This window comes from Pan paniscus, chromosome 1 (assembly GCF_029289425.2).
Source record: "Pan paniscus chromosome 1, NHGRI_mPanPan1-v2.0_pri, whole genome shotgun sequence".
Classification (NCBI taxonomy): domain Eukaryota; kingdom Metazoa; phylum Chordata; class Mammalia; order Primates; family Hominidae; genus Pan; species Pan paniscus.
Genome location: NC_073249.2, coordinates 29,760,554 through 29,832,642, shown reverse-complemented (window position 1 = coordinate 29,832,642; position 72,089 = coordinate 29,760,554). Strand labels below are relative to the sequence as shown.

General features: G+C 39.3%; 1 protein-coding gene and 2 pseudogenes across 2 annotated transcripts; 1 reads left to right on the top strand and 2 right to left on the bottom strand.

Moving 5' to 3' along the window:
• The first annotated feature begins 32,929 nt into the window (after window positions 1-32,929).
• Window positions 32,930-33,013, top strand: LOC129395153 (U2 spliceosomal RNA; annotated as a pseudogene).
• A 4,207-nt stretch (window positions 33,014-37,220) lies between these two features.
• On the bottom strand, window positions 37,221-42,817 carry LOC129397171 (zinc finger CCCH domain-containing protein 11C). 2 transcript variants are annotated; one of them, XM_063597102.1, is made up of 2 exons: window positions 42,115-42,817; window positions 37,221-41,753 (listed from the first exon to the last, which is right to left on the bottom strand). In XM_063597102.1, exon 2 carries the CDS (start codon window positions 41,546-41,548, stop codon window positions 39,134-39,136), a length of 2,415 nt encoding a protein of 804 aa, XP_063453172.1. In that variant the 5' UTR covers window positions 41,549-41,753; window positions 42,115-42,817; the 3' UTR covers window positions 37,221-39,133. The 2 variants fall into 2 exon arrangements, with proteins under 2 accessions (XP_063453172.1, XP_054963993.2); XM_055108018.2 differs by having other exon boundaries at window positions 37,221-42,050; window positions 42,416-42,817.
• LOC134729765 (uncharacterized) lies at window positions 42,277-48,806 on the bottom strand (annotated as a pseudogene).
• Between the last annotated feature and the right edge of the window lie 23,283 nt (window positions 48,807-72,089).

Here is a 72,089-nt window from a genome sequence, read left to right as displayed (position 1 = left end):
TTTGTTCGGCACCTAAAACATAACAAACTAACCATTAATTTTTATTAAATTCTGTTTTTTTAATTCATGAATTTTATTCCAAATGAAAATGTGAACTTTTTAGCAAAAATAGGAAATTTCATATCACTGTATTATTATTCTCTAAAGGAATAAACTTCACCTATGGAGAAATGATGGACTATTTACCTCAAATGTGCTACAATAAAATTATAGATAAGTATAGATTATGGGTCACATTAGAAGCAACCTGCCCTTTTAGAATATTGAGATAGAACAATTCTCTAATTTTATGACCAAGAGAAGAAGAACCGTTTTAGAATAAATTAATAATAAAAGTTATTGAAAAAATGGAAGTTGGTAGCAAGTTTAAGAAATAAGATGCAGAATTATTAATTATCACATTCTTTGGAAAATAAGTGTGCTATTAAAGAGTGCCTTAAGGCTATAATATCAAGACCAAAGAAAAAGGTAGTGGAGGGAAAAATGGCCATTTACTTCATTTCTAAATTTAAAAGGAGTTCTGCTATTGCTGGTATCAGGAGATTAATATAGCTGTCAGTGTGATCATCCTCAGAAAGCTGGCTTATTTCCAACTGGAACTGACATATTCAAGATATAATAATGGTTTCTGGCTTCCTAACTAATTTGGACTTGGCTCTATTTTTTAAATAGACATTTTTTAAAGAATAGTTTTAGATTTACAGAAAAATTTTAAAGATAGTAAAGAGAGTTCTCATATATTCCACATCCAATTTCCTCTATTATTAATAGCTTACATTAGTATGGTACATTTCTTATAATTAATGAGCCAATATTGATACATTATTATTATCTAAAGTCTTTATCAGATTTCCTTCATTTGTCTTTCCCTAATGTCTGTTTCTTTTCCACAGCCTATCCAAGATGCCACACTGCATTTAGTTGTCATGTCTCCACAGGCTTCTCTTGGCTGTGACAGTTTCTCAGGCTTTCCTTATTTTTGATGACTTTGAAAGTTTTGAGAGTACTGGTTGAGCATTTAATAGAACATGCCCCAATTGGGATTTGTCTGATGTTTTTCTCATAATTAAATGAGTTATGGGTTTTAGAAAAGAAGACCACAGAGGTAAAGTGCCATTTTCATCACATCGTACCAAGGGTACATACTATCGTCATGATTTATGACTGTTGATGCTGACTTTGAACACCAGGCTGAGGTAGTGTTTGTCAGCTTCCTCCACTGTAAAGTTATTCTCCACTCCCTGACCCTTTCCATACTGTACTCTTTGGAGGGAAAGGCACTATGTACGGCCCACGCTTAAGGAGTAAAGAAGCATGCCCTCCTGTAAAGGCAGAATATCTACATAATTTATTTGAAATTCTTCTGCAAGGGAGATTTGTCTCTTCTCTCTTATTTACGTATTTATTCACACATTTACTTATATCAGTATGGACTCATGAATATTTATTTCATACTCTGCATTATAATTCAACACTCTTATATTTATTTATTTATTTATTTATTTATTTATTTATTTATTTATTTATCTGTGCTCAAAATGTTCCAGCTTTGGCTATTGGGAGCTCTTTGAGTTGGCCTTCCTGTCCTTTTAACATATCCCCCATCAACATAGGGATTTTTGGGATTTTGTTTGATTGGTTGGCTGGCTGGTTAGTTGGTTGGGTTTGGGGTTTTTTAGTACTTCCTTACTTTCTGGCACTACAAGATAGTTCAGCCTCATCTTGTATATAGTTCAGGCTCATCTCATATATTTTCTATCAAGTTCTAGAATCAGCCTTTTCTCCAAGTAGCCCTGCTACTTTTTCTTAGGAAATGGTATTAGAAACCAAGATCTAGTATAACCCCCAATGCATAGACACTAAAAATAAAAATAAACAAATGGGATTACATTAAACTGAAAACCATCTGCAGGCTGGGTATGGTGGCTCGTGCCTATAATCCTAGCATTTTGGGAGGTCAAGACTGCAGTGAGCTGTGATTATACCATTGCATTCCAGCCTGGGTGACAGAGAGGAAGGAAGGAAAGAAGGAAGGAAGGAAGGAAGGAAGGAAGGAAGGAAGGAAGGAAGGAAGGAAGAAAGCTTCTGCACAGCAAATTAAACTATCAACAAAATGAAGAGACAACCTATGGAATGGGAAAAATATTTGCAAACCATACATCTGGATAAGGGATTAATAGCCAAAATATATTAGGAACTCATATGACTCTATAGTAACAAAATAAATAATCCCATTAAAAATGGGCAAAGTATCTGAATAAACATATTTCAAAAGATTATATACAAATGGCCATATGAGTATATTTTAAAATGCTCAACATCACTAATCATCAGGGAAACGCAAATTAAAACCACTATGAGATATCACCTCATACCTGTTAGAATGACTGTTATCAAAAAGAGGAAAGATAACAAGTATTAGAAAGGATGTGGGTAAAAGGGAACTCTGCACACTGTTGGGAATGTAAATTATACAGCCATTACAGAAAACAGTATAAAGCTTCCTCAAAAATTAAAAAGAGAAATATCATATGATTTAGTAATCTGACTCCTAGGTATATACCCAAAGGAAAATCAGTAAGTTGAAAAAATGTCTGCACTCTTGTGTTCACTGCAACATTATTCACAATAGCCAAGATATGGAATCAACCTAAATGTCAATCAGTGGATGAATGGATTTTTAAAATGTGGTATATATACACAATAGAACACTATTCAGCCTTAAAAAAAAAAAGGAAGGCCTGTCATTTGTGACAACATGGATGAACCTGGAGGATATTATTAAATTAAATAATCCAGACACAGAAAGACACAAACTACATTATCTCACTTATATGTGGAATCTAAAAAAGTTAAACTCATAGAAGCAGCAAGTAGAATGGTGGTTGCCAGAGGCTGAGTGTCTGTGAGAGGGAGGCGATTGGAGAGATGTTAATCAAAGGTCACAAAGTTTCAGTTAAACAGGAGGAATAAATTCAAGAAATCTATTGTACAACATGGTGAATATATTATAGTTAATAGCAATGTATTGTATACTTGAGAATTGCTAAGAGAGTAGATTTTAAGTGTTCTCATCACAAATAGATAAGTGAGGTGATGCATATGTTAATTAGCTTGATTTAACCATTCCACAATGTATACATATTTCAAAACATAATGTTCTATGCCATAAGTATATATAATTCTTATTTGTCAACTAAGTAAGTAAGTAAATAAGTAGAAATGGGCAAAGAGCAGAAGCAGACAATTCACAGGAGAAACAAAGAATGAATGTGGAGAAAAGAAAAAAAAAATAAAAGAAACAAGACCCGAAAAGTAGGTATACTCCTTGCTACTGGGGTGATCTGACTCTATGTTAAATGTTAATTATGGAATTTTTTAAAAAATTTATTGAACACTCCCTATTTGTCTGGAACTATATTGAACACCCTGCCATGAGTACTATGCTCATGGTTTTTCTTTCATGGGGCTTACATTTTACTGGGGTTTAAGTTTTTTAAAAAGTAGGTAAATTAGTTTATTAGAACGTAATAAATACTCTTGAAAACTAAAGTCTGGAAGGAGAATGGGAAGGAATGCCGTTTTAAATAGAGTGATCAGAGAAGGCCTCTGCTGAGAATGGTAAGGGGAACTGAAAGAGTCATATGGGTTTTTGGGGTAGAAACATTTCAGGAGAGGAAACAGCTAGTGCAAAGACCCTGAGGCAGGAGCATGCCTAGTATATGCACAGAACAGAAATGAAACAGGATGTGCCTGGATGAAAAAGAAGAAAGTTATAAAGGGTGAAGTCTGTAAAAGTCATGGCATGATGCTGCAAGGGGTGGGAAGAAGGTACAAATCATGTTGAATAAGTAGGCCATTGTGAGGGCTTTGGCTTTTGCTCTAAGAAATATGGGGGGAAGGGCAATTAAATTAAAGGGTGTAGAGCTTCTTGGCTCATTATAAATGGAAACTGCCATTGAAAATGAATGAATTAAAAAAAATTTATTTTTAACCTGCACCAAGGATCATAAAAACACTTTTCTATTCCAAACCAAACACACACACACACACACACACACACACACACACACACACAACAAAGAAAAGGTTCTACAGTTTTCAACATGGCCATAATAGAAAGTAGTGAGTTCATTTCGAGAAACCCCATGTGTTTCTTTGCCCTGGGATATTTCTGTGAGCTCCTGAAGGCACAGTGGGGAGCCCTCCGAGTGGGGAATTCCAAGGTGCTGTCTTCAAAGATCTAAAAAGGAGCATCCAAAACATTCTCCAAGCTCCTTCAGGGTACTCAGGAAAGAGGTTTCATTAGCAGCCTTATCATTAGAGTGTTTGGTAAACTGATCTAAAGATTAAGAGCTGGTTTTAGTGAGCAAGGGGGGAAAACCCACTTGTAAACGCTAAGTAACTTCTCAGATATGAGAGTAGCTAAGTGCACAAGCGGCAGTTGCTGCCAGCCAAACTTTAACATGCTGTAACTCACATCTCTTATTCCCCCTTTCCTACCTTTGTTCTTTTCCTCTCACCTTGGTAAGACCCCACAGGTTTTGTATTAGGCACTTATAGAGATACCCAATCAACAATTACTGAGAGTTAAAAAGAGTTTGGGGTCCCTGATCTAGAAAAAGCCTTCCATAATTCCTGAAACTAGGATAAACGTCTCCCTCCTCTTCATGCCCTACCTTTCTGTCTCTCTTTGGATGCTCCCGGAGAAGCGCTGGAGCGCTAAGGGAAGAGAGGAAGTCAGACCCATTTTCACTGCTTATGAACTGTGTACCCTTAGTTAACTTACTCAATCTCCTAGCCAGTTGGAAGAAAGGAGCGCATGAAAAATATCTACTTCAAAGGGCTACTGTGTGATTTAAATGAACTAAAAAGTGTAAACTGCCCAGAACATTGCATGACAGTTACTACACTTTCATTAAACTTTCCTTTTCTTCCCTTTCCCTTGTTTTGCTATAGTGTAAGGTCTGTGGGTACAATGTCTGTCTTATTTCTGCAACTCTTTCAAAATCTAGCAGCAAACTGCATTAGTAGGAGCTCAATAGCTGTTAGCTGAATTAGAGAATGAATGAAGTTTACAGAATCACCTCATACGTGTTTAAGGGAGAATACACACCCACACATCCACTCACATTAGCTTTAAGGGAATCATGGTGAACCTTAATGCACATGTTATTGACTTACTCTGAAGCTTTCTGCAGCTCAGTAATGAGTGTAGGCTCAATAAATGTTGTTGACTGACTGATAGCTCAGACTCCAGGAGAGTTGGAGAACCATTAGGTTCAACAGTTACCACCTGTGGTTCCTGAAACTATTGCTTTACTCTACACACAGGAACACTAGGAAAAACTAAACACTCAGATTGCTGTTGTTGTCAAGGACACGTAGATTTTACCCAGAACTCACATTGGGCTGTATTTCTGCCTGATGGTGTACTTTTCAAGTTCTTAATTAAAGGGAAAATTGAATGTGCTTATTGTAAATGGAATGAAGTCAAAATGATGGATGAGCTGCCTTTCAGGGAATTGCCACTCTGCAACGATTTGATTTCTCACTCTTCTAGGAGACTTTCCAAAGGCTGGCTTGGCAGCCTCTAAGAAGTGGTGGAACAGAGACTGCCCAGGACTACCTGAAGCCAGGCTCTCAGTGCTTAGCCACAGGACAAACTTACATCTCTCACTGGATCTGCTGTTTTCATATTGATAACGGACAAAGAAAAGGCATCCCTAAAAGTTAGTCTCAACACACAGCAAGTGGGTCCTCAGAAGAGGGATTGAAAGACTTCAGAGAAAAGCTCAGATGGGCCACATGAAGGCATATTAGTTCTGCAGGCCGTGCTGAGCTACAGCACGGCCTGCACAGACATAATGCTGCCTGCCAAAGAGCACCCTCTCCTAAAGACTTCCCCGGGGTCAAATGCTGGCAACTGCATTTGGAACTATGGAAATGTTGACTGTTCTACCATCATGGGAGTCCCTTTGAACTAAATGTGTTTCTTGGGAAAATTCTTAGGAAGTGCTAATTGGAGAGTGGTTAAGCAAAGGAAAGTAGAGGTCCGGCTCGGGGGAAGAGGGAATATACCAGCTAGATATTCTCTTCCCTGGGCTAGACCTGCAGTTAAAAGCAGATCTAGGCTGACAAAGAAGGTCTGAATACCAATCTCTTCTGCCTTGGCCTTACTGACAATCAGAGGGAACCAAAACAGGGTAAAAATGGACCTAGACAGAGAGCCAGGAAGTGTGTGAAGGGAGTTCATTTAGACCAGTCACCTGGGAAGCTTTTTAACTATCCCAATGCCCATGGTCACCTCCGTGAGCAATTAAATGAGATTTCTTGGAGTGGGCCCAAGCATCAGCATTTTTAAAACTCTCTAGGTTACTCCCAAAGGCAGCCAAGTTTGGGAACCAATGCTTCCGACCATCAGCATCCACTGCTGCGGAGAAAAGTCAGGCTCTGCTTGAGCCTCAATCAGCCCCAGGCCCACAACCTCTTTCTATGTTTCTATGTTGCCTGGAGGGCAGAAAGCGGCTGTGAGGGATTTTCTAAGCTATCAATTCAGTATGCATAACCAAAAGGTTAGAGACACATCAGCAGAGGCGAATCTGTTTCAAGAAAAAGGACTTTAAGAATAGAATTAGTCTCTGCTCAGTTTACAAGGACAAAAAGCAACTGCTGCACCACCACCAGTGTGAGCCTCAGATGCCAAAGGTTTGGTAAAGGCTAAGTTTAATTGTTTCTAAGGAGAACAGGAAATATTTATTTAGGATTAGTGGCAGCTGCTCCAGGGGTACAGCTGGGGATGGTGGAAGATATAATTAAGAAAATTGTGTGAGGGAGGTCTGGAAAGCCACCAGAAGGGACAGGAGCCTTGGTAGAAGCTGTTTGCATAGGCTTTTTTGTGTGTGGGCAGCTGAGTGTTAATAGGCACTTCGGAGGAGAAAAAGATAAATATGCAGTCTAATTAGCAGCTGACTTAGGGTTGCAAGATCAAATGCAGGTAGAATCCTATTATAGCCTACACCACAGGTCCTCAAAATTGTTTTGTTGAGTGATTGCATCATAATGAGTACCTGGTAGAAATCATCACTCATATCTCCCTGTATTTTCTCACAATGCTCCCTCACCTAGAATGCCCTTCTAAAAGAGGTACATTTGGGAAGACAATGGAAGTTTATAATCATCATCAGAAATGTGCTAAAATTATCAAAAGGAAAGGAAGAGATGCCGTAAATAATGAACAAAAGTTAGGACTCTATTCATTCTTTAGTAATACCAAATGTGAGTTGTTTCAGCAAGATAAAAAATAAAAGTGACTATACCATTGCCCAAATACTCTGGGTCCTTAAACCCCAAACGGTTTAGTCAAACCTGATTCCTCATCTTCTCTCCCTGTTGAAGGCATCAGTCTTTCTTGCAAGGCCCAAGTGGCCAAATGCCACCCATCCTGTGCATATCCCTGTGAAAAAAAGACCTTCCCTCTGTGGCCTCACCCCAAATTGTATGCACATTGCACATTTATTTCATTCTTCCTTGGATCCTATTGAGTTGTCCTACCTGCCTCCTCAACCAGGCTGTAAGTGGTAAAAGAACAGAGAATTTATTTTATCCATCTTGTAGGGGACTGTGTTCATAGTAAGTAAAGACTGAGTATCTATGAATTTGAATTACGTTAACTCAGATTCTCTCCAGAGAAAAGTTGTTTTTTTTTTCTCTCACAATACATTTCTCTCCTTCCCTACTAGTTCAAAAATGCTAGAATCAGAATGACTTTTAGATATGCCTACCAGGGGAAAAAAAAATAGTTACAATGTGCAAGTACTCTCCTTTCAAAAGATATTGGGAGTTTTAAAGGATCTTAGAGAAAAATGGCCCAGTGCAGGTAAGTGACTTATGCAGGGATACTCAGCAGGTTAGGGCAGGCCAGAACTACAAGTGAAATTCAAGACTCCATGACTTCCAGCCTCTCCTCGATGTCCTTTCCCAAACTCCTGGGTGACATGACAGCCATTCTGAAAAGTTGTTCACTAACTGTCCTTCTGTTCAATAAATCCTTACTTGTCTACTGAATTAAATAATTTTGGAAATAGCTCCATCCTCTGTTCTAATTAAGATATCATTATCAGTGTTTCCTCCTCCATTTGTCTTAGCTTCTCTATTAATCAGCAATTCTAACAGCTAACAAATGTACTAGAGCTCCTCTCCCTCCAATACAGCCACTAGGCTACAGGAAGGCAATCTAAATTTAAATTTACTAAGATTAAATAAAATTGAAAATCTTATCCCTAGTTTCCGTAACTACATTCAAAGGCTGAAGAGCTGCATGTGGCTAGTGGCTATGATATCGGACAGCACAGGTATAGAGCGTTTCCATTGCTGCAGAAAGAAGCTACTAGGAAACTTGATAGATGAAAGAAAGGATCCTTATAATGTGAACAAGCATGCCCAAGATATCTGCCTGAAGTCTGAATTCTCTTAGTGAGATTTCTTCAAGGAGGCAGATGTGTGCATAGGTTTATCAGAGAATGCCTGCAAACTTAAATTTTTGTTTCATAGCACACCTTGTTCAATCACCAGAAGACTTTAAGAATTTACTAGCAAATGTTTGGAACTCTCCTGTGGTGTAGAAAACTGGTCTTCCTTATCATCAAATAGTCCATCAGACCAAATTAGGTACGTTCTAAAGTGTCGGCATAGTTTTTGGTTTAAGGAGCCTCCCATTCCAAAATTTCATAGCCAGGAAAAAGTTATTATTTGAAGCCAGTATTTTTCAGTTTCTCCTACAGCCAGGTATGTGCTGGTGCTTGATACTTTGTTGTTTTTAATCCTCTTAACAGTTCTTCGAGGTGTCATTGTCTACACTATATAAGTGAAGAGAATGAGCTACCCGGGTGTTAAATTACTTGCCTATTTTAGGGTGAACCAGCCATCTCAGCTTGCAAGGAATTGAGGGATTTTCCAGGATGCAGGATTTTCAGTGTCTGGGAATGCCTTAGACAAACTAAGATGGTTGGTCACCCCATCAGGTCACAAAATAAATAATTTCAGAACAAAAATCAAACTGAAGTCTTTCTAGCTCCAATGCCCAAATGTGGATAGACCTAGAACAAAATTCAAATGTGGTTATATAACAAAAATTTCTTTCTTTCTTTCTTTTTTTTTTTTTTTTTTTTGAGACAGAGTCTCTCTCTGTCGCCCAGGCTGGAGTGCAGTGGCGCGATCTCGGCTCACTGCAAGCTCTGCCTCCCGGGTTCACGCCATTCTCCTGCCTCAGCCTCCCGAGTAGCTGGGACTACAGGCACCCACCACCACGCCCGGCTAATTTTTTGTATTTTTGTATTTTTTTTTTTTTTTTTAGTAGAGACGGGGTTTCATCATGTTAGCCAGGATGGTCTTGATCTCCTGACCTTGTGATCTGCCCACCTCAGCCTCCCAAAGTGCTGGGATTACAGGCGTGAGCCACCGCGCCCGGCCAAAAATTTCTTTCTTTTAACATCCCTCATAATTCTGTCCTTATTTCCTTCCTCTGTTTCCAGTTATCACTGGATTGCAAATCCAATGTGAAGATTTAGAGTCTTTATGTGATCAGATTTTCTGTTTTTGCTCATTCCCAGTTTTCTTCCTACATAAATTAAGCTTTGTGTTGACATTCCAGTAATTCAAATAATCCCATAGGATTTCAGGAGTTTGTTTACTGGCTTGGCAAGGGTTTATTTACTGGTTTGGCACCCCTTGCAATAAAATCGAAAGCTTCTGACTCATTCCTTTATATACTTTGGCTTGTCTTTTAAAAGATTCAGTTGAGTACATTTGACCGTTCACGTCTCTTCAATGTTCTTTGCCTGCTCCATATGCAGGAGAGAGAAAACTGATGGGCCACCTCAGTGCTAATGAAAATGTGAGCACCATCACCATCACAAGAACACTGGTGTGAAAAGCAAATTCATGAGTCTTACCTCAGATCTAGAGAGTCAGAATCTCTAGGAATGCAGACCAGCAATCTACGTTTTAACAAGCCCTCCAGGTGATCCATATGCACATTAAGATTGAAGAAGCACTGGGCTATACTAGATCAGTGGTTCCCAAAGATTGCTAAAGATTAGAATCACCTGGGGAGCTTTTAAAACTTCTAATGCCCACGCCACACTCAGAGCAATAAAATCACATTTCTGGACTGGAAACCCAGAGACTAGCTTTTTTTTTTTTTCTTTTTTTGAGACGAGTCTCCCTCTCTCACCCAGGCTGGAGTGCAGTGGTGCAATCTCGGCTCACTGCAACCTCCGCCTCCCAGGTTCAAACAATTCTCCTGCCTCAGCCTCCTGAGTAGCTGGGATTACAGGCACGTGCCACCAGTCCCAGCTAATTTTTGTATTTTTAGTAGAGACGCGGTTTCATCATGTTGGTCAGGCTGGTCTCGAACCCCTGACCTCGTGATCCGCCTGCCTTGCCCTCCCAAAGTGCTGGGATTACAGGCATGAGCCACCGTGCCCAGCCAAGATTAGCATTTCTAAAAAACTTCCCAGACCAAGGTGCAGACCAAGTTGAAAATTGATGCATTAAAGGATATGAAAGTACTAACTTTCTATAATTTGTACAGTAATTCTATGCTTCTGCAAAACAAGGCAAAGATACTTGGAGTGATATCTAACATATTTTCCAAATATATCATCTTTTGGAATGATAACGGACAAGGACAATGATAGCAAGTTATCATACTTTTTTTCGAAATGTTGAGTGGATTAGAAAGTCTCTTTCAGGAGTGGCTTGGAGTAAATGATGAATCCAAATTGTGTGTTCATAACAAATTTCAGTCCTTTCAACAAATAAACAAGCCAATACCACCATAAGCAGGATGATATTTTCTTCCTAAGGTCAAAGTAGATGACAAGCATAAGTTGACAATCAAAGAGATGACGTTTAGATGTCTGTTTTCTATTACTCTAATTATGGAAAGTGATGAGAGTCCATTTGCTATTAATATTTCTACAACTCTGTGATTTGTGGCCAAATATTGTTTGCTTGATGGTGTGGTGACTTTCAGCACAGCCAAATGATTAGAGATAAAGGAAAAGTGTTGAAATGGGACATTTTTGAAACAGTGGGAGCACAGCTCTCCTTTTTGGCAGTTGTAAGCAGTGGTGTAACCTTGATAGCCCACGGCTGTGTTTATAAGCCCAACCAGTTTGACAGGATTTGACTCAATTAATAACTGGCCAATTCATTCAGCCAATTTGCTTGAATTTAAATTTGATGAAAACAAATTTAATCAAATCTTTTGGCCCAATTATCAGTTTTTTGTTTGGTTGGTTTTTTAACTTGAAGGATAATGTGCTTCTTATCGTAACTTGAGAGATGATGCCAAGGTCACCAAAATTTAATTTTTTCATTGAGGAGTCATGCACTATGGTGACATTGCAACCGTGTGAGGGGCTTTAGATGAAAAATCTGTATATATCTGGCAAGCTACTGGGAGTCGCAGGATTGGGTACTTCTTTAAAAACAAGAAGCAATGGAAACCATGGAAACCTGAAGCTGTTTTAGTGACTGGTTCTTCTAATCCTAAAAGAAAAAGTTCTTGGTTGTCAAAGTGAAGACCTCAGCAAAAGGAATGAGACCAGCCATGAAAATAGGCACAGCCTAGGTATCCACGATCAGAGAAAATAGATAAAAGCCATGAGAAATGAGCAATGATGCTCAAAAGAGATAGAATACCATACTGTGTTTTAAGACCATATGGTTCCAGTATAACCAGGGAAGTATCACATTCTAATACTGAATATTTTATAACTAGGAGAAGAATTAACAAAAGTGTCCTGGAGGTGCTCTAAGATTTGTTGTTTCTTTGTTTCTTCTTGGCAAGAAAAGCTATCATTTTAAAAAATGTTTTAAAAACAGCTTCATTGAGATATAATTCACACACTATAAAATTCACCCACTTAAAGTGTACAGTGTGGTGACTTAATATATTTATAGAGTTGTGCAACCATCACCACAATCTAATTTTAGAACATTTTCAGCATACTCTCCCTGCAAAAAAAAACCTGTACCCATTAGTAGTCATTCCCCTTTCCCCCATCCCTCCCCCTCTTTCAACCTCTCCGCCCCCCAGCCCCAGTCAACCACTAATCTACTTCCTGTCTCTGTGAAACCTATCCTTTTTTTTCCAATCTGTATTTCTGACAGTAATTCAATTTAGAGGACCAAATCCATCAACACATTTATTATCACTTTTTTCTTTTGCTTTCTTTTCATTTTTAATTTCCACATAATAATTGTACACATTTATGGGGTACATAGTGATATTTTGAACATGTATTCAATGTGTAATGGTCAAATCAGGGTAATTCTCAAATCTATCACTTCAAACGTTCCTCATTTCTTTGTGCTGAGAAGAGTCAAAATCCTCTCTTCAAGCTATTTGAAAATAGCAATAAATTATTGTTAACTGTATTCACCCTACAGTACTATAGAATACTAGAACTTATTCTTCTTATCTAGTTGTAATTTTGTATTTGGTAACCAACCTTTCACTATCCTTCCCTACCCTCTACCCTTTGTAGCCTCTAGTAACCACAATTTTACTTTCTACTTATATGAGCTCAATTTTCAGTTTCCTCCTAGAAGTGAGAACATGTGGTATTTATCTTTCTGTACCTGACTTATTTCACGTAACATAAGGCTTATTGATGTTACTGTGAATGATAGGATTTCATTCTTTTTTTTTAAGGCCGAATAGTATTCTATTGTGCATATGTGCCACATTTTTTTCTTTATTCATTCATCTATTGATAGGCATTCAGCCGATTTCACAACTAGGTTATTGTGAATAGTGCTGCAGTAAACAGAAAGGTGCAGCTATCTCTTCAATATATAATTTTTTTCCTTTTGATAAATATCCAGTAGTGAGATTTCTGGATAAGATAGCTCTATTTTTAGTTTTTTGAGGAAACGCCACACTGTTTTTCATAATGGCTGTACTAATTTATATTCCCAACAAAAAGGCATAAAAGTTCCCTTTTCTCCACATCCTTGCCAGCATTTGTTATTTTTTGTCTTTTTGTTTTGTTTTTGTTTTTGTTTTTTGAGACGGAGTCTCTCTCTGTCGCCCAGGCTGGAGTGCAGTGGCGCAATCTCAGCTCACTGCAAGCTCCGCCTCCCAGGTTCATGCCATTCTCCTGCCTCAGCCTCCGGAGTAGCTGGGACTACAGGCACCCACCACCACGCCTGGCTAATTTTTTTTTTTTGTATTTTTAGTAAAGACGGGGTTTCACTGTGTTAGCCAGGATGGTCTCTATCTCCTGACCTCATGATCCGCCCGCCTTGGCCTCCCAAAGTGCTGGGATTACAGGTGTGAGTCACCACGCCTGGCCTATTTTTTATCTTTTTAATTATAGCCATTCTAACTGGGGTGAGATAACACTTCATTGTGTTTTTGATTTGCATTTCCCTGATGATCAGAGATATTCTAATCATCTCTGTCATAAAAATGGACAAGATCTGAATAGCCATTTGTGTGTCTTCTTTTGTGAAATATCTATTCAGATCCTTTGCCCATTTTTTAATCAGATTATTTATTTATTTATTTATTTTGCTGTTGAGTTCCTTGTGCATTCTGGATACTGATTCCATGTTGGATTAATAGTTTGCAATATTAATAGTTTGCAAATATTTCCTCCCATTCTACAGGTTGTCTCTTTACTCTGTTGATTGTTTACTGTGCAGAAGCTTTTTAGTCTGATATAATCCCACTTGTTATCTATGCTCTTGAAGTCTTACCCATAAAATCTTTGCCTATACCAATGGCCTAGAGCATTTCCCCTGTTTTCTTCTAGTAGTTTTATAGCTTCAGATCTTATGTTTAAATGTTTAATCCATTTTGAATTGATTTTTATATATGGTGGGAGATAGGCATCTAGTTTTATTTTTCTGCATATGGATATCCAATTTTCTCAGCACCATTTACTGCAGAGGTTGTCCTTTCCCCCAGTATGTGTTTTTGGCACCTTTGTCAAAACTCAGTTGGCTATAAATACATGGATTTATTTCTGATGTCTCTATTCTGTTCTGTTGGTCTATGTGTCTGTTTTTATACCAATAACTTGCAGTCTTGATTACTATAGCTTTATAGTATATTCTGAAGTTAGTAGTGTAATGCCTTCGGTTTTGTTCTTTTTGCTCAGGATTGCTTTGGCTACTCAGGGTGTTTTGTAGCTCCATACAAATTTTACGATTGCTTTTTCTATTTCTGTGAAGAACATAATTGGTATTTTGATAAGGATTGCATTGAATATATACATCTCTTTGAGTCATATGGTCATTTTAACAATTCATGAACATGGGATGTCTTTTCATTTGTTTGTATCCTCTTCAATTTTTTTCATCAATGTTTTGTAGTTTTCATAGTAGATATTGTTCACCTTTTTGGTTAAATTTATTTCTAGGTATTTTTGTAGCTATTGTAATTGGAGTTGCTTTCCTTATTTTTCAACTAGTTTGTATTGGTGTATAGAAATACTACTGATTTTGTGTACTGATTTTGCATCCTGCGATTTTGCTAAATTTATCAGTTTCAAATATGTTTCCTGTGCCTTTTCTTATCTCTTCTCCTTCTGAAATTCCCATAACGTGAATATTCATTTGCTTAGTGTTGTTAACAGTGTTCTATATGTACCATAGGCTTTCTTCATTCTTTTTCTTTCCCCTCTCCCCCTACTTCTTTTTTTTTTTTCCATCTGACTGGGCTATCTTAAAAGACATGTCTTCAGGTTCAGACACTGTTTCTTCTGCTTGATCTAGTCTGTTGTTGAAGCTCTTAATTGTATTTTTATTTTACTCATTGAATTATTTAGTTACAAGAGTTCTGTTTGGTTATTTTTTAATGATATTTACCTCTTTGTGGAATTTCTCATTCAAATCATGAATTGTTTTTCTGATTTCATTAAATTGACTATCTCTGTTCTCTTGTATCTTATTCAGTTTCCTTAAGAACATTATTTTAAATTCCTTTTCTGGCACTTCATAGATTTCCTTTGCTTTGGGATCTGTCACTGGAGAATTCATATGTTCCTTTGAAGGTGTTGTGTTTCCTTGTTTTTTCATATTTCTTGTGTCTATATGCCAATATCTGTATATCTGCTGGATCAGTAGCTTCTTCCAATTTTATGGAGAAGCTTTCATAGCAAAAGATATGAAAGCTATTTCTGTTGGCATGTCCTATAGTGTTGGTTGGGTGGGATGCTTTGGCTTTGGTTCTTGATTGATTCAGTAGTATGGCCTCCTTATGGTTTCTTCAGCTATAATCAATGTCAGTGGTGTCTGTGACTGCCTCAACGGCCTAGGGTGTGGTTGATTGTGGAGGTTGGGGGTGAGACTTTGCTGGGAATCAGAGCACTGGGTGGGCCAGTCCTTGGGCCCCTCAGAGCATGCCCATGCATGGCTGCTTCACCACTGGAAGGGAGGGGTCACCAGCAACAGCAGCAGATCCTGGGCAAGGCTGTCTTCAGGCCACTTAGGGGCATGTGCAGACATGCAGAAGCTTTGTTCTGGATGAAAAAACGTCACTGACAGCAGCGTCAGTGGGCCTGGGAAGGCCAATTCTTTGGCTCCTAGGAGGGTGCTAGCTCTGCTGCTAGAGCAAATGAGGTCACTAGTGGTGGCAGCTGTAGTCCACAGGCCCTGGGGAGCATGCCTGTTGGCTCCCTCTGTCCTGGGGCAGCATTCTTGCTAAGCTGAACTGCCTGTGCTTCAGGAAATAGTGTGTTGTGTGCACTCCAGTAAACAAGGTCATGGCTGCACAGCTGGGTTCAGCCTATGTTGTGACATCACAGCCCTCTAGATGGATGTGACAGCACGTCAGTGGCGCACAAGAGATATGGAGATGCAGGAGCTATTGGGCCTTAGGGCAGGATGCACTCTGGTGGTTACTCCATTCTCAAAATGGTGACAGAATGGTGCTGCCCAGGGGGCAGGGAGGAGAACCCAGAATGAATTCCCTCTCTGGAACACTGCAATCATGTGAACTCCAAGCAGCTCCCTATACTGAGCTCAGGTCCCGCAAGGGCTTTGGGGCTCTCCTGTGGCTAGGATTGCAGGAGTCCATGGTGGGAATGTGAACTGCTGGATATATCCTGCTTATATTTTCCTTGCAATGGGGAGCCCCTCCTGACTCCTAGCCAATTCTAGCTGGGTGCTTTTCTTCCCTCTCTGTGCTATCATCCTGAGTCTTTGTGCATCAGAGGGTCTTTATCACTTCTTTGCTGAAATCCAGTGTTCTCCCCAAGCACTCTTTTGACATATGGTTATCTATGTGTTGTTTTGGCCTTTCTTTATAGTCTATCATATTTTAGAGTGGCGTGTACCTGTTTCTCTTGAGTCCACCCACCCTCTACTTAGTGTTTTGCAAAGCACAGGATTTGTGCCATTACTGGAAATAAGAGAATATTAGAGACATAGTATTTAAAAATATGAGCTCAGGATAAGCCCTGGAAAGGAGTTAAAGGCCCTTCCCAGGGTTCTAACAGAGGCCCCCAGCCCACCTTCTTTTCCTGCCCTGAATTCTGTCCTGTATCACAAAGGGTCTCCCATGCATGTCTATGGACTCAACAACCCACATATCTAAGCACCAAATATATCTTGCCTACCTAACTGTCTCCTCTTGCCCACTCATCACACTTAGGGGTACATATACACCAGCAGCACAGTCCATCTTCAGCAAGACAAACATGGGGAGAATCTGAAAGATAAGTGTCTGGAGTGAGCAGTGAATGTCAAAAGTGAATAGATTCTGAAAGGACTTGTCCCTTTGACCCCATGGCCTACTCTTCCCATGGGTGGGGCACAGCTGGAGGAAAGCCCAAGAAGGGTCCTCTAAAGATTGGAGTTCAGAAGGGGCCGAGTTTCTGGAGTCCAAGGATATACTGTCCACTCTTTGTCCAGCAAATGTTCTTCCAGCCTGTCTAAACACTTGAAAAGCTCATCACTAACTACATAAGGTGCTTCAGTATTTAGTAAGAGCTACAAACTCAGAAAAGCTAGAAGAGCCAGAAAGTAACATAAATGAGTGGAGGCTGATGCAGGTCCTCCAAAGAAAGTTGGAGGGAATGTGGTGAGCTGGAAAGCACATGTGCTGTCCAAAGGAAACAGCCTGCAGGCTGGAGGAAGTCTGAGCTCAGTTTCACTGGATCTTCCAGTTTTTCAAAATAAATAAATAAATAAAGTCAGAAATAAAAAATGTTGTTCAATTTCTTGCCTTTTAAATGTTAGTAACTAATTCAAAATTTGTTTTAAACACTCTGTGAGACCAACAAGCCACATCTGTTAGCAGGCTTTAGCTCATGAGCTACCAGTTTGCAGCCTCAGAAGAAAAGATTTCTTCATTAGATTGTGTCGAAATCTGCTTCCTTGAGAATCCACACATATGGAGGAACCAAAAGTCACTATCCCTCTTCCACATATCTCAGTTTGAAAGTAGATCACATTTCCCCAAATATCTTTCGGAGACTACTTAGCCAACACACATTCAACTGCTGCTTCTACAGAATAGCTTCTGTATCTCAGTGTTGCAACCACCCACCTCCAGAAGCCCCCACCATCTGTTTTCCTGGGAGAGCAACAGAATGAGCAAAATATTTCAAAGATGATTGCTTCTTCTTGCTAGTAATTATTTTTCTTAGTATTGCATGTCTGGGTCCAGAAAGGGAAATAATGACTCAATCATCAAGCTTCTTGTACAAGGCTGGCAATTTCAGGAAGTAGAAAGAAGACTAACACTGTGAACAGCATTCTTGATTAGCCAGAAGTATAAAATGAGGTGTGCATTTGATCCACTGTCAGAGTAGCAGATGGAACACAGCAACCATGACACGGTAGAGGTAGGACTTAATGGATCATCCTGAAGTGCCTGGGACTGATTAGCCGTGGTGCAGCTACATGCAGTTTTTAATTGATTGATTTGAGTTTGTGGTCAGAAAATGGCTGTCGGCTCCAGCTTATCTATAATTATCAGTAATCAGAACCAGACCTCTCTCTCTCTTTAATAGGCCAGGGCTCCTCCAGCATGCTTGACTTTTCTACTTTTCAAGACTTTCTGTAACCACTGCCTGAAAGCTTTCACGGCCATAACATGATACCTGGTGCCCATTGGGAAAAAGACTCTGGGGGCATGAACATAAAGGTAACAAGAACACTGCTCTTTCATTAGCTTAATACTTTGCCTATTTTGAGTTCAAGACAGTTTAAAATTAATAGGAGGCCTCTTACAGTTTAGCCAGTCTATTATAGGCAAAACCAAGTGAAAGATTGAAATAAGAATTCCTGTAACTCTAGCCCAAAGTTCATTTTTAACCTAAAAAGTGATCTCGACACTAATTAGAGGCTGGAACTATTTCTAGGAGTCAGAGTGTCCCTACCCTGGGTAAAGCACCATTAACATTTCAACAGGCCACCCAAATCAGAAAACTAGGAAGTATTTTAGACCCCTTCTCCTCCTCACAGTCCCCTGTCCCTGACACATCCAATCACTAAGGCATCTGATTCTACCTTTTGAATCTGAGTGACTTTAGAACAAGTGTCCTGGAGTCAAAGAGACTCCAGGTTCAAATTTGAACCTCCAAGAGAAGTTCAAATCCTCCTGCCATCGCTTATGAATTGTGAGACCTTAAGCAAGTCATTCTCCCTCCTATGCCTCATTTCTCTCAACTCCATTGCAGAGTTACTATACCTACCTTAAGGGAGATTAAATCATGATGAAATGAGACAGTGTATGTATCAAATGCAGCGTTTGTTGTATATGTGCTTAAAAATTTATTTAAAATATTATTATTGATTTGCTGTCTCTATCCTCACCAGTACAACCTAAATCCAGGACAAAAAGTATCACAGCTAGATGAAGAAGGATGAGGAGGATGAAAAAGGGAGAGGAGGAGGGGAGAAGAGGGAGAAAGGAGAATGATGAGGAAGAGTAAGGGAGGAGGAGGAGGAGAAGTTTATGATGGTGGCGACAGCTACCTTCATTGCCTCTAAATGTGAATTCCCCTTACTGCCACCTTGTTACCAGGGCCAGCTCCCTGGGGGTGTACCTGTGCCAATGGTGCTGCCACTAACTGAAGTTATAGGGGCATGTCTGCCGAAAGCTCTTCCACCACCTGCTAATGCAGACTGACAATCCACTGTGCTAAAATATCTTTTACTTCTGATCTCTTAAAGGCCATGCTTTGTCACTTTAATCCCAGAGATACAGTATCTAGCTCTTTCAAAAATCTCTCTGACACTTTAAACCCAGAGATGCAGTATCTAGCTCTTTCAAAAATCTCTCTGACACTTTGTGAGGAAACAGGTCCTTTGGCTTTTTAGAGAACCTGACTCTTTCATGACCAAAGGAAGGATCATTAATTTCATTTTAAAAATGATAAAAACAACCTCAGAAAGGTTCTTAAAAAGTTTTTCCAAGTCACACAGCAGAGCCAGGGTCCTCTCATCCAAAGTCCAGGTTACTTATGTACAATCAAATGGTCTCGTGTCCTCTTTCTTGTGAATTCACTGTTATAGGTACCATTTTCTCTATGCTTTCTCTTCTTTCCTGACAGTGGAGAAGAGCAAATGCTAGAGTGATCTTCCGAGGAAGGACTCTGGCTTTGACTCATCCCAATCTTCCTAATCTCAGCAAGGCAAGCAAAGAGGGTTGCAAGGAAGGTTTACAATATCACCGGTGTTTCGCTGTATGTTCCTTCCTTCAGGTGGCTCTGGTATTCAGAATGCATAGAGGAAATAGCCTGGGCTTAGGGTGAAGATGTGAACTGGAAATCTGGCTCCTTCCTTTCCGTCATTCATTAACAAATTTTCCTTAGTGGGCCCAGGCTCTGTTTTGGGCCTGGAAATACAACAAATAAAACAAAGTCCCCACTCTCATATAGTAACCTTCTTGCAGGAGAAGACAGAAAATAAACAAATGAAGAAATAAACAAATAAAAGCCAGGTGGTAACAAATACCACGGGAAAAACAATGAATCGGGGTAATTGATAAAGAAAGTTGGGAAAGGGGCTATTTTATATAGTGTAGCCAGGCAAGGGTTTGAAGGAGCAGTGACATTTAATCAGAGATGGGAATAAAGTGATAGATTTCTGGCAAAGGAGACAGAGCAGGTGTAAAGGCCCTGAGGTAGGAACATGTCAAGCTGTGTGGAGAATGGCAGCACTGAGTTCAGGAAGCAAGAGGGAGAGGTGAGACCAGAGTGACTGGGAAAGTGAGGGAGTGGGGAATAGATTATATAGAACCTTAGAAGCCCTACTAATGCTCTGGATTTTACCCTGAGGGATATGCCAGTGAAAGGTTTAAGCAGAGGAATGACATGATCTGCTTTATGTTTTTGAAAGGCTCACTTTGGTCACTATACAGGGGCCAAGGTAGAGGTAGCAGTTAAATAGATTTTGCAATAGGTCAAAAAAGATCATGGTGGCTCAGACAGAGATGGAGGTGACGGTGACAAAGGTGTCAATGGCAGGCGATTTTTCAAAGGCAGAATCATTTCGCAGCTGGGCTACTTTGACTGAGATATTTTGCCTCTCCTGGCTCAGGTCCCTCATCAGTAACATGAAGATAACAATACCAATCTCATAAAATCACGGTATGGATTAAATGAGATAATTTATATGAAGGCTATACCTGTTGTTTTCCTTTGTATTAAAGACAAAGTCTGCAACCTTACGCAAAACTTTATTACATATATGCTCAAAGACCGAGATGTAAGAACACCTTGTCTTCAGAGTAGCAGAAACAATTTTGTGTATAGCAAGATTATTTACACTCATCTATCTCATCCTCTTAAATAAGAAAACTGATTACTATAAATATGTGCCAGCTTTTATGGTTCATTTTAGAATCTTAGTGCGTCAAAAAGTATAAAATAGTTAGACAAGTGAGGGATAAGTGAATCATGAGAGTTTTATTTATAGAATAAAAGCTGGGAATATCTGTGAAAACATCTTAATAATGATTATGACTGGTGGATGATATTGCAGAGTTTTAAAAAAATCCCTTTGTGCTTTTCTACATTTTCCACATCAATACAATAAAAAATGTATTTTAAGAGTATTTATTCCTATATCCATTTAGCAAAGAGAGTTAGAATCTCTGAAAGAAAACATGAGACAAGTAAAGAAAATAAGTATGTTAAAATTATAAGGGAAAAAGGGCAAAAATTAATATTTTGTGGGTATTATCTGCACAAAAAACACATCAAGTAGTTATTTAATTTTTGCAAATTAAATAGCAGGATGTGCTTTTTTCCCTAAATCAAGAGCCACTGAGGTATGGATGGAACACATTGGAACCAGTGAGCCTGAGATGGAGTCTGGCCTGGACTTTTTTCTTTCTTTTTTTTTTTTCTGAGACGGATTCTTGCTCTCTCACCTGGGCTGGAGTGCAGTGGCACAATCTTGGCTCACTTGCAACCTCTGCCTCCTGGGTTCAAGTGATTCTCCTGCCTCAGCCTCCTGAGTAGCTGGGACTACAGGCGCACGCCCCCAGGCCCAGCTAAGTTTTGTATTTTTAGTAGAGACGGGATTTCACCATGTTGACCAGGATGGTCTCGATCTCTTGACTTTGTGATCCACCCACCTTGGTCTCCCAAAGTGCTGGGATTACAGGCATGAGCCACTGCGCCCGTCCTGGCCTGGACTTCTTACACCCTGCTGGTCGCATGGATATATTCCTGCTGCATAACCAGCCCCAGTGGCTGAGCCTCTGAGGTCTGACTGAGATCAGGTGCAAAGCAGCAATCTCACTGTTATTAATAAGCAATGCTGACAAGCTCATACTAACCTTCCCAAAACTCCTGAGACCTGTGGTTACAAAATGACTCTATTAATCGGTACATTTCATGCCTCGGCTTAAAACCCCAGAGTCCTACTTCTTTCTCTTGAAGGTGAACCGTGCTTTCCGCATTTCATCTGGTTCCTCTCTCTGTGGATACGTCTGGATAATTAGATCCTGCATATGCAAGAATAAAATGAAGAAAAAGGTGACCTGCCTAGTCCAGTTTCAGGGTAAATTATCTGCTAGGTAAGCATAGAATCCCTTCTTGGCCTAAGTGTAGCACATTAATTAGGCTAAGCATCTCCATCTCTTTTCTCTGCCTTGCCAAATATCTCATTCAGTTATCATATCTTGGTACGAGGAAGCTGTGAGGGAGTGGAGAAAAGAAAAGCATCCTGCCACACAAATAAGGAAAATGAGATTCAGAAGGTTTAAGTGACTTGCCTATTCTCTGACCCTAAAGAAATCTAACTTACTAAAGCCTTTTCTCCTTCACTAACTTTCCATCTCTAATCTAAACCAAATTTGTGCATTTCACCAGGCATCACATTGTCTCTCTCACTGATTTTGAGACAATGGCCAGGCCCCCTACCAGCTCACACAACATCTTTGTGCCAGTCAGAAAAGGCACCCCTTCTTCCTGGCACATGCAGCCCCACATTGGCCAGAGCTCAGCCTCATTTTAGACTGGGCATGATACCATAGTGCTGGTTATAGCCTTCATGACTGTATTGCAGCCCCTTAATATGGCTAGACAACTAAGGTGGCTCCCAACACAAAGAAACTTCCTCTTAAATAGATTGTTGACATTTTAAATTAGAGATGTCAAAACTTGAGGATATTATCTTCTTCATTAAGTCTTTTTCCATTTTGTCTGTTCCCATCAGTGACACTCCCAGAAACCTCTGCCCTCAATCTTGGAATCAATATTTATTCTAGCTGGCTTGTCTTCATCCTCACATCCAGGTTGACACCAAATCTTTCCAACTCTTTTTTGAAAAATAGCAAGTACATTTTTTCCCTCCAACTGCAACCCTCTTTTAGCCTGTGGATTTTATTCTTAGACTCATGAAACAAATTCCCAGTCTGTTTTATATTTTAGCCTCTTACACTTCCAGGTCTTCCAATGAAACAACAAGAATCATATTTCTTGGCCACCATTTTAAATCATGTTAATCCATTTCTCAGAATACTGCATCTGCCAAAAAAAAAAAAAAAGGCTGTCATACTCTCTACTAGTTTAAATCCCACAAAATCTCCGTAGTCTTACAGAGCACTGCCATGGGTTGAGTTGTCCAACAGCAGACCTGAGACAATGTTTAGCGTTTAGTATATTTCTAGGGTATCCCTTGGGACCAACAGCTGTGAAAAGAAGGTGAAAACAATTGAGCAGAGGGAGAAGTCAGGTTGTGATGCAGACCTGATTGCCTTAGCCAACTCCACAGGAAGCTGTAGGTGCCTGCTGGAGTTGCCTCACTTAGGGTGAACATGGCCCTCCATCAGTCACTGCATGCCAACCTTTGAGGGGATGGGGGTGGTGGCCTTAGCTAAGGCCACCTTTTTCAGGCCACCTGTTTAAGGCCACTTGTTAAGGGCCACCTTAAGGCCACCTGTTTAAGCTGCACCTCTGCAGCTAAAAGAATCCCTGAAGGGGCTGAGCCCTAGAGGCTATCTACTGGCAGAACTATAACTGACAGAAGGACAACATGTCCTTCTGAGATGCACATCTCTGTTTCTACCACCATCTATCCCATGTGCCACTTGGATCCACTTCAAGGAGCCAAATGTGCCACTTGAATACATTCAAGGAGCAGTTCCTCCACTGTACCAAGAGGCATCTCTTCCCAGTGAAATCTACAATAGGGGAAGTTAATAGGAGGAACTCCACCCCTGCTTCTGCACCAGTCCCAGGGCTGCAACTGATACTCATCATCTCCTTCCTCCATTATCCATCTGGATTCCTCCTATATCAGGCTGCAGCTCTGCTAGTCTTAGTAGCTTACCCGATGGCATGAACTAGACACTCATTTCTGAGGGACCTGAGCTCCTGGTCACCATGCCCTTATCAGGCTACATGTGCTTTTGTCTTCTCAGCACTTTCTATTCCTTTTGGAATCTCTCATTGGCTGATTTGTAGCCCAAATTCTCCCTCTTGACTTTAGTCCCTTCAGCATGTAGTCCCCATCCATTTTTTTTGTGTGTTTTTTTTTTTTTTTCCTGCATTGCATCCTTAGGCAGCTCCACTTAAACTCGCTAGTTAATTCCTTTCTTTAGTCTTTCTGTCAGTTCTTCCCCATCTCCTTTTCTGTTCTATTATTAGGCATCACAGAGCTACAAAAGATCACCTGTGAGACCTAGACTCTCTTTAGAGGGTAGGAAAGACAAAAGAGTAGGGGAGTTGGGGAAATAAGCTGGCAAACAGAAAATTTTTCTTGAAAAATTGGATGGCTGGGGGAGAAGGAAGCAAAAATTCCCAGCAGGCCAGGAAGTCAACAGGAAGGCATTCTAGCTCTCTTTCAATGATTATGTCTAGCTCAAAATATGGAGTGAATACTTGTTCAGATAACCAAGCAGCCACTTCCCTGTTTAACAGACTACTTTGAGGGAGGGAGTCCTACACTCACTTCCCCTAGCAAAGCGGCATCATTCCTCTTTCAACCAACCATCCATCTATCTGTATCACTGATTCAACAAATACTTATTGAGTGTCTACAATGTGCCAGTTCAGAGAATCTTCCATGATTATACAGAAGAAAGTTTAAACTCCTGTTTGGACATCATCTTAATAAAGACACAAATATAATTCAACAATGTTTTTGAAAATAAGAGGAATAAGAAGTAAGGCCAAGTATCAGGACAGTACATTTAAATGTTTTCGGTTCTTCTATGGAAAACTGAAGACTTTCAGATTCAATGAACAAAACCCATGTTTTGCTAAAATAGAGTGGCATTTTAATTAAAATATATATATATATATTTTGAGATGGAGACTCACTCTGTTGCCCAGGCTGGAGTTTGGTGATATGATCTTGGCTCACCACAACCTCCGCTTCCTGGGTTAAAGAGATTCTCCTGCCTCCGCCTCCCAAGTAGCTGAGATTACAGGCATGTGCCACGATGCCCTGCTAATTGTTTTTTTTTTTTTCTTTCTTTTGCATTTTTAGTAGAGACGGGGTTTTGCCATGTTGGCCAGTTTGGTCTCGAACTCCTGACCTCAAGTGATCCACCTGCCTTGGCCTCTCAAAGTGCTGGGATTACAGGCCTGAGACACCACACCCAGCCAAATAGTGACATTTTAAAAGTTTCAAAATATAAAGATAAAAATCATGTAAACATATATATGTAAATACACAAATCAAAAGTAGAAAATAATATTAATATCAGAAAAAAATAGAATTCACAACAAAACTATTACCAGGCTGGGCGCAGTGGCTCACGACGGTAATCCCAGCACTTTCGCAGGCCAAGGTGGGTGGATCCCTTGAGCTCAGGAGTTTGAGACCAGCCTGGCCAACATGGTGAAACCCCATCTCTACTAAAGATTCAAAAAATAGCCAGGCACGGTGGCACATGCCTGTTGTCCCAGCTACTTCAGTGGCTAAGGAAGGAGAATCGTTTGAATCCAGGAGGCGGAGGCTGCAATGAGCCGAGATCGTGCCCCTGCACTCCAGCCTGGGTGATGGAAAGAGACTCTGTCTTAAAAAATACATATATTATATATATAAATTATATATATTTTATATATATTATATTACATATAAATTATATATACAAAATATATGTAATACATATAATATATAAAATATATATTATATATATATAAAATATGTATATAACCAGGGTCAGTGGTGAGCAGCCTCCAAGATGACCCTCAATGACTCCGCCTGCCTCCGAGTACCCACACTCTTGGGAAGTCTCCTCCCACACGCACTATACCAGAGTTAGTCTGTTTGAACAATAGCAGATGTGGAAGTGATGATAAGTCATTTCTAAGATTAGACTTTGAAAGAGTATAATCTCCACGTTGAGCTCTCTTGTTCTCTCTGTCTCTTTGTGTCTTTGTCTCTCTCTCTCTCTCTGATCTATTGCTGGAAAAGAGGAGTGAGAAGGGGAAAGGAGTGAAAAGCAAGTTGCCATATTGTGAACAGTTCTATGGAGAGCACTGCACGGTAAAAAAAAAAAAAAAAAAAATGGAGCCTCCAGCCGGGCGCGGTGGCTCACGCATGTAATCCCAGCACTTTGGGAGGCCGAGGTGGGCGGATCATGAGGTCAGGAAATCAAGACCATCCTGGCTAACATGGTGAAATCCTGTCTCTACTGAAAATACAAAAAATTAGCTGGGCGTGGTGGCGGGCGCCTGTCATCCCAGCTACTCTGGAGGCTGAGGCAGGAGAATTGCTTGAACCCCGGAGGAGGAGGTTGCGGTGAGCCGAGATCGCACCACTGCCCTCCAGCCTGGGCAACAGAGGGAGACTCTGTCTCAAAGAAAGAAAGAAAGAAAATGTAGCCTCCAGCCAAGAGCTAGCAAGGAATCGAGCTCTGTCGGTATCCAAGTGAGTGAGCTTAACAGTGGATTCTCCAGCCCCAGCCAAGCCTTGCGACAATGGCAGCCCAGGAAGAAAAGCTTGACTGTGACGTTGTGAGAGACGTTGAACCAGCCAAGCTGCCCCCAGATTTCCTTGCCTCAGAAATTGCATGAGATACTAAACGTTTGTTGTTTTAAGCCACTAAGTGTTGGAGTAATTTGTTTCATAGCAATAGATAACAGAATCAAAGACATTCATTTTATAAAATATACAGACCGTAACAATAGGAAAACAAAAATCATACCAAAACTACAAATGAAAAACAGTATTTACAAGAATTGTTCACACATTTAACAGAATATTAAATGTAGCTTTATATTAGTAAAAATAAAACATGCCTTTAAATGTATAATTTTCTGGAGAAATATAAATGACTAAAAATTGACTCCAGAAAATAAACTGAGCAAATTAGTAATCAGTGAATAGATTTAAGTAGAAAATCAAATACCTATTACAGATTTATTACATTATCTCTCCACAAAGATCTAGGTTTAGCTGCTCCAACCAATGAGTTCTTCCAACAATTGAGGTAAAATGAATACTTTGACATTTAAAAAAAGACAAAATCAGCCTTAAAATGGTAAATTGATAGCATATCCTAATTGCTAAGCCTTACAAACATAAAGAGAAATCATAGTGATAAATATAGATACAATATTTGTTATATAAAATTTTCAAATTGAAATCCACACAGAATATAGTCTTTTCAACAAATGATGCTGGGTCCATTCAAGACACATGTACATGTATGTTTATTGCAGCACTGTTCACAATAGCAAAGACTTGGAACCAACCCAAGTGCCCATTGGTGATAGACTGGATAAAGAAAATGTGGCACATATACAGCATGGAATACTATGCAGCCACAACAAAGGATGAGTTTGTGTCCTTTGCAGGGACATGGATGAAGCTGGAAACCATCATTCTTAGCAAACTAATACAGGAACAGAAAACCAAACACTGCACATTCTCACTCATAAGTGGGAGTTGAACAATGAGAACACATGACACAAGGAGGGGAACATCACACACTGGGGCCTGCCAGGGAGAGAGGGGCTAGGGGAGGGATAGCATTAGGAGAAATACCTAATGTAGATGATGGGTTGATGGGTGCAGCAAACCACCGTGGCACTTGTATACCTATGTAACAAACCTGTATGTTCTACACATATATCCCAGAACTTAAAGTATAAAAATAATTTTTTTAAAAAGTTGACGATTTAAAAAAGAAATGACCCTTACCACCCACCACACATGAAAATCCATTCTGGGTGATTGTAGATTTAACTGTGAAAAGTGTGAAAGAGAAAATAATAAATCAATTAGAAGATAATCTAAGACTATAACACAGATAATACCTTCAAGACTTTAGGATAGGTAAGGATTTCATAAATTGGGACCAAAAATGACTGTTCATAAGAAAAGATGGATACATTGGATGTTAAAATTAAAAACTTCTTTTCAACACAAACACCATTTAGGGACTATAAAAACAAGCCGCAGAGTGAGGAAAGATATTTGCAACACACATAACTAACAAAAGACTTGCATCCAGATAAATAATTTTTAAACTTTTACAAATTAACTATAACTAGATAAACAATGCAATAGAAAAAAGAAGGAAATACTTGAGTGGACACTTCAGGAAAAGGATATCTGCATATTTTCAATCTTATTTGTAGTCAGAGAAATGCAAATTAAAACCTCAATGAGATACTACTACTATTTACCAAGGAGAATAACTAAAATAAAGAAGAGAGATAATCCTAACTGCTGACATGGATATGTAGCAATAGGATGTCTCTTATATTGCTGGTGGGAGTTAAATTGGGACAATGATTTAGGAAAACTGCTTACATTATCTACTAAAGTTGAACATGTACATACCTATGACACAGATATTGTACTCCAAAGTGTATATTCAACAGAAAGGGGAACATGGTAACCAAAAATATTTCCAAGAATGCCCAGAGCAACATGATTTATAAAAATGAAAAACTAGAAACAATATATTGTGATAAATTCATAAAGTGGAATACTATGAAGCAGTAATACTGAATGAACCACAGTTATTATATTCAATAATATAGATGAATTTCACAAACATAATATGGAGCAAAAGAAGCCAGATGCAAGATTTATACAGATGATTTCATTTATAGAAAGTTGGAAAAGAGACACAACTGAACTCCAGTGTTAGAATGAGCGTTAACAGTTACACTGGGGAGGAAGAAGGGAGTAGTGATGGGGAGGAGACATCAGAAGACTTCTGGATACTGGAAATATTATTTTTTAACTTGAATAGTTTTACAGCAATGTTCATCCAAGGACAATTCATTGAGTGGTATGCATTTATGTATAGTAGAGTATTCTCTATGTATCTTAATATTCAATAAACATTAAGATACAAAAGCTCAAACTTTCACCCTATCATGGTATTTGAGAGAAAAAGACAAATAAAATTAGAATGTCTATGAATTAGAAAATTCTGAATAGAAGTAGTAAAACAGTCTATTACACTGGACCTCAGATTTGACATGCAGTAAACTACTCAGCAGACAACTGGTGATTTTCAGTTAAGTATGAGGCACGGGTATTCATGTATCCCTATGGCTACAAAAGTCAGAGACGATTATGTGTGCTCTGTGAGATTCCATTCATTTGAACGGGTATTCAGTGGGTGGTCTCAGCAAATTCCATAACTATCAAGCATTGGAATGAGAAGTGTTTTGGTGATATGATTTACTTTGAGTTATCAATCAATTTAATCAAATCAGTCAAAGTTACTTTTGACCAGGCTTTGGAGAAATATAAACAGTGACCCTTCTGTATGGGATTGTTAGTTGATACAGGACTGAAGTTTTACCCTGATAAACAGACCTTCAGAAACTTATTCCATGAACAAAAATCTATGTGAGTGAGCACAGTTCCTGAAAATGTTCCCATCATCATCATTGGCTATGTCCCATCCTTGGGTACTGAATAAATGATGTTCTTGGAGTTCAGTAGATACAAGATTTCTGAAGAGCTAGCTGCAACACTCTCAATGGTGTAACTCAAGGATATTAGGTTTTAGCTGGAAAACACACACACACACACACACACACACACACACACACACACCATAAGGGGAAGTCCAAAGAAGAGAAAGAGGGTTGAGCGCTTTTGAACCTTTAAGGATTGATGAAGACACATTAAGCAAATGTTTAAGACTTTCTTATCCTGTTTTATGCATTCAATGGATATATGTTGAGTGCCCTCCATTTCTTGTGACAGGCACTATTCTGAGTGCTAGGAATGATAGAGCAGGAACGAAAACAGATAAAAACCCGATTTCATGGAGCTTATATTTAATTGGAAGAGACAGAATAAAAAAATTTTAAAAACCTATCTTAGAAGTAATGAATGCTATGGAGAAAAATCAAAACAAGGATTAACAATTGTGGAGGGGGGTTTTGATTTTAAATGGGGTGATCATTGAGAAGGTAACATTTGAGAAAGTACTTGAAGGAGGTAAGGAAGCATGTAAGCATGTATACACACACACGCACACACACACACACACACAGATAGACACACCTGAAGGAAGAGCAATCCAGGCAGATGGAACAGCCAATGGAAAGGCACTAAGTGGGGAAATGTTTGGCTTCTGTGAAAAACAGCAAGGTCAGCAAGGCTGGAGGGGAGTGGGTGGTGGATAAAATTTTAGAAGACAAGGACAATAGTCATTGCAGAGGGTCTGATCAGATACCACCTTGCAGGCCATTATGGGACTTGGGCTTTTATTCCTATTAATGTGGGAAGCTCTTGGAGGCTTTTGAGCAGAGGATAACTAAATGCTCTGACTTCTGTATTGAAAAGACTGCTTTGACTGCTACATTGAGTACAGACTAAAGTTGGCTGAAAACAGAAGCAGGGAGACCAGTTAGGAGGCAATTACAAGGCCACGTAGGAGATGAGGTGGCCTGGGCCAGGTGTTTGCTGTGAAGATACTGAGAAGGGATCAGATTCTGGATATATTCTGAAGGTACAGACAAAGGGTATTTAGTAGGTAGACTGTTATTTAGATAGTTTGAACAGCTAACGTGAGAATAACAGAGGAGTCAGAAATGACTCCAAGATTTTTGGCCTGAAACACTGGGAAGATGAAGTTGTCATTTATCGAGATACGGAAAACTGCAGAAAGACCATATCTGGAGGCAAGATCAGGAGCTCAGCTGTGATCACGGTATGTCTGGGATGCCTAAAGGACACCCAGATAGACAGTTGAATAAGTTTTGAGTCAAGGGAGAATTCGGGGCTGATCCTTTAAGCATGTGTTAATCACGCATGTATCGGGTCACTTCTTTACTCTAAACCCTCCTATGATTTCCCAGATATAAACTAGGGAGCTGTCAACATTTGGATGGTTTTTAGAGCCATGACAAAAGATGGGATTACCAAGTGAATGAAAGTACCCAAAGAAAGACAGAAGAGGTACAAGCATAGGCCCCGGGTGACTCCAACGTAATATCTCACCAGCCCTACCTATGGGGAAAAAATATCCCCCTGGGAATAGGCCAGGGCCATCTAGACTTGTAGGGTTCAAGATGCTCTTTAAGAGGTGTGAGGAAAGCTGCAGTTTGCCTTTGTGTCCATGTTGCTGGTGTTCCACGAAACAGTAGGGGATCTCTACTACCTCATCTGGGGGTTGAGGACTGGAGTAAAGCAAAACAAGCAGCTGTTAAATGAGGGGAAGTGACAACGCAGTGATAATCTGAAGATCCCAGGTCTTCAGATGAAAGCTCCCTCCTAAAGAGCCAGAATTTAACTTTGAGATTGGCATATATTACAACTGGTTACAGGAACATTGAACTAGGTATCTCCCAGTGGAAAGGAAAACAGAAAGATCTGTTTAACGTTGAAGCTCTGCCCCCATGTTCCTGAGAGCATACTGTGATAACTGTGACCGTAGAGAAAAGAAAAAGCCAATAGCTGAAATGAATCAGGTTGTTGGGGGCCTAAGATAAATAAGTGCAACTTGTTTACATGTAAAACATTTGTCTTGTCAATTTGGGCATTTTATCTGGAAATTATCCAAAGCAGCAATTATCTAGAGCTAGCATGCTAGACTGTTTATCCCTAGACATGGGTGGGGGATGAGGGGATAGAATGCAGGTTTTCATGGCACTTATAGAGTTTGGGAGGTCCCTTTTTCTTGTATTTAAGAAAAAGAATACAAAATTAGGCACGGGGCCGTGGAAGTGACCTATGCGAGTGACGGCCCTAAAGCTATAGTTTTCTTAACTTCACAGAAAATCCACCTCTGACCCTAAACCCAGATGACAGAAACCTTGGGAGCAATAACTGATCACTTAATTTATCATGACCAAGTTTATCTTACAAGTGCCAGGAAGTATTCAGAGTTAGTCAAGCATCATAGGAAAACTCTCCTTTATGTCTATTTCTCACTCAAAGTTATTCAAATAAAAGGAAACATATTAAAGGCACTTAGATAAAGGAAGGCATAGTAAATATTCTTGTTCCATGAAATACCATCTTCTAACCACCTTAACAGATCCAACAGTTGAACAATCTAGCTGTGCTCCACTGATATTAGAAATACTGTGGTCTGAGCCAAAGGACCAGTGATGGCATCAGGAATTATGTCACTGGCTATATCCTATATATATGTTTACCAGATAAAATACATGATATCCAGCTAAATTTAAATTTCAAATATACAATAAATAATTTTTAGCAAAACTGTACCCCTACATACTTATGCATGGGACATACTTATACTAGAAAAGCACTCATTTTTCCAAAATTCACATTTAACTTGGCATCCCATATTTTTATTTGCTAAGTTTAGTAATGCTACCTACACTGATTTCTGCTTTGGGATACATAATGAGTGATAATTTGGAGAGCCTACTAAACAGAAAATCAAAGGGACAGAGGATAAATATTGTATTAGTAGGTCACATGGTTGCTTCCAACATTGGCCCTGACAGTTATCATTACTCATATAATAATACTCAACTGTCATATCAGAATCTGCAAAAGGGGGCTGAGGGTTGTGCAGAATTTGTGCATATTTAATTGACACAAATTAAATATTAAATATTAATTAAATTAGTAAAAACTATTCACTTTTAACTAATGAAAAGGATGGAAACGCTGCTTTTGTAAATAGGCAGCATTACTGGGAACACAATATTCTACTGCGTTCCCCATCCATAAGTCAAACCATCTGTAAGTCCAGGACTAAGTGTTATCTGTAATTGCTTAAAGTGCAACACTGGTCAAATATGCATAAAGCAGCTAATTGTGAAATATGAGTAATGGGTCTATTTGTTCAATGGGTAAAACTCACTTATCCTCCTTTAACATAGAAAATAGGATTAAATGTAAAACTTATGTCCCAGCTCATAGAGAAACTTACCAGAAACACGTCCAAGTACTTTGTTTACCATCCAACCCTTTTAGTTATATATCTATGAATATTAATATTGTAGTACTTCATACTTTTTAAGTATTTCTAGATATACGTATCGCTTCTCGGCCTTTTGGCTAAGATCAAGTGTAGTATTTATAGATATACGTATGTTCTTTTATTCCCTCCTCAAAAACTAATATTTTATTCATCATCCCCATTAAAAATTATGTATTCATTTGACAGATATTTAATGGGTATCGATTATGTGCTTGGAAAACAATAGTGAACACGACAGGAAAAGTTGGTCATTACACAACTAACCTTCTAGTAAGAAATAAATAATATTTTTAAATAATAATAATAAAATTTCAGTTGGCAATATTGCCATGAAGATATAAAACAGAGCAAGAGAGACAGTGGCTGCTCTTTTAGCTAGGATGGTGAAAACCCATTTGAAGTGGTAACACTTGAGTTAGACATGGAGCTTATATGATAATGATAAACCAGCCAGTGGAAATGGGAATCGCTCGAGAAATGGAGCCACTCCTTGGAGAAGAAATGAGCTTAGCAAATGAGCTGCTCATAGAACAGTAAGAACTAGATGACTGTAGCAGAATGAGAAGGGTGTGGAAAGAGCTAAGGTTCAGACGAGGCAGAAGAGGTAGACACGGCAAGGTCACATGGAGCCTTGAAGGGCATACTGAAGAGTTTGGGTTTTTTTATTTCCTTGTTTTTGTTTTTGACTAACCCTGGCATAGTGTGTGAGGGAGGGAACTTCACAAGAGTGTGGGTACTCGGAGGCAGGCAGGATCATTGAGGGTCATCTTGGAAGCTGGTCACCACTAATCCCAGATATATCTATATCTATAGATAGATAGATGATAGATAGATAGATAGATAGATAGATAGATAGATAGATAGATAGATAGATTTAGACAGAGTCTCACTCCATCACCCAGGCTGGAGTGCAGTGGCATGATCTCGGCTCACGGCAACCTCTGCCTCCTGGGTTCAAGCAATTCTCCTGCCTCAGCCTCCCGAGTAGCTGGGATTACAGGCACATGCCACCTTGCCTGACTAATTTTTGTATTTTTAGTAGAGATGAGGTTTCACCATGTTGGCCAGCCTGGTCTCGAACTCCTGACCTCACGTGATCTGTCTACCTTGGCCTCTCAAAGTGCTGGGATTACAGGCATGAGCCACCATGCCCAGCCAAGAGTTTGTATAGTCCAGTGCAATGGGAGGGACCTGAAGGGGTTAGAGCAAGATAGTATTGTGATCCAATGCATACTGAAAGGATCAATATGGCTATTCAACCAAGAAAAATTGAACAGGGATCAAGGGGAGGAAGACAAAAGTAGAAGTAGACTGGAGGCCAATTGTCTAGGTAATAGATGTTGGGGCCTTGGATGTCACTGTGAAAGGGAGAGAAGTAGTCACGTCTGTTTGAAAGTAGGATCAATTGGACGTGCTGCTAAATTGGCAGTAAGAGGCAAGGGGAAAGATACATAAAGGGTAACCATAGAATTTTTACCGGGAAGCTTGGTTGCTATTAACTGAGATGGGAACTGATGTTCATTAAAATTAAAACACATTCCCATAATCACACTTTAAGTACCAGAGCGAAGATTCGAATTCAGTTCTTCCTAATGCTCCAGTATTTTGGGGTTGGTGAGCTGATTAATGTCTACTAGTGTGTTTACTTATTTAAAAGTCCCCCTTTTAAGCTATAAGCTCCTCAGTGACAGAGACTTGGTGATATCTGATATCTAGTCATAGGAACCAGAGGCACATGAATAATGCTTTTTTGAGAACATTTGTAACAAGATATGACAAGTCTATCAGGCCCCATGTTTCCCATCACCCTTGGCTGATTCACCAGTTTTTCTCTTTAAGGCAGCTATAGATGCTTTCTATAGTGTTGGTTTTGAATTCTGCTATGGAAGTACAAATGTCATTTCAGAGGCCTGCAAACTTTCCCCTTCTAAGGAAGTGTATGGGTGCAATTACGAACATATGTTAACGGAAATAAAACACATGCTAATTATTTCCCTACACGCAAAACTGTCTTGATGGAACCATCAACAGCCTTTATTTATTTGAGGAAATCTAACGAAAGAATATCTCATCAGCTATCTCATAACATTCTGTATTTGATTACCAGTTGAAATACTCCAAACTCCACACTAGTTTTTTCTAATTTTTTTAACCCTACAGGTTTTAATACCATGCAATTCTCAACCTCTGCACGACTTTTTTCTCCTTGTAAACAATTAGGAGCCATCTGGTTCCATGGATTTCCCGATCCTCCTGAGAATTTAAACTTAACACACCAAAAGGTTTGATTCGCCCAAGCACTACTATTACATTATTCAACTGGTTTTCTAGTCTTGGATCTTAAACAATATCTTCCTTAGAAAATCAGAAGAAATTTTCTCTTCATACTTCATATAATCCTCTTGCTCTATGTATAATACTAAGCTTTGAGGACCTCCTCAAAGCTATCTTGAAATGATTTACCAAAATATTTGCCAACTTGCCTCTTTCTATGGCAACATATAACTCAAACTGTATCACTTTGTCAATCCCAGTTTTTCTAAGTACCTGTCAAAAAAATTCAAAGGAGTTGGAGTTAGATAGAAAAGGAAACAGATTCCCCTTGGCACCTGTTTGTGCAATGTTGAGCTATGTCTGGGTACCCACTTCAATCTGAAACATTTGCATTCCTGATAAATAGGGGGAATTTTTTCTGAGAAGGCTAATGAAAACAGAGATCTTTCTCACTCAAGATACTAACCAACTTAAAACACCCTGGCTCAAATCCCTTTCTGATAAACACCAAGATCTTATTATGTAATAAAGTTTATTGATATAGTATTAAATGGCCCATTGAGATGTAGCCTAAGGAAAATTTCTTGGAGATTTTTATTATGGCATATCTGGTAAGAAAGTTGTTTTAAACTTCTCAGGCAAGACATTATCTAAAAGGCTCTTTATTCAGCCTGAGGCAGTGGCTCACGCCTGTAATTCTAGCACTTTGGGAGGCCAAGGCAGGTGGATCACCTGAGGTCAGGAGTTCAAGACCAGCCTGGCCAACAAGCGAAACCCTGTCTCTAATAAAAATACAAAAAGTTAGCTGGGCGTGGTGGGATGTGCCTGTAGTCTGTCCCAACTGCTAGGTAGGCTGAGGCAGAAGAATCGCTTGAACCCGGGAGGTGGAGGCGGCAGTGAGCTGAGATCACACCACTGCACTCCAGCCTGGATGACAGTGAGACATCATCCCAAATAAATAAATAAATAAATAAAAATAAAAGGCTCTTTATTCAATAAACACACTTATACACACATAGAAGTGGGAGAGTGGGGGAGAGAGAAGGAAACTTCCAAAGTTACCTAGGTTTTTGTTGGACAAGATTAGATACTATAATGCTCCTCATTCTTATGATTTTTACTCCCCCAAATGAGGGGATAACAACTGAATTTTTCTCGTACACACTAAAGCCACAGTCTCAGAAAAACATATCCCACAATTTAAAGGAAGAGTGGTGATGATGGGTACAGAGGAGGAATTATCTTTCATACAATGCATTAAGATATTCCAAGTGATTTATAGATGTATTTGAGAATTAACGGATTGAAGCTCCTGAAAACTGCTAAGAGAAACTGAAAATGGAAACATTAGTTGTTCACATTAAATCTAAACATGTTTAGAGCAAGTTTAGGGACTATCACTTCTCGATGTGATAGAATAACTGGTACCAGATCTGTCTCTCTGCTGTAAACAGCTAGGAAATTGGACAAAATACATGAGACAGCTGTTTTCAGACATTAGAAAACAGACACAGCACAGAAGTGTGAGTCTCCAGAACAGGAAAAGAAATGAGGTAAGCCCTAGAACCAACATGGCTTTCTAGATGTAGGCACTTCCAAGACTGCAGTAAGAGAGGAGGAACCATGACAAGGCAGATCCAACTTACTGAATTTAATAGACAGAGATCAGAGTTAAAGGAGCTAAAAGAGCTGAAATGTGAGGCACAGAGAGAAAGAACTCCAGAAATCTATACAGGCAGCTATCCTGAGTCCTTCATTGAATATTAGGCTACATATGCATGAAATGAAACTCTATGAGGCCAGGCAAAAACAGCTACTGGGATTTGTGAGCTGGGGGTTGAGTTGCAGCCAGCCAGAATGGAGGCATTGCTGACCACCCTGAATATTTCCTCGAGCCTCCTGAAGAGGCGTGCTTCAAAAGGATAATTAAATTAGCCCGAAAGAAAAACTTACTCTAGACGCATACTCCCCAACTTAAAAATACGCTTAAAAAGGATCAGGTTGAATGGTAAGTAACTTAACTCCCTGGCAAAACAAAATTCGGCTTTCCAGAGGAAGACTACAAAATCTAGACTTTCTTTTTTTTTTTTTTTTTTTGAGACGGACTCTTGCTCTGCTGCCCAGGCTGGAGTGCAGTGGCACGATCTCAGCTCACTGCAACCTCCGCCTCCCAGGTTCACGCCATTCTCCTGCCTCAGCCTCCCAAGTAGCTGGGACTACAGGCACCCACCACCACGCCTGGCTAATTTCTTTCTTTCTTTCTTTCTTTTTTCCTACATCAGTTTTATTTAAAACACAAACAAGTATTTCTCTTTCTGTAAGGGCAAATGGTTCAAATAATGCGGAACACGACACATTGACCAATACAAGTTTATTTTTTTAAAAAGCAAAAGAATAAAGAATATATACAAAAGGGACCTGGAATCTGTAAGCTGATTCCAAAAGTGAAATAAGTAGAAAATCCGTGGTGAAACCTGAACATTCTACCCCTGCTTTGGAGAAGGGCTATCATACAACATTCAGTCAGCTGAAGATGGATTCGTAGAGGTGTGTCGATACATAAATTTCGAGTCATTTTTGCTTGTGCAGAATCATCCCAATCTTAACAAGACTGAATGGGCAGTCCTGTGGCTTTCTTCCTTTTCCATATTCCCAACAAGGCTACGTGAAGTTCAACTTTTGATGAGCCGCTTACAACAGCAGTTCCTTAGGAGCCAACATGACAGGTGGGTCAGATTTCCCTATGAGAAACAAAACTGGCCACCTACAGCAAAATATCAAAATGGGTAAGTCCTTCCTTCCTCTTCCTCCTGATTATATACAACATAGCTCCTTTCAAGACTATTATTTCCATCATGCTTATTCCTTCACAAATCTAAACCTTGAGGTGATATGAAGGAAACCAACATCAAGAAAAGAAAACTCAATTCAGAAATGAAGAAAACTGGCAGGTATACAATACACCCCCAGAGCATCTCAATATCCCTGGCACAGTACAATTCAGTGTACTGCTACAGCCCATAGATAAATATTGGCAGCTTGAATAAGCTCATTTTTTCCCTCAGGTGGTTAAAGGCCACCAAATAAATACTGGGCAACAGGGGTTTGTTGGGAGAATTAGAAATAAAAAATTAACCAAATTTTGTCCCTGTGTTAATTCAATGCCAGCAAGGAGGCAAGTACTGAAGAAGAAAAGGGACAATTTTCATACTAAAAAAGAATCCCTCTAATCATGTCACCATCTCATATAATGAATCCAGGGAATCCCAGAAATAGAAAATTAGTTTCAGGGGACCCCTGAGGCACTTTAAAGCCTTTTAAAAAATTACAGTAATAATAAATTAGATATTGCTCTTCAGAGGCCAACAGAGCAGCAGAAGCATCAAGATCAGGTCCAAAGAGTTATGCCCACATTACAGGCTTCCTGAGCTGCTCGGCCCTCTTTAAAGCTTAGTTGAATCTCTAAATACCTTTAAAAAGACATACAATTTAACACAGACTGAGTGGGTATTTTTGTTTAGTGGTAGCATAAAATTTGGTCCTTAATGGTAGCAGCTGTCTTCATCCATTTCAAACTCAGGTAATATTAAGTACATCAAGACAACACATAAAGAATACAACAAAGGAGAAAAAAGCCAAACTGACAAACACCTCAAGGAGTCACTACGTTTGCTTGCACCCTTTCACTTGATCTCCCTCTCAGTCTCTTTTTTGTGGAGAGAAGGGTATGACAGAACTTTTTCCTCAAAAGATGATAAACAATGGCATCAAATGGACAAAATGGTTATAAAGTAACTTAAAAAATCTGACCCCAAGGAATCCAGGACACATACAGATAATTCAGAGGTATACTTCTGATTTGGGGCAAATTCTAGACTAAAGAAATGATCATCTCAGGTAAATGTTACAATAGATGAAACTAAGTCCAGTTTTTTGGCGATTTTTTTTAAAGTGTCCTCACTACCACCTTCAGCTATCAATCATTTCTCATAGCTCAAGCGGAAGGTCATCCTCATCTTTCCCAGGATCCAGGTCAATCTCAACTTCCAATTTGCCTCCTGAAATCCACCACGTTAGTTTCTCAAAATCATCCTCCACAGAGAGTGGGGGCTTTCCTGTTGAGGCAGAGCTGAGTCGGTGAGTTTTCATGCTCATTTGGGATGAGGAAGGGCCAGACACCTCCGGGGGTGAGGAATCTGAAGAGGACTGGGTTGGAGGCAGCACAAGACTGTCTCTAGGATTTTCTGCTTCAGGCACAGTGACTGATTTGTCCTCAGAGACAAGCGGGACAACAGCCACAGCTGCCTTTTTGGCTGGGGGTTCCTGTAGGACGCTGCTGGAGCTGAGTGGCTTCACAGCGGCAGTGACAGCAGGGTGCATCTCCACTGCCTTACGTTTTGGGGCCAATTTGGGGGATGACACAACTTTAACCACAGATTGCTTCACGTTCACTTTGGGTTCAGCTTTACCCCTTGTTTCCAAGGTCTGTGCTGCACATTTCACATTCAATAATGAGTGTCCAATCCCTGAGGTTTCTACCTCCACCTTCTGGGATGACTTTGTGGGAAGCTGCTTGGTCAGGTGCCATGTGATTCCTGGCCCAGCAGTGAGCACTCGTTTCTCTGCCACTTGGGTATTGCAAGAGGCTACATCTCCCTGAAGAGGTGTCAAGACTGATTTTTCCCTCTCCTGCTGTTTCTGCATGCGCATCTCTCTCATGGTCTCCCATCTCTTGACTTGAATTTTAGTGATGTCAACTCCTGTGGTCTCAACTGAAGCCTCTGTACCTTCTATTCTAATACTGCTCTGAAAATCAACTTCATGTCCTTTCTGAAGGTTCTTCTCTTCTTTCCTCCATGTTCTTTCGGTGATTCGCAGCAGCAACCTTGCCCCTGGAGTGGCCTCATGTTGAGACGGGGAGCTGGTGCTGCTCTCAGAGCTCTGCTGCACCCTCAGTGCCTTCTCCAGTTTAATTTCTTCCAGCGTCTTCATGTGCACCTCCTGCATGGACTTTGTTTTACCTGCAGGCTCCTCTGATTGTCCTTTGCTGGCAACAATGGGTGGCAAAACTACTGTTTTTTTAATTTCACTATCAGTCTTTAGCTTGATGCAAGTTGTATCCTTTTTGCTTTTTTGTCTCTCTGCTTCCTGCTGCCTATGTTCTTCTTCAGCCAGGACCTCAGAGAAGGTTTTGATACGGATAGTGGAGGAGCTTCTTGCTCCTGAAGTAGAATCATCAGTTTTTGAAGGTCCTTCTGTCTTGAGTTTAGTTTGCGATTCCCCATGTTTCTGACTGGCTCTTTCAAGAAGCATTTCTTCTAATGTCTTCACATGGATCTCACCAACTTTATTAACTTTATCTGTTGCGTCCTCATTATTTGGATCAGCTGACATGCCTAATCGCTCCTTAAGAGACTTGGAAACTTGAGCTTTCTTGGGTGTTTCGTCAGTGTTAGTTTCTGGAGCTTCAACTTTCTTCCCTAGCCTCTGTGCCAGGCTACGCTTTAATGGAGGATCACTGTCACCGCCTGTCGAAAATTTTCGTTTCCCCAGTCTCTCAGTAAGACCCAATCTAACCAAGGGTTCTTCTCCTTGTTTGGTGGAGAGAGTTACTGTCCTCACCACAGTCCTGACATTTTCTTTTTCAGGACCTGGAACAGGCTCAGGGTGGAGTAAAAGGCTGGAAACTCCTGAAGAACCCTCACCTTGCTCCTCAGATTTTTCCTTCGTTTTCTTTGACTTAATTTCCTCAAGAGTTTTTATTCCAAAATGCAAACATTCACCTTGCTTTATATTGACTGCAGGTTTCCGGACAGAAGTCACTCGTAATCCATTGTGAACTTCAGGAGTTGGTTGCAGGGTAGGTGTTTTGGTTTCATCACCTTCCTCAGAAAACTGATCATCATCATCTTCATCATCATCTGCAGCATTAATTACAACTGCTGGATGCTTGGGGCTAGGAACATTTTCGGAACTTTCTACTTTCATAACGCTCTGCAGCTGAGGGGAAGGATTGGACTGAACAGACAATTTGTTCTGCTGAACTGAAAGTTGGCTAGCCTTCACTTCCTCTTCTGGTGACTCAGGCACAGTGGGCAACACACTTTTGCTCGGAGGTAGGAAAAGGCCATCAACATATCGTCCTCTATTGTGATGGAAAGCGCAGTTTAATTTTTGACATCCTGTTGGCTGATTTTCCCAATAACAAGGAATTTCATTGCGTTTTTTATCCATCTCCATGTGCCGAAACCTGCACACCCGTCGAAAACAGCGCCCTTCTTGCCATAATGTGCAAACAGTTTCATTTCCTAGTGCAGCTTCACAGTGACGGAATGGGCAGCTGTCACCTTTGGTACATGTAGAATAGAAAAAAAAATAGCAGTCTTCTCCTTGATTAGGCATGCTGGGTAGATTCTTAGATCAGAAGTGGCTTCTTGAAACAAGCCACTGCTTCCTCAAAGCAAGGACCAGGCTCCAAGTCCTCGTGAAATGGGTTTAATCTTCCAAATGACAACTTGATCACAGAAATCGTCTTTAAACTGTAATCATTAGCTGGTTGCTCTCAACAGGAACGTCTGTGTCTTCACTGAGTTCCAATCTATTACGCCTGTAGGTCGAACCAACACTCAATCCATGAATTAATAATAATGAGGCAGAAAAAATTTTCCTCCTCACATTGCCAAGAAAACCTCTCAGCCACAATTCAAACACAGCATGTGTTTTTAAAACATCTCCCAACTACTGGGAGATTAAGTCCATTCAAATAACCTTTGTCAGACTGGAGACAGCTAGGGTTAGTTATCTCCTCAAAAACAAAACAAAAAAAAAGAGTTCATTTAAAGACGAACTTGAGAGTCAAAGGATCATGAAAAAAAATCCATCTTCCATAGCTGAACAATATAATCTGAAAAACAAAAAAAATCAGTTTTTCAGTAAGATCCAATTTCTGGTCTTCAAGATTTCTTCACACTTAATACTAGTCAATTTTCCAGGAATTTTTTGGGCAGGGAATATCCCCAAATCCTAAAAAGCATCGCTATCTCTAGTTCCACAGCCTCCTTCTCAAGGTCCAGAACCAAGGCCTGGAAGATGTCAACAATATAGGCCTTCCCCACAGGAATCCGCACCGATTATGGGAGTTTAGGGGTGTTCTTCATTACGGTTTCACCAATCCTACAAGGAGAACGGAAGTGTCCCTGTTGCTCTTGACTCCCACGCTGAGGGCCAGGGGTGGGAGTGTAATGAGGGTGGGGAATGGGTGTAGGATACCGGAATAAGGTCGGTGGCTTTCTGTATGTGGAGTTTGAGACAAGCTCCAAAGTAGTGGGACCCGAACCGATGACACTATCCCCGACTCCCGCTTGCTGCCACGTCTTTCTTCTTGCTTGGCCGCTGCCGTCCGTTGTCCTCCCAGCAGCAGCAGCACTAGCAGAAAACCAAGACTGCCAGCGTCAAAGATGGCGCCCGGCTACAGGCTGCGCTCTAAGGCCCGGCCGGTAAAAGTGCCAGCACGACGCAGGGCGCGAGGGTTCTGGAAGACGTAGTTCCTCTGTGACGCGATACCTACGATCTAATTTCTTATATCTTTGGTAGAGACGGGGTTTCACCGTGTTAGCCAGGATGGTCTCGATCTCCTGACCTCGTGATCTGCCCGCCTCGGCCTCCCAAAGTGCTGGGATTACAGGCATGAGTTACCACGCCCAGCCCAAAATCTAGACTTTCAATAAAATATTTACAATGTCTAACATCCTAACAAAAATTATTTAAAATGCAAAGGATCAGGAAAGTATAAGCCATAACAAGAGAAAAATAAGTCAATACAAACAGATGCAGAAAGACAGAAATAATAGAATTACCAGACAAGAACCTTAAAGTAGTTATAGCTGTACACAAGGATTTTAAGGACGATAAAAACACAATGAGGATAAAAACGGAATATACACACAGAGAATCAAAAAGCTGGTAAAAAAATTAATAAATTGACAAAGCTTTGTCAAGACCAAAAAAAATTGAATTTACAAAGATTTGTCAAGAAAAGAAAACAAAGAGGCAAGATACAAACTACCAATATCAGGAAAGAGAAAAGGGGTATCACTACAGACGTAATACACGCTACATACATAAATCTGACAACTTAGATGAAATGGACTAATTCCTCAGAAAACACAAACTATCACAAAACACCTAACATAATACAGATAATTTGAATCGCCATATAATTCTAAAGAAAATTAAATTTTTAACTTTAAAATTTTTGATAAAGAAATCTCTAATCCCTGAGTATTTTGCTGGAGAATTCTATCAAACATCTTGATGCCAATTCTCCACAATTTTTTTCAGAAAGTAGAAGAAAAGGGAATGCTTCTTAATTCATTTATGAGGTTAACATTATCCTGGTATCAAACCAGACAAGGACAGCATGAGAAAATTATAGAATGATGTCTTCCATGAATACAGATACAAAAATCCTAAACAAAATATTAGCAAAAACTTCTGAAATATATGCAAAGAATTCTGTATCATTACTAAGTGGGATCCAGAGATGGTTTAATATTAGAAAAGTTAGTGTAATCTACCATATCAACAGGCTAAAGAAGAAAAATTATATGATCATCTTGATCAGTTCAGAAAAAGCATTGACTACTCATTGGTGGTAAATAAAAAAATCAGAAAAGTAGGAATAGAAGAAACTTAACCTAGAGTTAACATCATACTTAATAATAAAAGACAATGCATTTTCCAAAAGACTGGAAACAAAGGGAATATTCACTCTTACTCAACATAACGCTGGAAGTATTTGCCACTACAATAAGGCAAGAAAAGGAAACAAGGATACAGGTAATTTTTAAAAAAGAAATAAAACTGTCTCTATTTAAAGATTACATTATTGTATACATCGAAAATTCTAAGGACTCTATAAGAAACTCCTAGAATTAAAAAGTGAGTTTATCAAGGGTGCAATATACATGATAAACTTATACAAATTAATTGTATTTCCATATATTAGCAATGAACATGGAAACACCACATTTATAAGAACAGTATTATTTATAATGTCCCCAAAAATTAAAAACTTAGGTGTAGAGCTAAAAAAAAAAAAAAAATTACAAGACTTATTTGTTGAAAACTTCAAATGCTGATGAAAGACCAAACAAGATCTAAATAAATGAAGAAACTTCACCATCTTCATAGATTGAAAAACTCAATACAACAAAGATGTCAATTTTTTCCAAATTGATGTTTAGGTTTAATGCAATTCCTATATTGCAATATTTGTTACAGATGTAAACAAAAGTTTATAGGAAAAGGCAAAGGAAATAGAGTAGCTAAAACAATTTTGAAAGAGAAGAATAAATTGGGAAAAATAAGTCCACCCAATTTCAAAATTTACTGTATAGCTACAGTAATCAAGACAGTGTCACATGGGCAAAGAGATAGACACACGAATCAATGGAACAGAATAGAGAACCCAGTAATAAACCCATGCAAATATACCCAACTGATTTTTGACAAAAGTACAAAAGCGATTTAATAAAAGAAGAATAATCTTTTCAACAAATGGTACCGGAGTAATTGGATATCAGTAGCCAAAAACCTCAACCTAAGTTTTACATATCATACAAAAATTAACTCAAAATGGACCATGGACTCAAAGTAAAATGTCAAACTATAAAGCCTTGTTTTTAAATAGGAGAAAATCTTCAGGATCCAGGGCTAGGCAGAGTTGTTAGGTTTGACACTGAAAGTGCAATCTATAAAAGAAAAAGTTAATAAATTTGACTTGATCAAATTAAAAACTTTTGGTCTATCAAAGACTGTTAAAAAGATGAAAGTCGCAAGCTGGTAGAAAATATTTGTAGACCACATATCTGAGTAGTATTTTGAATATATTATTAAACTCTCAAAACTTAACAGCTAAAATATTTTTTAAATCTAATTAGAAAATGGCATAAGACAAAAAGACACCAAAGAGGATGTACAGATGGCAAATTCCACTTCAATGTATTTACCAAATAGAAAACATGTCCACACAAGGACATGTCCACAAGTAATCATAGCAGCTCTAATCACAATGGCCAGAATGGAAACAATCCAAGTGTCCAAAAACAGATGAGTAAAGAAATTGTAATATAACCCTACAATGGAACATTACTCAGCAATAAAAAGTAACATCATAACAACACACTGCAAGACACAAAAACATGGAAGAATCTCAAAATTATTACAACAAATTCAAGAAACCATATATAAAAGAGTCCATACTGGATAATTGTATTTATACAAAATTCTAGCAGAGGCAAAACTATGTTGACAGGGAGAAGATCAGTCATTGCCTAGAGTTAAGGTGGGATATAGGTGGGGACTGACTTCAAAGAGACCTGAGGGAAATTTGGGGTAATGGAAATATTATGTATCTTAGTTGTGGGAATGTTGCTTACACAGGAGCATACAATTGCTGAAACTCATCCAGCTAGAAGATGTTTTGTATGTAAATTTTGCCTCAATAAAGTTGATGAAAAATAATGTCCAAAGCATTCAACAAATACAAATACTTAGTAATACACAGGGCCAATTAAATTCTGTAAAACTGGTTTCAGAGCATAGCTAAAAATTAATTAAAAGAAGATGATGAAGCTGACTCTTCCATATACCATGTTACTTCTTCTGTGAAAAACAAAACCATGAACTTAGAAGAGTTCACATTTTTCAAATGTGACCTTATTGTTTATAAAGTCCATATTTCAGGAAGGAAGGAGGGTGCTCACCAGCCAGAGGTTGGGGATTACCAGTTTTTTAACTCATGAAAATTATGGGTTTGCTTTCACTCAAGAGTTCTAATTAAGACCCTTGCAAAAATTGTGTGTGTGTGGTCAGGAGGGGAAGAGGTTCCTCCTCTGAGTCAGGGATACAGGGGAAATTTCATGATACTCAGCAGGGGCTGGGGCAGAGCTGACTCGGTAGTCTCAAGAAAGGGTAAATAAACATCAAGAAGGCTATTTCAAAAGAGGGACCAATAACACATCCTAGATAGAGCTCAGAGTGTGTCCATAAAACAGGAAGAACCTATAAAAGGGTCACACTGAGCCTGGGCAACATAGAGAGACTTTAACTCTAAACAATTTTTTAAAGTTAGCCACGTGCAGTGGCATGCATCTGCACCCAGCTACTCGGAAGGCTGGGGCTGGAGGACGGCTAGAGCCCAGGAATTTGACACTGCAGTGAACTATGATAGCACTACTGTACTCCAGCCTGGTCTACAAAGCGAGTTTCTATCTAAAAAAATAATAATAATAAAATAAAATAGAATAAAAGGGTTACAATGTTTGACAAGGAGTGTAAGACATTGAGAATTTATTTGCTGAGACTTTACCTTCCTTGGAAACTACAGGCAGATAGCCCTGTCTTATTATAGTGGGGTCAATGACCTCATTTTTTGGTGGGTCTGAGGCCATCAACCCACACTTTCTGGTCAAAAATATTTTCAGAAACCAATTTTTTTTTCAAAGAAAAGGCAGAAAAGAAACATTACAAAATGTTAAACTTAGTTGCCTTTGAATGCCAAAAATATGGATACATTTTCACTAACTTTCTATATTTCCAAATATTGTTTTATAAGTATTACTTTTGCAATGGAAAAATATAGCAAACATGTTATTATGGTCTGCATTTATTGGTAATGAAAAAATTTCCAGGGACAACAAATTGTTCTGTTGCACTCTTCTAACTTCTATAAATTTCTGTTACTTTTGCAAGAAAATTACTGCATATTCTAGTCTTTTCTATTAATAAACAAAATGTGCTTTCCTATACCACAAACTATTTTATCCCTGTTGGTTTTTTTTTTTTCCACTGCATGTGCTCAATACGTCAATGTTCCCTCCTACACACTGTAAGCCACACAGACCACAGCCACCTGGGGAAAAGGGATGGAGTCTTCTGATTGTGTCCACCTGGGGAAGGGATTCATTCTACTTCATCTCAGCCTAGTCCAGTCGCTAATATGCCCAGTTTGTTAATAGCCAAGGGGCTTTTACTCAAGAGGAAAGATCAAGTATCCCAAATAAGCATTAAAAAGGCAACTTAAAAATTATATACATTTATATAATAAATATATTAAAGAAATTCCCCTCCCTCTTCAAATTAAGTTTATCTTTTAAGCTGCTGACAACTGAAGATGCCACTCGATTATGACACAAAGGAACTGAATATTAAAGGCAAAATTTGCAGCTCTTTACAGGCAAAAAAAGATTTTTCCATGATCCCTTTACACCTTCTTAAGGATTAATAAGCTTAAACCCATGCCAATATGCTGCCATGTCAGAATTCAAACAGATGTGCTCAGGAGCGGAGCTTAGGCTTTGGGTTGGAAAATATTTTTGTCTTTCCCTCCTCAGTAAATCATAATTGAAAAATTATTATCAAAAGTATAACTGGTGTATGGCTTTTGGCCATCCTGTACGGTGTCATAAGCTATCTCTGTATTTGTAACAATCATCTCATTTCTTTAAAATAACTCTAAAAACAATCTTTTAAATTCTTTCTGGCAAGCCCTCCACTTATTTCTTAGCTCAGTGAAGATAAAGTTGTTGTTTGAGAACCTGGAATCCAGCATCCCCTATGATCTAGGTAGCTTTTCTTATGTTCGTGCTGCTGGTGCCATATTATGGAGAGCCCGAATTATGATACTGCTACGTTCTGCCCTCCAACTGACTCAAAGAGGACCAGATGAGGAGTTTGTGTATGTATGTCCTTTAAATGTGAATTCTGTGTTACCTATGAGTACGTTCCAAATAACAAGTTAGTGGATCCTAAAGTCAGATGGAGAGCAGAGCAGATGGACTATTCAGGAAGGAGAAGGAAACACACATTTATTGAGCGTCTCTGAAGGGGGCCAGCCGCTCCACACCTGTGGGTATATCTCATCAGGTGGGATGAGAGACTGAGAAAAGAAACAAGATACAGAGACAAAATGTAGAGAAAGAACACTGGGCCCAGGGGACCGACGCTCAGCATACAGAGGACCTACACTGGCACAGGTCTCTGAGTTCCCTCATTATTGATTACCATTTTCACTACCTCAGCAAGAGGAATGCAGTAGGAGAGCAGGGTGATAGTAGGGAGAAAGTCAGCAAGAAAACATGTGAGCAAAGGAATCTCTGTCACAAATAAGTTCAAGGGAAGGTACTATGCCTGGATGTGCACGTAGGCCAGATTTATGCTTCTGTCCACCCAAACTTCTCAGGGGAGTAAAGAGTAACAGAGCAGCATTGCTGCCAACATGTCTTGCCTCCTGCCACAGGGCGGTTTTTCTCCTATCTCAAAATAGAACAAATGTACAATCGGGTTGTATACGGAGACACTCAGTTCCCAGGGGCAGGCAGGAGACAGAGGCCTTCCTCTTACCTCAACTGCAAGAGGCCTTCCTCTTTTACTAATCCTCCTCAGCACAGACCCTTCACGGGTGTCAGGCTGGAGGACGGTCATGTCTTTCCCATCCCATGAGGCCATATCTCAGTCTATCACATGGGGAGAAACCTTGGACAAATACCCGGCTTTCCAGGGCAGAGGTCCCTGCGGCTTTCCGCAGTGCATTGTGCCCCTGGTTTATCGAGAGCGGAGAATGGCGATGACTTTTACCAAGCATACTGCCTGTAAACATTTTGTTAACAAGGCACATCCTGCACAGCCCTAGATCCCTTAAACCTTGATTCCATACAACACATGTTTTTATAAGCTCAAGGTGGGCGCAAAGTTACAGATTAACAGCATCTCAGGGCAAAGCAATTGTTCAGGGTACAGGTCAAAATAGAGTTTCTTATGTCTTCCTTTTCTACATAGACACAACCGTCTGATCTCTCTTTCTTTTCCCTACACATCTCCTGTGTACCAAGTGCTGGAAATGAATGATGCTCTTGCCATTCATGGTTGACCAGCAGCATCAGCATCACCTGGGAGCCTTTAGAAACTCAGAATCTCAGGTGCCATCCAGACTTGCGTTTTAACAAGATCCGAAGCGTTGCATTTATATCATTTCATCTGCATCAAAATCCTGGATAATGGTGGTATTATCTCCATTTTACATTAGGAAATTAAGGATCAGAAAGTTTAAGAAATTTGTATAAAAGTTACAAGATAATAATGAGTAAAGCTGGATTTGGGCCCATTTTAAAACTTACTATATTTCCACTCCACTAGGATAACTCCTAAACCAGACTAAAGCTATGAGACTTAAGTTTCAATCCAGCTTCCACCATTAATATCTCACTAGCCTCATACACTACAAGCCGGTTAACCTGAGTCTCATTTTTTTGTCCTGTGTACTTCATGGAATTACTACAAAACAAATGAAATCAATACATGTGAAAACACTTTGTAAAATATATAGCACTGGCCAAAATTAATTTGTTAATGGAATCTTATTTGTGACTCTTTCTCATTCAGTTTTTTCCAAGACATAAAGACCAAGAACAAAACACCAGATGCCAAGGACCTTCACGTTACACAGAGAGAGGCTAAGCTGCCTATGTGGTTTTGAAACTGGCAGGTCAGCCTTAGCCCATCACCCAACTCTAGGGTATAAAACATTTGAAGTTAAAGGGACAGAAGAGTTTTCTCTAGAAAGTGTTTCTAATTGGGGGTGGGGAGACAGAATTTCTCCTGCATCTCAATCTACAGCAAGAGGCTCTAAGAAGACCACACAGAGAATTTATTTGTCCCCGAAAGGAGACAACTTCATCTGGAAGGAGAAATCTACCATAAATCTCTCCTCCCCTGTTGGCTTTCCAGGCTAAAATAATATTATGTTTTAGTATTGCCATGCTGATATTTAAACTGGACAGCAAATGTTAATTATGTATCTTGGGGCTAAAAGTGACTAGTGGACTTTTTAATTATCAAAAAGTGTCTGCAAAGTTAGGACCCTGCCCAAAATTTCAGCCAAAAAGCAAGGAAAAACTAATCCACAGATTTTGTCTAAAGGGACAGTGAGAAAAAAAATAATGTAGTTTGCTACTTGCACCCAATGGAGAACCGCTCTTTCAATACCCTGGTTACTCTATTATTAGTACCATAAAAACCAATACTAGATAAACAGAAACAATGTTTCCAAAGCAAAAGTCTGGTTTCAAAGATAAAGGTTCGAAGAGAGAGGTGAAACAGGTGAGTCAGCTTTCCTAAATTACCTGCTGTTATCCTAAATCCAAACCCTAAAAGGCATCCTAATCCATTGTCTGACAGCTGCTAATCAGCCAGATGTAGGCGAGGCTTCCCATCATGAATTGGGCCTAATTCAATTTTTCTGTGAGAAACTATAGAGGTTTAGAGCTGTAGAAAACTTCTTCCCCACAATCAAGTACTAATCCAGCATATGGCATAAGAAGATAGAAGAGCAGCCTCTGCACCCCTCGCAGAAATACCCAATGAGAATGGAGGTATTAGTCAGACTAGTTATGAAAGGAAAAGCTGAGAGCAGAAGTCTAGGCAGACCCAGCACACAGGTCCTGGGGATGTGGACACGGGATCAAGGTCACAGGTTGTTGGCTGTAGATACAGTCACACATGGGTAGCTGAGAAAAGGGGAGATCGATATATGGGTTGGAAAAAAGAAATGGAAAAGATCCAATTTGACCAAGGTGTCCAATTACCATATGTGTCAGGATGACTTCTAATACATATCTGCATCCCAAACCTTTGTAGGAAGCTCAACGCCATAGATATCTTCTTTCTTTCTCTATCTTCTAATTCCAGCACCACTCCCAATCACTCTTATAGCCATCCAAAAGTCTAAGACTTTTAAAAATAGTCATAGTCTTAACATCCTTAAAATGCTTCCATGGCCTTCACAGCCTTTAGATGATGCCAGGGCTCCTTGGCTGGCCTCCAAGGTCTCTCGTAAACTGGCTCCTACTTACCTCATCTCTCACTGACTCCCATTCCACACCTCACAATCCAGCCAGATGGAACTGCTCAGTTTCCAAACACTTCTTACCTTTGAGCCTTAGCATTTTCTACTCTACAGAGTTTTCCAAGCTGGCTGATGATAAGAATAGCCTGAAATGCTTTTTTTTTTTTTAATAAAATTTTTTTATGCAAAAATCCTCAATAAAATACTGGCAAACCGAATCCAGCAGCACATCAAAAAGCTTATCCATCATGGTTAAGTTGGCTTCATCCCTGGGATGCAAGGCTGGTTCAACATACGCAAATCAATAAATGTAATCCAGCATATAAACAGAACGAAAGACAAAAACCACATGATTATCTCAATAGATGCAGAAAAGGCCTTTGACAAAATTCAACAGCCTTTCATGCTAAAAACTCTCAATAAATTAGGTACTGATGGGACGTATCTCAAAATAATAAGAGCTATTTATGACAAACCCACAGCCAATATCATACTGAATGGGCAAAAACTGGAAGCATTCCCTTTGAAAACTGGCACAAGACAGGGATGCCCTCTCTCACCACTCCTATTCAACATAGTGTTGGAAGTTCTGGCCAGGACAATCAGGCAGGAGAAAGAAATAAAATGTATTCAATTAGAAAAAGAGGAAGTCAAATTGTCCCTGTTTGCAGATGACATGATTGTATATTTAGAAAACCCCATCGTCTCAGCCCCAAGTCTCCTTAAGCGATAAGCAACTTCAGCAAAGTCTCAGGATACAAAATCAATGTGCAAAAATCACAAGCATTCTTATACACCAATAACAGACAAACAGAGAGCCAAATCATGGGTGAATTCCCATTCACAATTGCTTCAAAGAGAATAAACTACCTAGGAATCCAACTTAGAAGGGATGTGCAGGACCTCTTCAAAGAGAACGGAAATGCTTTTTAAAATGCAAATTCCCAGGTTCTACTATAGACCTACAATTCAGAATCAACAGGGAAGGGATTCAAGAATCTGTGTTTTTAACAAGCTCTCCAGGTAAAACTTATCATCTGGCAACTATAGTGTAATTCTATGAGGCAAGGACTCTGTCTGCCTTTTTCATAGTGTTATATCCATAATCCATGATAAGTGCTATTCCCTTTGTGTACAAGGCCTGTCCTCCTCCAATATTTTACCTGGCTGAATGCTGTTTTGTTTAAACAGCACCCAGTACAGTTTGTGTAACGTAATAGACAGTCTACTTATATTGAATAGCTAATTAATAAGAAAATAAGTGAGTGCAAAAAATGAGTGGCACAGGAAATTTGGGGAAATGAGATGTGAGGTTACAAGTGGCAGGCAACAGTTGGATGAATGTATCCCACATTGTGGACATCTGGGAGACCCAATTATAGGGATGGGGATTGCAATGGCCTGAATTTTTATGTCCCCTCGAAATTCGTATGTCGAAATCCTAATCCCAAAGGTGATGGTATTAGGACCTAGAGCCTTTGGGAGGTGATTAGGTCATGAGGGTGGAGCCCAGAGAGATCCCTTGTCCCTTCCACCATGGGAGAACACACCAAGAAAACTGCTATCTATGAACAAAGGAGCAGCCCCTCTCCAGACACTGAATCTGCCAGCACTTTGATCTTGGACTTCCCGGCCCCCAGAACTGTGGGAAAGAAACATCTGTTGTTTATAAGCCACCCAGTTTATGATATTTTATTTTAGCATCCTGATAAGATAAAATTTCTGGGTTCAGAAACAATACAGCCAACCCTAGGGAATGGGCTACCAGATAAATGTCTGGTCACTAGAATAAGGACACAATGCAGAAATCTTGCCATTAAGAAAATGGGGAAGAGGATAGAGAATTTGTTTTCTGGAGAAATAATTACGGGGCAGAGATTCAGCCACAGCAAGGTTTAGAAACAATGTAAGAACCCAATAACTTGGAAGAGCGTTGCTGAAATTTGAGAGGTACTAGTCACAAGATGTTCCTAATGATGAATTACTGAGGTCCCCTCAGAAGGCAGAACTGGGGTTGGGCTGGCACATAGTCACATCTACAGGAGAGTGCTGTAACCCACCTCTAAAGATTAGGAGGAGATGCAGGGTTCAAGAGCCTGGCAATCACTTCTATCGTCCACTCTTCTCCTTCCTCAGGTACAAGAGAGATCATCAAATTTATTGAATTGTTCCTGTATTATTATCAACTAAGAAAGTAATTTTCTGGAGTTGTAAGTTATAGAAGAAAAGATAAATATTGATTTAGTAATACTTGAAAGTATGTGGAGACATAAATCTTAAAGTTCAGGAAAATCTGAAAGCTGGACAAATAGAGAAACAAGAAAGAAATCAAGAAGACTTCAGGCTATGCTCTTTAGATATCAGACCCACCTGGTGAAGCTGGACATGCTTGTTAATTTTCCATAGCTACATTTATTTATGTAATTAAAAATTTATCCATAAAGCCTCATTGGTGGTGAGAAGACAAGAAATAAGAAAGCCAGGGTATATTTGAAGTTTTGTGAAGCTCTCAAACTCTCCCCTTCATCTGTCCCAGATAGAAGTGGAGGGGCTTGGAGACTCAGAAAGAAAGAAAACTATGAAACTTACAAGATGTAACCACTTTTCCATTCATGTTTAAACCATGTGTATTTCAGCAGAAATGTAGCCCATGTAATACTGATTCATTTTCGCTGTAATCATCAAACTACTCTTTTCCAGGAGGAATTTAATGTCCACAAAGAGTTTTCAGCCTTTTCAGAAAGATTTTTAATCCACTCTCCTCATAAAAACAGGAAGCTACATTTGCCAATTGTCAACGGACTCAATCATGAAAAGTTCAGATTCTCTTCAAATTTTCAAGGCCATAAATTTCAGTAGATTTTCATTGTGGTAATTAGGTTCCCTAACCCCACAAAGAAAGGACAGTGTTTGCTCAGATGGGCGAGTCGGTTTCCCACAGGGGTTACCAGAGCTGACCTCACCCAGCAGGTAGGGTTCCTGGTCATCGTACACTGTCCCCCTGTCCTTCACTTTTCCATGGTAATCTTGCTCCTTCTTTCTTCCTCTCCTGATTTTATTCTCTCCCTTTCCACATTTATTTCCACAATGAAGAATATTTGATATTTTATTTATATCAGGCTCTATTCTACTCAACATGGTTATCAATGACTTGGATGAGGGATTACAGGCAGCTCAGATGCTTATAAAGTATGAGATAAAGTGTGAGATATTAAAATAAAAGGACAGGATAATCTTTTAAATGACAGAGATGGCTGGTTCTAATAACATACTGAGTTTTAATGAAAAATAAAAGTGTTTTTCTTAGGTATAAAATATCTGTATGTAGATATATAAACACACAGGAAAGAGTGCAATTTTTTAGGAGGTCACAGTTTAAGAGGAACTTCAGCAAACTAACGTGTTTCCAGTGCAGGAAAATCTAGATGGGAATGAATCTAAATGGCTTAATGTTATAGGAATTGGGATGATTTAGCCTGAAAATGAGAAGACTTTAAGGGCATAAGACCACTCTTCAAATAAATTAGAAGGCTAGTGAACAACTGCCAATACATTTTATAGTCAGATTTATATGGACACCACTGAACTAGATGGTTCCCAAAATCTTTTCTAGATATGAGATTCTGTGTTCTTCTCCACCACGGGCTATTCCAACCTTCTCCTTCAGAGCACCTCCACCAGTCTAGAAATGTACAAATACTAACAACTGGTTTGGAATGCCCCAATATAAAATTTTCAATGTCAAAGATGGTTCTGGCTTTCACATCAACTTTTTGATAGTTTTGTTTTGTTTTCTCAGACTCTTCTAAAAGGTCTGCCTGACTACACAGAAGTTATTTTCTATAAGACTAAAACATATAAAGAAATTCATGCCTAAACTTGAAGCATCTCATCAATTTGTAATCAAGTCTCTTTTGCATAGACATGTTGCTCAAGTCTTTTAAAAAACGTCCACAAGCAATTTCTTCTCTCCTTTCAGGATTTTTAACCACTGGAATGAGCAGCAAGAAATGGGAAATGAATTCAATGATGGGAGAAAATAACGGTCATGGTTTCTTATGACATTTAAGAAAATGGGAAAGTAGGATAAACTCATCTAAGTAACTATTCTAAAGGTTGAGTATTTGGCCCCTTTCTTGTCCAACATAACCATTAACAGTTGTGACCCAAGGAGTTCCAGGACATAAGGCTGAGCATTTGAATGACAAGCTAGGAGGGTGCCTGGTGGTGAGCACTCACTGTGTGCATGTGTGCCATCCAAAATGTTTCATATGGGAAAACTAAGACAAGAAAGTTAATTAACTTTACAAGATAGAAGGAAAAAAAAAGTCCATTTTCACTTCAGTTTACCACTGTGAGAATTGAAAAGATTCCATTTCCAAGAAAACTATTAATTTCTACAGTGTCAGCATGCTTTTTATAAACTGCATTTTTATGATACCATGCTTGGTGTTGGAAACATTTTATACTCCAGAGGAAAGTCTGAGTTTTTGCAAAGTGGAGGAACAGTATCATATTTAAACCATTTGATCTATTTTTAAAAACACTGTAGTTAAGCCTACAGAATGTCTTTTAAAGTATTTTAAATAGAGCCTTTTACAAGACATCTCAAACGGGTAATATTCTGCTCCGTCTCTCCTTTGTCTTGCTTTCTGCACATTCTGTGTGTTCCAAGAATGTGCGCTGTCCACAGAGTCAGATTGCTGGATGTCCAGTCCACAACCCACATATCGATAGAGACTCCTCAAGCTCCAGCATGAATTAATCCGCTGCCTACCACATCCTCTTTTGGAAGAAGAAGAGCGATCAATGTGATTAAATAATGGGAAAGAGTTTTTGCAAGAAAAGGTTAAAGGAACTGGAGGTGTTTCACCTACAGAAGAGAAACAGTGATTTGTACACAGCTCTTCAGTCACTGAAGATTTCTTTTCTAAAGGCAGTAAATAATTATGTTCCACGTCCACAGAGAATCAACAACAACAACAAAAAAACTGTGTTTAAGTTATATCCAGAGAGTTTACCATTGAGCAAAAAAAGGTATTTTCAAGGTTTGAGTGATAAAGCAGTAAAATGATCTCTTCTAGGAGGTTATAGAGCCTGTCCTGCTAAAGAGCTTCCATAAGAGAAGAGTTGCCCCCACGTCTTGAATGGTGTAAATAAAGAAGGTCTGTGACTAAAATGCAGCAGTGGGACCTTGTGGCCCAATAACCCAAGACAGAGATGAATATATCCTGTTATAAAGGCCTGTAAGAAAAGTATTCTTGGAATTTGCCTTGGTAGTACATTCTAGTACTTAGCAACCTTCCCTATCAGGGAATTCCTTTTCCTAGGCTCAAAGCTCATGTGTTACATTCAGATCTTTCTCTATGAGAGTGAGGATGTATAACACACCCTTGAGTGGCCCTTGTAGATGCGTTGCCAGCTTCCACCTCAGTATGGTAGTGGTCTATCTAGGCTATTGTCTAATGTGCCCATCACAGGGCCATAAATAGAAGAGCCCTTCATAGAGCACATACGTGATTCTTCTGACCATGAGGAAAAGAGTCACATGTGCTCTTGGCTGACCTCAAAAGAGATGTAGCATCAAATTCAACTGACCTCAAGTACATTTTTAGTAACTCTTATTTCCACAGCTCTAGGCTAAGTGCTGGCCAGAAACATAAAAATTGTAAGTCATATTGTCAGCCTCAAGTTGCTAAAACATTTGGGGTAAAAATGAGACATATGCATATTAAAGAGATAAGAGTGAAACAGCTTTTGTTAAACGACATTGTGACAGGATGAAAAAGTACTGAAGAAATCAAAGACGACAGGGACATCTGCAGAGTAGAGTAGCTGGGAAAGGCTTCATGGAGGAGATGGGACCAAGTTTGGAAATTTGAATACCTGTCTTGCTTAATTTTTCATCTAAGTGACTTCCCAGACTTCTCTTTGTCCTCTGTAAAGTACATTGACCGATACCCGCAAGCAGCTGATCACTTTTAGTTTGTAGTGACTTGCTTCTAAAAGTGAACATTTTTATACCAGCTGAATTTGTTTTTACAGTTTAGTAAAATATTATATAAATGGATGAAACAGTAAAAAAAAATTCCTAGAAAAGCTAACTTATATACCTTGAAAATCGCTGATATATATGAGTTGCTTAAAAATATTCTCCCATGTAGGTATTGGTGAAATAACTGTAAAGAAAGGTAACTGTTAATAAAATTAGAAGATTTCTAGACACAGATTGCTTCATGAGTATTTTTCTGTTCTTAGTCCACTTTAAAGAAATCCAATTGGAAATCATAAGCTATGTAAAGAAGACAACATGAGCTCTAATCCCTGAACTGATACTCAGAAAACATAAATTAGCCTTGATCATACATTTTTAAGTTATTCTATGCTCAGTTATATGTTTTTACAATAAAATGAAATATTAAAATATATGCTACCATTTTTAATGATTCTCTGCTTTAAGTGACTTAATTAACCTGTCAACTACTTATTCGATAGCATAAGCACGGTTAATAGGGCTTTTGTTGACAAAACTAACCTAAGAAGCACTGGACCAGAGGGACAAGGACGTGGTTTCTAGTTTTGCCTTCTCATTGGAACTTGGTCAAGACAATTCCTTGCCTGGCTGGCTCCAGTTTTATACTCCATAAAGTAACTGTGGTAAATTAGGTCTCTCTACAGAACACCTCCCCGCCCACCGTCCACACCAAGCCTTGGCATTCTGCAAATCAATGATACCAGCTTTCATAAGCCCTTGGTGCATTGCAAACCTATAACACAGACTTGTTAACTAACAATCATTTGCACTTTTTACTGTTCTGACATAGCACATTTTTAAATGTTCCAGTCTTCCAGTGCCCCTAGAACTGATCTTATTTCTCCTTATGACTGCTTTTTTCTCAGAGAAAGTGTAGTATTTAAATTTTGATCTCCACTGGGTTTGAAGCAGAATAGAGAGCAAGGTGTGTGAGAAAAAGACACTTCCCACAAGTGAAAAAATATGAGAGACAGTTACTATGGGGGATTAACTTTAGGCAAAAACAAATCCTTGAGGCTTTTGGCCTGTACCTCAAGAAGAGATCTGAGAAATATGCTAAGTCGTTTTTATATAAACCAGGATGCATCCTTCCCAACAAAGAAGCGCTGCTACATCCTTAGCTGGGGAGAAAAAAAAAAAAAAAAAAGGACTGCAAAATGCAAATAAATTGAGGAGGATACCAAATGAGGTATGATTTCATGTACTGGATCGTGGAAATAAGTGGGAGATTAGTGGAAAAACTGTCGAAATCTGAATAAATATTGTAGTCTAATTAATAGTAATGTACTAAGGTTAATTTTTTAGTTTTGACAAATATATCATGGTTATGTGGGATGTTAAAGTGAGGAGAAGCTGGGTATAGAATATACAGGAATTCTCTGTACTAACTTTGCAATTTTTCTGTAAATCTAAAGTTATTCTAAAATAAAACATTCATACTCCAAAAAATTAGAGGTGCAAAAGATGACAGAGACTTACAGAGAGTGAGAGTTTCAGGGAGAGAGAGAGAGAGAGAGTGCAAAAAGGGGGTATTAGGTGAAGAAGGGAAGGACACAGACAGCCAGAGAAGTGGGACTATATTATAGAGAATTTTAGCTCATGGTTGGTTTCTATTTACTTCCTTTGCAGTCTTGTTAGTCTGTGCCTTTAAGGAAGTTGGATACAAGTATTCAACCATTTTCTGCTAAAATGGTGCACTGTAATAAAAGCACCTCCTCCTCAACCCACTTACTGCTACATCAAACACTACAAGGATGGGAAGAGAAATTCTGCAATTTATACTTTATTTGCATAAAAACAAGATTTAGTAATGAAGAGTATCCCATGCTGTTACCTTGCCCAAGTTGTCACCCAGGAAAATTATTTTTCCAGCAAAACTGGAAATCCCCCTGAGTCACCCCATTCCCTTGCTCTGATATTGGGTTTCCTCTGAAAAGTGCCTTGTGGCATGATTGTGCTACCCTTGGGTTTAGAGATTACCACAGCAACCCAGGGAAGGAAATGTTTGCCCATCCTTCTACTGACAAGGACCAGAATCCTGTAAAATCCAACTTTTTTTGCTATCCTTTAATTGGGATGACTCCCTTCCAGGGGACCTAGATTACTCATAGGCCCAAAATACATTCCTGTAAGTTATCAAAGCCCAATTTGGAGAAGAAAATATTTGCCAAAGCCTACATAGTGGCATGGCTATCAGCCCAGAAAGGCAATGACCAAGTAGCTCACACATGGAGAAATTAAAGAATATATATTTTCCACTGAAAAGCAGAGAGATATTCACAGATGGGTTTTCCATGGGTCTTTTGCAGATGTGGAGTAATACATGTTCATGGTCTTTTCAGTTGCCTTTCCCCTTTCTATCTAAGCTTCTCCTTCCATCTAGCGCCAGTGGAGCCAAAGTGATAGAAGGAGGAAAGAAAGGAGAAGGTTATCTAAGAAAACACAATCTTAGGTGCCTCTAGAGGAAATACGGCTACTTTGTGAACTCTTTTTCCTCTTTATGCTCCAGAATCCTATTCCTAGTTATATCATGCATTCTGTACTATTGGTTCAATTGAATCAAATAGCATTACATAAAAATAGAACTTTAGTGCTAGAGTTTGCCATCTCATCCAATTCTTTTATTATTTGGACATATAGCCACAAAAATAAAATAAGAAAGATAAGTGCATATCAAAGCAGTTGGTGGGGGCAGGACTGCTCCTCTCATTTATGGCCGTTATCATCCACAAAAAAATATTAAACATGGACCGTAGCTGCATGGAGCCTGGGAAAATGAGTCAAGGACCGGACCAACTGCTGTATGGTGAGAGCTGACAAGCAGACATGTCAGCGTTTACCTGGGGTAAGACAGCCAAAAGCAGGCAAGATATACAATACCATATACTTGAGTGAGCCACAGCCAGTCTATATTTTAAAATATTGATTTAAATTCCAACCTCAGAACATTCACTTCTAAGGAACAGAGAAAGCTTATGCAGTTCAAATTCCAATTTGAAATATAAATAAGGACTTTTACAACTCTTATGGTGGTACATGAACTGTAAAACAAATTCTCTTTAGCCGCACTCTATGTGTATATCTTTTGCATAAAAGTTTCTTCATTGGAAATCTTTTAAGTGATTAATGGTGCAGAACGATCATATGTCATCAGGCCTCAGAGAGTCATGAGAGGAGAAGGGGACTAAAAGACAGAAAAAGAAAAACTTCTGTCTTTCCAATGCTTTCAGAATGGTGCTCCTCCTTAGGGAAAGTTGCCTGTAACTTCAAGTAAGGCTTCTGTGGCAGCAGGCATACAGAGGTAAGTACACCTACTTTAGGGGGCTCACCTAGGACAGCTTAATGAGTTACTGATCTCCTAAAAGCATCTAGAGGCCCAACTACTTTGTGGGAGTGGAGGAGGGAAATAGGTAGGGCTAATCCCATCCCTAAGGACAAAATAAAATAAAAGGTGATCACTCAGCCACAGAGAGTAGAGGAAACTACTCTATTGCCTGTGTGGGTGAAGTCCAAACATTGCAGGCTGGAAGTAGATCCCAAAATACAATATATTCCTTTCTCCATTCAAAGACATCTGAAAGAAAAATAATGCAGTCCTCAAATTTTATCCCTCTCAGAAAATAGCCCTCTACATGAGGAGCATTGTTGTTCAAAAAATGCCCTTGAGATCCATGCCTCATAAGTAACACCACCTTATAATGAGGTATTGTTTGCCCCTTTGTTTCTAACTCCCCTCAAATGGTATCAAAGATCATCCTGCCTCAGACTGGATTCCATTCAATATTAAGACATCATACTGAGGTTTTGGCATTTATTTAAGAGCCAAAGGACAAAACAGCTAGCTGTCAGTAGCATTTTTTATGTTCTATCATTTATAACCAGAAAGCAACTATTTTGACCACTTTATGATATGCAGCCACTAAAAGCCATATATTCAACTAGAAAAGCTTAAGTAATCACTGAACCTTGCTTAAAATCCAGAGAGAAAAGCTGCTTCATTTAAATATTGGTAAATGCTTAGCATAAGCTAGGGGTCAGCAAACTATAACCCAGGGTCTGGCCCTACTGCTTGTTTTTATAAATAAAGTATCACTGGAAAACAGGCATGCCCATTCATAGACTTCTTGTCTATAGCTACATTCACAATATGATGGCAAAATTGCGTAGTAGTTGCCCCAGAAACCGTATAGCCCCCAAAACCAAAAATACTGACTATCTGACCTTTTTCAGAAAACATTTGCTGACCCTTGGATAAGCCATAACTTGTTCTTTTCGATAAGGTTATCTTCATTCCGGAACAGAGAAAAATATCTCTTAAAAGACAAAATAATCTCTTCTGAATGGGCTTAGGTTAAATATATCTCTAAAGGTATGTGCATTATTCTGCATAATAAAATCAGTTCTCCACATTTACTTCCTCTCTGATGGAGGCCGGCTATTCTACCATATTGGAGCAAGGGCAAAGTCATGAAGGCATTCAGTCTTTGTATACTGTAAATTAAATTGGACTCTACAATAGCTTTTGTTTGAAGAATGTTTAAAGACACCATCATAGCTTGTTCTCATGGTCATGCGTTTTTCTTCAGAAATAAGTAGAAGTTTTATTGAATCATTTTCATTGATTAAGAAATCATCTGAAGATTGTGGAGAGGCCACGATGATTTTTAATCGGGTTTTTTTTTTATTTATTTCAAGCAGTCTTCATGATGAGGGAATGTAAAAAGAATTATACTCTAGCTTTCTCAACATAATTCCCTGAAGAGCAAACATTCTGATTGACTCTTATTTGACTAAAAAAGCATTTTGTGTGTCTTTCTATATTATCCATTTAGCTAAAAGAGACAGGTGAAAAATGAATAAAATAAACTCTGCTCCAGTTCAATAGTTTCTTTTTAGTTGTTTTTATTTTGCTTAACCAAGTCACTTGGCCTCAGTTACCCTGGTCATGGGAGCTTTGTTCGTGCTGGATACCCTTCACTCTAATCCTCAAAGCCTCATATCCTGTTTTTCAGTCTTTCTCTTGACTTTAGCAGATGTTGTCTATTAATGTGTCTGAGAGCTTAGGACGTTTCAATTATGGACCAAAGAAACAGGCTATTTTCACTCCTGTGCTTCCATGAAGTTACTGTCCATTTGTCATTTGCAAGAGTGTGATTATCAGTACAAATAAATTGCAAATTGAAAGATGTGGAATGAACCGGCCATCCAGACTCAGATTCTGTGGATCAGAAAGCAGAAATGTTCCTGTTGTCCCACTTTATTCATCAAACCTTGTAAGTCTTATTTGTCTAACTTGATCCAGGCAAAGCTTCCTTGTTTTTAAAATCTGGCATCCATTTGACTTACCTTGTTTAGGTTTCAAAACACAGTATAAATCAAGAGACAAGCTGTGAATGTGTATAGAGTATGTGAAAAAGAAGGCAGGTATTCTGGTCTGGCTGAGTGTAAGATCACTGCGGGAAGTTGGTGAAGATGAGGCTGGAAGAGGTAGAGTGAATCCTGATTACCTTGTTAAGGCATTGCTTATTCTCAAGGCCATGGAGAACCAATGAAAATGTTTAAACAGTCAAGACAACTGGGTTCTGAAGTTCCATTCATTTCTCATTAGCTGACTGCTTTTGGACATTATTTGACCAGTTTGTCTTTAAGTTTTACCAGCAGTTGAAGGAAGAAAGTAAAACTTACATTATATGACTTGCAGTATTGTTTAAAGAAGAAAATGAAATGTGCTTACAAAATATATGTAATGATAAGGTTTTACAATTATCACTATATTCATCATAATGCCCCAAGTTATTCAATCAAGTTCAGTTCCACTTTAGCAGAGTAGACCCGAAATGCCTAGGCTTGAATCCTGGCTTCATGACTTCCTGTGTGACTTATCTAACCCTCAAATTCCTCACTCAAAAAATGGAGATACTTAATAGTACCTACTTCCAACCTACTAAACAGTAAATATCTAGGATGGAAATTACATGAGATAATTCACATATAGCACTCAGGACAAGGTTTCACATGTAATAAGAGATAAGGGTTAGCTTTGTCATTATAATAATTAATAGCTCACAATGGGAATGTTATATGAGCATGAAGGAGAGAGCTACAACATTATCCCACATCACTGTGGAGTATGCACAGAGTAATTCCAGTGGATAAATTATACTAGTTGATAGATGCCTTTCTTGGCTTGATGAGTAGTGCACATACAAGCTGCTCAAGAAATGTTAGTTCCTGCATTCAATAAGCATTCAATAAATATGTGCTGAGTGTCTAATTCATACCACTCAATGTGGAATATACACTGAGCAAGATAATCTATAGTTTGGATTTTACGAGCCAAAAAACAAACAGTGGGGGTTGCTAAAGGAATGCATTTCAGGGCTGCCTAGTGCAGTCCAGGAGGGTCAGAGAAGGCTTCCTGGGAGGCAATAATGTCTAAGGTGAGACTTGAAGTAGGAAAAGGAGTTGGCCATGTAAAGCAGGCTGGGACAGGAAGAATATTTCATCAGAGGCAACAAGATATGGGACGTCTCTGAGATAAGAGTGATCGTGGTGATCCGTACACTGAAGGACAATTAATATGGCTAGCAAGTAGGATATGATGGGGAAATGTGGTGGCAGTAAGAAGGATTCTGATGGCAGAGGGTACTGGATGTAGGTGGATGCACTTAGGCATTATTCTGAAGGCAACAAGAAGCAATTAAAGGGTTTCAAGCAAGGGAATGTGAAATAATTATCTTTGCGTTTGACAAAAACGTAAAACAAATGAAGTCTTTCTTTTTTCTGTGTGGAAACTGAAGTTATCTGGCTGAAAGGTGATGGTTGTTTCTATTTTTAAATCTTAACATTCAGCCATAAAGGACAGCAACACATAGGTTTGAGATATCTGGGAAAAATAATTGAGGAATTGAAGGGGGAAATGAGGCTGAGGGAGGGATTGCTTACTAAGCCACACATTTCTTAGAGTAGATGAAGGTCTTGTTTCTATTTCTGAATTCCAATTGTTTTCAGTGATCAGAAATCATATTGTGTCAATATAAAAGCATTGCATGTGACAGAAATAAAAGAAAAAATTCAATATTAAGTTATGTGCTGTTACCCTTCCCATCTCCCTCACCCTTACCTGCCTTCCAAGAAAGAAGGACTCTTCCTTTCAGGTTCGGTTTTTAGATTCTCCTTTGCTGCAAGGAATGCAAGGAAAAAGCTCCAGCAGAAAAATTGAAAGATATCTCAGGGACCAAGCCGGTTTATCTAATAAGTAATTGAGCCAGAAAGAGGAGGAAAGAAGTAAGAAACATAGCTGGGTTTGCAAAAGTTTGGGAAAGCTTGACGTGGTTGTTGAGGAATACTTGGGAGTGCAGTAAAGTGTAGGAGACATTAAGAATAAGAATAATACAGGCTGGGCACAGTGGCTCATGTCTGTAATCCTATCACTTTGGGAGGCCGAGACAGGCGGGTCACTTGAGGTCAGGAGCTAGAGACCAGCCTGAGCAACATGGTGAAACCCCATCTCTACAAAAATACAAAAGTTAGCCAGGCATGGTAGTACGCGCCTGTAATCCCAGCTACTCAGGAGGCTGAGGCAGGAGAATTGCTTGAATCTGGGAGGTGGAGGTTGCACTGAGCCTAGATCACACCACTGCACTCCAGCCTGGGTGACAGAGTGAGACTGTTCGTCTCCAAAAAAGAGGAAAAAAAAAAAAGATAAACACAGAAAAGCACTATAAGAAGTGTTTCTGTATTATAAATTATGTAATCACGAAGTATAATAAGTAAATTGTTTTTCAATTATTTTAAACGTAGGAGTTGCATTTCCCTGATTACAACATCATGCTGAAGTGGGACTACAACCCCTCTAAATTATGGAAAGGTTATCTATATAATAAGGAGGCTTCCCCAGAACTTAAAAAGATCCATTTCCAGAAAGATCTCCTCAGAATTCTTGCCAAGGAGGAAAGAAAAGAGAAAGAAAAAAGTCATCTTTTTTTTTTTTACATCGAAATACATAGGATGTAAAGTAAGAATTTTGGCAGACACTGGTCTTTCCCTTCTAATGTATGCTCACTTAATAATATTTAATAAGAATGTTCTCGAGAAAGATAAATGAAAACGAAGCTCCAAGGAAAAAAAATGCAGACCCAGGATGCCCTGAGCAGCAGCATAACAAAGGGTGAGAAATCACAGGATAATCATTATCTGCTCAGAACAGAGCAGAGGAAGGGTTTGTGTTCTATTGCCGCTTAAAATATTTTACATAAATGAATCAACCAAAGAGTGGAAGCTAAATCAAACAATTTCACAGACTAAAAATAGGAAATCTCAAACCACAGAAACGAGAAAAAAATACTGCTTTAATTGACAACAATTTCAATGTGATTCATAAGAAATCATCTTATTTCTTATGTGATTTCAATGTGATTCATAAGAAATCACATTGAAATTGTTGTAGAAGAATGCAATTACTTCAAGCAAACAATTATCCAACCTGTTTTAGAGAAGGAATGTTTAGGAGCATAGGAGAGCATGTAGCCCAAGGAGCGCATGACCAGGGGGCTCTGCTTTGCAAAACTATATCTCTGTATCTAAAGTTTAAACTGGGCCAGGCACAGTGGTTCATGCCTGTAATACCAATACTTTTGGAGGCCAAAATGGGAGGGTGTTTGAGCCCAGGAGTTTAAGACTTGCCTGAGGAGTTTAAGACCCGCCTGGGCAATTTAGTGGGACCTCATCTCTATGAAAACCTTAAAAAACTAGCCAGGCAATGGTGGCACACCCCTGTAGACCAAGCTACTTGGGAAGCTGAGGTGGGAGGATCGCTTGAACCCAAAGGCGGAAGTTGCAGTGAGCTGTAATCATGCCACTGCGCTCCAGCTTGAGCAACAGAGCAAGACCCTGTCTCAAAAAATAAAATCAAATAAAGTTTAAATTTATAATGTTTACATGGGAGGATTAGGATTTGGGATGTTTTATTATTTTTTATTCTAAAAACAATAATGAAATTGTCTCTGAATAAATATTGTACCCAGTACACTGTTTAGGGAATACAAAATTGGGTGTAATTGCTGCATAGAGCCCTGGTGCCACCCAAATGGCTAAAAAGCTGTGTTTTCATTCCAGAGCTAGACTATGTGAAAAGGGAAAATTGTGTGTGAGAAAGAAATGTATTTGGATACTGGATCTTCAGTCAGCATTCACATCTATGGAAAAACTGAGATATTCTATTTTTAAACTTCAATGTTCAGCCATAAAAGAAAATCAATTTGAATATGCATCATTGGAATTGAGTTTCTTCAATTTGTTCCATACACTAAGCACCAGTTACCAGCTCTACACCGTTTGGCAGCTCCCATCAGAATCCAACAGCAAGACACTTACACTATTTTACAAATATCAAAACAATAGAGTGTGTGGTCCTCGTTCATCAGCAGGATACGCCAGTACGTGAACACACTTTCCTCCCTGTAGTCCACCAAAGAAGCATGGAAAAAATGCGATCCAATCCCTGCATTGTACAAATGTGGTGACCAAGTGACTTGTCAGGAAGAAGAATGCTGGAACAACTTCCAATTACTCAACCCAGGTTATCTCCAAAGGAAGATGCAGGTGATCATTAATCTGTATATGCTAAAGATAATCAATACTTTCTTCCCAAACTCCTACCACCCATGAGAGAGAATCAGAATCAACGAGAAAGTCACCACAATTTCACTCTACTTTTACTTCAAAATGATTATCCCAGCTTGGCGAATAAGTTATCATTTTTATTTAAAAAGTAAGCTGAGCAAGGTAAGATGCCCTTCCACAAATTTCCTAGGCTATTAATAAGCATTAAAACCCAGAAGTCCGAATTCCCAGTCCAATGCTTATCCCAAATTCCCAGTCCAATGCTTATCCCACAAGACTGTAGAGTTTCCTGTAGCTTCCCCTCCACACGGGCTAGAGCAGCATTTCTCAACCCTGACACTATTGACAATTTGGACCAGGTAATTATTTTTTGGGAAGTGAGGAGGGAAGCTGTCCTGTGCATTGTAGGGTGTTCAGCAGCACTCCTGGCCTCTACCCACTAAACACCAGTAGTACTCCCCAGTTGTGATGACCAAAAATGTCTTCAGACATTGCCAAATGTTTCCTAGAAGGCAGGATCACTCGGTTGAGAATCTCTGGGCTACAGCAATATGAAATTATCTCTTAAATTATCAATCAAGTAGATGAGTCCATTTTATAGAAACTTAATCACACTTTTAAAAAATTGCACTGTTACTAGAAACATTCTCATAAACCTCTAATATAAAATTATAATTATACTATGGTTTAGCAGTGAGTTAAATCATTTCTTTGATAACTATTAAATAATCCAGAGGATTTCTGTCACATAACTATAGGTATTACTTTTAAACCCAATAGCAACCATACACTGACAGTCTACTTGCCTGTTAGATGAGGTGAAAATATATGTCTCATAATCAATCACTGAGCTACAACAGCATTACATAGACATTCTCCAAATGTTGGTATCCATCCTGTCACATCATGTTACATTTGGAAGAGGTGGGACCTAAAAGTGTTTTGAGAAGCCACTAAGTTTTGGCTACCTCTAGATTTATAGAGCTACCAACCAGGAAAACTCGGATTAGCAGAAACTATGTATAATTGCCCACTGAAGCCAAACATAAATTCCAAGTCAGTTAGCTTAAATATCTTCTGCAGTTGATGAATCCATTAGTAATTATCTTCCTGCACCCATGAAGTACTTAAAAGGGTTTTCCCTTACAGGTAAGTTATGAAACGTGCAATTCTCCACTTGGAATATTTTAAGTCTGAATTTTACAGAGTGTTTGCAAAACTGGCCCAAGTATACTCATCAAAGATCACTGAAATGGAAATATGACTGGTTCATTGCTTGGACCATATTTGCATGAAGATATTGGGTGAAGCCTACTATAGTGCTCAGCTTTTAGTTATTTTTTTTTAGAGGACATCCTAATTATGGACATAGGAATGTAAAAAGTGCCATTCTTAGTTGGGTCCAAGAATCTTCCAGAAATAACACCACCACAGGATGTATGGTAGGAGAGTAGCATTGTTTCTTTAAGCAATATGATTGTGTGATTATGTACACAAATTAAATATCGTAAGAGTTACTCAAAACCATGACATCTTGATTTCAAATGGAATCACTATTCAGAACTTGAATTTCTGTTCTTCCTGGAATACGAGTTCTAAGGAAATAAATTTTCTTGGGTTGAGAATCAAAGTAGATGAACACTTTTTGGAGAGTGACAGGTTGCCTTTATTCATACAACGCTTTTAAGTATAAGATCCTTTTCTGAGTGATAACTCATTGCAAATTCATCTCTATTCCTGGGAAAAGGATAATAAATGACAACTGAGGCTCATACTTGAAAGAACTATTTCCCAACAGCCATAGCTTTTGGTAACCATCAGCAACAAAGATTTCAGCTACCTTTCTGAAAGGGACCAGAGCTGTGACCACAGTAGAACTGGGAAAATGTCCAGCATTGTATAACCATTATTACTATCCCTACCTCAACCTTCCAAGGACTTAAGTTAAACACTGGAGTTAGAGGATAACAAATGATCATTCAAAGAGCCTCTTCAGGTTGTACATGGTAGAAATTACAATGGATTATTACAAACCTAAATAAAGAACTGTTTTCATATTGGTGAACTTAAACGTTATTGCCCTATATAAAAGATTGCAGTTTAGGACTATTAGAATGAAAACCTTGACCCTGAGGGAAAAGAAAAGATATAGTGTATTTGTGCCATACAAAATGTAGCTGAGACTGTATCTGAGGAGGTGGGGCCCAGGGAAAGGTGCCCTCTCACCCCCCAGTGCATTCGAGTGCAGCTGTTTCAGTGCCATTTTAGCAATGGCCATCAAAATTTGACAAGATATAGAAAAGTTAAAAATGCACATTTTTGACACAGTATTTCTATTTTTGGAATATGTCTTATATGAATACTTGCCTATAGACACAAAATGAATAAACAATAACATATTAAAAAAGAAAATGTAGTGCTTCTATGACATAATATAACAGACCCAAATTAACCTCAAACAAATGCCACTCTGCTAATAAATATGTTGCAACCAGATTGGCAATGATAGTGTGCAGAATTCCCTAATCTTGCCTGATTTTTTGTATTAATCATTCATCTTCACAGAGAACAAAAGTGGGTACAAAATCATGGGAATTTAGATGGTGTTGGACAGTTTTCCTAAACACATTTTGCAAAGAAAAGCCATTTGTGTATGGAAAAACAATAAGCTAGTCAGGAGCAAGTTCTCGTGTATTTTGCAATCAAAAGGATACTTGCAGAGCTCTAACATGCTTGCCAATGTTACAAGGAGTCTTCAAAAAGTTAAAATAGCAGAGATTATAAAGTCCACATGTTTGCTGACCTGTTTGTTCCTTTTTGAAAGAGCAATGGGAGTTAAGGGTAAGCAAAGGGATGGGGTTATGGTAGGTGGGTCACAGGGTATTAGATTTGCATTTAGTTGTTTTTCATACTTCTATTCAATGAAAACTGATGGAATCCCTAGAATAATACTGGAAACTTCTTTCTGGCACTTCTGAACAAGAGTCATTTGACCAAACTATCCCATGACACAATCATGGAAACAGCAATAAGATCCAGCACATGAATGGGAAGTATAGTAAAACCTGAATATAAAGATTAATTAGAGCTGATTACAGTTCCAGTCCTGGCAGGATTCATCACCTGCTGACTAAAGAGCCCTTGGGCTCTGAGTAATCAGCAGTGGTAGCCAGGCAGTACTCACTGCAGGCCCTAAGTGAAAAATCAAAGCTCTGCTGTCTTCGGTTATGACCCAGCACATTCCTAGCTATGGTGGCTATGGGGAGAAACTCCTTATGCTTGAGCAAACAAGAGTGAAAAGCAAAGGAGACTTTGTCTTGCAGCTTAGGTACCAGCTGAGCCACAGTGGGGTAGAGCACCAAGTGGATTCCTGGCATCCCCAGTTTCAGGCTTTGGCTACTGGACAGCATTTCTGGATATTTCCTGGGCCAGAGGGGGGCCCACATCCCTGAAGGGAGAGACCCATGCTTGACAGCATTCACCACAAACTGACTGAAGAGCCCTTGGGTGAACATTGGCAGTAGCCTGGTGGTACTCGCTGTCGGCCTGAGCCAGTGGTGGCCGCAGGGACTCATCTGTTTGAAGAAAGGGGAGGGAAGAGTGGGAAGGACTTTGTCTTGAGGCTTGGGTGCCAGCTCAGCTGCAGTAGAATAGAGCACCAGGTGGATTCCAAAGGTTCCTGACTCCAGGCCCTGGATCTGCAAAGACATCTCTTAACCTGTGCTGGGATTGCAGGAACTTGCTGCCCTGAAGGGAAGGATGCAAGCCTGGCTGGATTCACCACTTGCTGATTGTAGAGCCCTTGGGTCTTGAATGAACATAGGTAGTATCCAGGCAGTGGTAACTGTGGGCCTTCGGCAAGACCCAGTGCTGTGCTAGCTTTGGTCCTGACCCAGCACAATCCCAGTGGTGGTGGTCACAGGGGTTCTTGTGTCACCCCTTCCCCAGCTCTAGGCAGCTCAGCACAGAGAAAGCAAATCCATTTGTTTGGAGGAAAGTAAGGGAAGAGAATAAGAGTTTCTACTTGGTAATCTAGGGAATTCCCCCAGATCGTACCAAAGACCACCAAGTTGGTACTTCTACAAGTCTGCAAGAGCCACAGGGTTACTGGCCTTGCGGTGACCCCTAATGCAGATATGGCTGCAGTGACCAAAGATTTAGATCACAACACCCAAGTATCTTTGAATATTTGGCAAGCCTTCCCAAGAAGGGCTGGTACAAACAAAGACTATGATAAATATCTAACTGTATTTTTTTTTTGAGACGGAGTCTTGCTCTGTCACCCAGGCTGGAGTACAATGGTGCAATCTTGGCTCACTGCAACTTCTGCCTCATGGGTTCAAGCAATTCTCCTGTCTCAGCCTCCCGAGTAGCTGGGATTACAGGCGCCCACCACCACGCCCAGCTAATTTTTATACTTTTACTAGAGACGGGGTTTCACCATGTTGGCCAGGATGGTTTCAAACTCCTGACCTCAGGTGTTCCACCCTCCTCAGCCTCCCAAAGTGCTGGGATTATAGGCATGAGCCACTGCGCCCAGCCAATACCTAAATTTATAATGCCCAGACATTGATGAACACCCACAAGCAACAAGACCATCCAGGAAAACATGATCTTACTGAGTGAACTAAACAAGGAACCAGGGACTAATCCAGCATAACAGAGAAATATTACCTTTCAGACAGAGAATTCAAACTAGTTGTTTTGAGGAAGCTCAATGAAAGCAAATAGAGAAAGAATTCGGAATTCTGTCAGAGAAATTTAACAAAGAGATTGAAATAATTAAAAAGAATCAAGGAGAAATTCTGAAGCTGAAAAATGCAATGGACATATTGAAGGATGCATCAGGGTCTCTTAACTGCAGAACTGATCAAGCAGAAGAAAGAATTAGTGAGCTTAAAGACAGGCTATTTGAAAATACACAGTCACAGAAGACCAAAAAACAAGAATGAAAAAGAATGAGGCATCCCTACAAGATCTAGAAAATAGCCTCAAAAGGGCAAATCTGAAAGTTATTGGCCTTAAAGAGGAGGTAGGGAGAGACATCAGGGCACAAAGTTTATTCAAAGGGATAATAATAAAGAACTTCCCAAACCTAGAGAAAGATATCAATATTCAAGTACAAGAAGACTATAGAACACCAAGCAGATTGACCAAAAGAAGACTACCTCAAGGCATTTAATAATTAAACTCCCAAAGATCAAGGATAAAGAAAAGATCCTAAAAGCAGCAGAAGAAAAGAAACAAATAACATACAACAGAGCTCCCAAGTATCTGACAGCAGACCTTTCCGTGGAAACCTTACAGGCCAGGAGAGAGAGGCATGACATATTTAAAGTGCTGAAGAAATAAAACTTTTATTGTAGGATAGTTTATCTGGT

Excerpts from the sequence above, each read along its gene's own strand:
- LOC129397171 (XM_063597102.1), bottom strand. The coding sequence starts at position 41,548 with ATGCCTAATCAAGGAGAAGACTGCTATTTTTTTTTCTATTCTACATGT.